The sequence below is a fragment of the Zea mays genome, chromosome 7 (assembly GCF_902167145.1).
Source record: "Zea mays cultivar B73 chromosome 7, Zm-B73-REFERENCE-NAM-5.0, whole genome shotgun sequence".
NCBI classification, from domain to species: Eukaryota; Viridiplantae; Streptophyta; class Magnoliopsida; order Poales; family Poaceae; genus Zea; species Zea mays.
This window is the reverse complement of record NC_050102.1, coordinates 156,491,593-156,563,308: the sequence shown is the minus strand read 5'-3', so window position 1 is coordinate 156,563,308 and position 71,716 is coordinate 156,491,593. Positions and strand designations below refer to the sequence as shown.

Genomic DNA, 71,716 nt, shown 5'->3' with positions numbered 1-71,716 from the left:
TAGACCATGGTGAACCTTGAACTCAGGTGTTAGGGTAACAGGGATAGATTAGCCTTTTGCTTAATGCGCAGTTCTAAAGTGTTCCCTGTGCTTTTGTGTCCACCAGCACTTGAATTTCTTCAGTCTATATATATGTAATTATGACAAACCGAATGTGACTCCTTATGGTACTACCTTATGTTATTATGGTCCCTTACCTGTTCATTTTGTTTTCTTAGTAAGTGCACTTCAATATGTATTTTCAATCGTCTACAGTTGTTTTGCACTAGATGGACAAGTCTGGCAAAGTGATTGCAAAGTGGGATAGTAGAGCCACAAAAATTTACACAGAAATTTGTGTAGAAGAGGTCAATGCACGGAACGGGCCACAACAATTTCTAAATGCCGAAGGGTATGCTAACCTCATAAGGAAGTTTAAGGAACGCACTGGTCGCACTTACACCAGGGATCAAATGAAGAATAGGTGGGACTCCTTAAAGAGAATGTTCACCCAGTGGAAAACTATTAATGAAAGGGCTATAGGTCTTGGTCGAGACCCTCATACTGGTTCAATCAGTGCTCCAGATGAGTGGTGGGCTAAGCAAAATGAAGTAAGTAGACTTTTTTTAGATTAACAATAGTAATGGCCATCTCAAAGTAGGAAATACCATGTTGCCACAGGCAATGCCAGGGTGTATTATGTTCAAAATAGCCCCCTTGAGAATGAGGACAAGCTAAAGGTTATGTTTGGACCCATTGTATGCACAAATGAAACAACCCTTGTTCCTGGCGTCGAGGATGCAAATTCATCATCTGATGATCATGTCGAAGCCACTTTAGGTGGGGGTGAAAACAGCACACCTGACCCTTGCTCAAATGCGACTGGGAAGCGTAAGGTGCAGCATGATTCTCCTAAACCTAGGAAGAAAAAAGATACGGGGGAAGAATACATGAAACGCCTAGTGGAGGCTTTTGAGTCTCGTTCCATGACCACTAACAAGTCCATCACCTCAGCTGAGAAAGACCCTGTTCGTGTTGAGGTTGCTGCTCAGTTGCAACAAGTGATCGAAGATGGCGCACCGGAAGGCAGCGACTTACATTTCTTTGCCACTCATTTGTTGATGGAGAAAAAGTATAGAGATGTATTTGCAACACTTAAGACCAAAGAAGGAAGGAACGTTTGGCTGCGTCGTGCTTTCGAGATGAATGTTAAGTCCAGTTAGTTGGTGGTCGTCCGACAACAGAGAGTCTGGTGCTCCGAACTATGTTGTTGTTCATGTTTTAGTGTATAACTGTCGTCACTATTATGAGTCTTGTCGTCACTATTATGAGTCTTATCGTCAATATTATTAGTCTTGTCATGGTGCAGTCGTGTTATAAAATAAACATGTCGCCACTATTTGTTTTCTGCATCGCACAATTTTCCAATTATTCGAGTTGAACATGTATTTCAATAATCAGAGTTGTATGGTTGTGAACAATGTTAATCTGTGAACTTTGTTTGAGGTATGATACATGAATGTGTCTTATATATTGTGCTTATTCGAGGCATGTGGCTCTTGTGTGTTTGCATGCAGATGTGTGAACCTGATGCACACACATATGTTGATGACATGGATGACATGGATGGACAATTGCAGTTGCCCTATATGCTGTAGACATTTGGGGGAGGCCGTCGAGTGGGGTTTCAAGAAGACCACTGGTTGAAACAGGGATTCAATGGGTTGAGCGAACTTTGGAGAATAGTAACGACTGCTTTGACATGTTTCGCATGCGGCATACTGTTTTTAGACGATTGCATGATACGTTGGTGGAAAGTTATGGTCTGGTTCCAAGCCGTGGTGTCAGTACAACGGAAGCTCTAGGTATTTTCTTGTGGGCATGTGGGGTCCACAATCATTTAGGCAGATAAGGAATAAGTTTGGTCACTCCTTGGAAACTATTAGTCGCAAGTATAGTGAAGTACTTGATGCACTATATAAGATGTCATCTGACGTAATCAAGCCCAAAGACCCAAATTTCATAGAGATTCATCCTCGTTTGCGAGAGACTAGATTTTGGCCGCACTTCAAGGATTGCATAGGAGCAATTGATGGTAGTCACTTTCCAGCGTCTGTCCCGGCCTCGGAGCAAGCCAAATATATTGGTCGGCACGGTTACGCATCGCAGAATGTAATGGCCGTTTGTGACTTCGCTATGAGGTTCACATTTGTTGTCATAGGTTGGCCAGGTTCAGTACATGACACAAGAGTATTACAAGATACTTTGATAACTTATGCGGACAGGTTCCCCCATCCACCGGAAGGTATATAAGTATGTTGTACTTTTGTATCATACGATATTAATTTATGTCTTAAGTATTTAACTTTATATTATCTGTTTGTGCAGGTAAATACTATCTTGTGGATTCAGGTTATCCAAATAGAAAGGGGTACCTTGCACCTTATAAGGGTCAGAAGTACCACATTTCAGAATGGCAAAATGCGAGGCAACCTATTGGGAGCAAAGAAGTATTCAACTATGCACACTCTTCGCTACACAATGTTATAGAGCGATCTTTTGGTGTGCTTAAAATGAAGTGGAGAATTCTCTTAAGTCTCCCTTCATTTTCGCTTAAGAAACAATCGAAGATAATTATTGCATGTATGACATTGCATAACTTCATTAGAGACAGTGCTCTACACGATAGAGACTTTGATCAACTAGGACCTAATAGCCTTGGTCATGATGTATCTGTAGGTGAGAGTAGTAGTAGCACATCTGATGAGTTAGACATGAGTGCATTTCGAGATGGAATTGCTAATGCATTAGTGTCGTAGGTAAATATGTAAATGTAACGGTAGTTATGTTGTAATGAACCCCACTAATTATTATGTAATGACCTTTTGTTGGTTCGGTGTTAATGTGTATCGTTTGTTCAAACAGAATCTGCAATCTGAGAATCTGTGTATCCAAACACCTAGATTCTAACGAACAGCTTTTCTGCACAGCTGGCGAACCAAACACCTAAATTCTAACCACCAACTTTTCCCAACAGCCAGCTTTTCCCCACAGCCAGCTTTTCAGAAAAGCTATTCAGAAAAAGTTGAACCAAACACGCCCATAGACATGTGAAGGATACACACTATCTTCAAAGTTGGGAGGTTGCTCAACATACACCTCTTTTTTGATAGGACCATTGAGGCAAACACTTTTCAGATCCATTTGATACAACTTAAAGCCATGGTAAGTAGCATAGGAAAGTAATATTCGAATTGACTCAAGCTTAGCTATAGGTGCATATGTTTCATTGAAATCCAAACCTTCAACTTGTGAATACCCCTTGGCAACTAGTCAGGCTTTGTTCCTAGTCACCACACCATGCTCGTCTTGTTTGTTGCAAAATACCCACTTGATACCTACAACATTTTGGTTAGGATGTGGAACTAAATGCTAGATCTCATTCCTCGTGAAGTTGTTGAGCTCCTCTCGCATTGCCACCACCCAGTCTGGATTTTTAAGTGCATCCTCTATCTTGTATGGCTCAATAGAAGACACAAAAGAGTAATGTTCACAAAAATGAGCGACTCGAGAGCGAGTGGTTACCCCTTTTTGAATGTCTCCAAGGATGGAGCTGACAGGGTGATCTCGTTGAATTGCTTGGTGGACTCTTAGGTGAGGTGTCTTTGATATTGAATCTCTTGCTCATCTTTCTTTTCTTGATCAACTTCATCTCCCCCTTGATCGGTGCCTTCTTCTTGAGGTGTCTCATTGTCTTGAACTTGATCGTCTTCTTGAGCCAGTTCCACATCTTGAGTTGGTGGAGATGCTTGTATAGAAGATTATGGTTGATCTTGTGCTTGTGAAGGCTCTTCGGGTTCTTGTGGACACACATATCCAATGGACATGTTCCTTAGTGTGATGTATGGGGCCTCTTCATCATCTAACTCATCAAGATCAACTTGCTCTACTTAAGAGCCATTAGTCTCATCAAAGACAATGTCACAAGAAACTTCAACTAATCCAGTGGATTTGTTGAAGACTCGATATACCCTTGTGTCTGAGTCATAACCAAGTAAAAAACCTTCCACTGCTTCAGGAGCAAAATTTGAATTTCTACCTCTTTTAACAAGAATAAAGCACTTCCTCCCAAAAACTCTAAAATAAGAAACATTGGGCTTTTTACCGGTGAGGAGTTCATATGATGTTTTCTTGAGGATTCGATGAAGGTAGAGCCGATTGAAGGAGTAGCAAGCGATGTTAATCGCCTCCACCTAAAACCGATCTGATGTCTTGTATTCCTCAAGCATGGTCCTTGTCATATCCATAAGGGTTCTATTATTTCTATCCACAACACCGTTTTGTTGATGTGTGTAGGGAGAAGAGAACTCATTCTTGATTCCCTCCTCAAGAAATCCTTCAATTTGAGAGTTCTTGAACTCCATTCCATTGTCGCTTCTAACCTTTTGTATTCTCAATCCGAACTCATTCTGAGTCCGTCTGAAGAATTACTTTAATGTTTCTTGGGTTTGTGAGCAAAAAGAACACCCAAGTAGGGCTAGACAAAATACTCATGGTCAGCTCGGCTCGGCTCGACTCGTGGTCAGCTCAGCTCGGCTCGACTCAGCTCGTTTCAATTTTATCATGAGCTGGGCTAACATCTCAGCTCGGTTTGTTAACGAGCCAGCTCGACACGAGCTCGAGTCAGCTCGTTAGCTCGAATGAGCTAGTATTTATCTGTAAAACAAAGCCTATACTTGTATTTGATGAATTAATAAGTGATGAACTATGTTAATTTAGGATTTAAATGATGTGATATATAAAATTATGATTATTGTTAGTCTTTTCTAGTGTTAAATTAGTATGAAATTAACTAGCAATTGATTATATTGTTGTATATATACATGTATAATATTTTTTGTTGTGGCTCGCGAGCTAAACGAGCCAGCTCGAGCTCGCAAATGAGCCGAGCTGGTTCTCTGGCTCGGTTGTTTAACGAGTCGAGCCGAGCGCCCGAGCCAGCTCGTTTCCTTAACGAGCCAGCTCGAGCTCGGTCGAGCCGAGCCGAGCTGGCTCGATATCCACCCCTACACCCAAGTGAAGCGAGAATAGTTATCCACAATTACAAGACAGTACTTACTGCCATCGATGCTTATGTAAGCGATCGGGCCGAATAGATACATGTGTAGTAGCTCAACCGGCCTCTCGGTCGTCATGATGTTCTTGTGTGGGTGATGAGTTCCAATCTGCTTCCCTGCTTGACATGCACTGCAAATTCTGTCTTTCCCAAAATGAACATTGGTTAGTCCTAAAATGTGTTCTCCTTTAGAAGTTTGTGAAGACTCTTCATCCCAACATGAGCAAGTCGGCGATGCCAGAGCCAGCCCATATTAGTCTTAGCAATTAGGCAAGTGTCTAGTTCAACATTGTTATCAGTGAAATCAACTAAGTACAGCTGACCATCTAACACTCCTTTAAAAACTAGTGAATCATCATTTCTTCTAAAGACGGTAACATCAACATCAGTAAAAAAATAGTTGTAACCCATTTTGCATAATTGAGACACAGAGAGCAAGTTGTAACCTACAGATTCTACAAGAAATACATTAGAGATGCAATGGTCAGGAGATATAGCAATTTTACCCAATCCTTTGACCAAACCTTGATTTTTATCCATGAATGTGATTGCTCTTTGGGGATCATCACTTTTCTCATATGAGGAGAACATTCTTTTCTCCCCTGTCATGTGGTTTGTGCACCCGCTATCGATTATCCAACTTGTTCCACCGGATGCATAAACCTACAACACAAATTTAGGCATTGTCCTTAGGTACCCAAACAGTCTTGGGTCCTTTCACATTAGAAACAAGCTCCTTGGATACCCAAACACAAGTCTTTGGACTCTTGTGTTTGCCCTCAATATATTTGGCAACTACTTTGCTGGATTTGTTAGTAAGAACAAAGGATGCATCAAAGGTCTTAAATGAAATGCTATGTTCATTTGATGCATCAACAATCTTTTCTTAGGCATCTTAATATGAGTTGTATGCCTAGAACTAGAAGTCTCATTACTGTAAATATAAGCATGATGAGCAAAATGATGGGATTTCTTAGCATGAATTCTTTTAATCTTATGCTCAGGATAGTTTTCAGGATATAAAATGTAACCTTATCTATCTTTTACCATGGGATCCTTGCCCTTAACAAAATTGGAAATCTTGTTTCTATGGGCATTAAGTTTGATGTTGTTTTGGCTCCCGGATTGGAAGCCAACCCCATGTAATACCCAAATTTTGGGGTTTAAAAATTTATAAAGTCTTGGAAATATTAAAGACCATGGGATTACTTGGTTCCTTTTTCTCTTTTTTGCATATCCAAATAATGAGATCAAGCTAGGCCATGAATAATTATTCCATGCTGAATTCTTTACTGTTGCACTTGACTTTGTGAAATTGGGAATTGAAATGAAGCCATAGAAATAAAACAAAGAAATAAAGGCAAGAAAAAGAAAAGGAAAAGAAAATACAAATTGGACCAAATCCTTGAAATTGACCCATCTCTTTCTTCCCTCTTGCACGCGCCAGCGACCCATTTGGCCCATTACTCGTGCGCACCTTGACTCCGCAAGCCAGCGGCTGCCGGTGGGTCCGCAGTGTCAGCCGACCGCCCGCGTGCACTTCGGCCTCACATCGCTGACGCCTGGGCCCCCGTGCCAGTGGGGCTTGTTCGCGCGCACGATTACCTTTTCGCTGACAGGTGGGCCGTGCGCGCAGGCTCGTCTCCTTCACGTGCGCTGACGCCGGGGTTGTTGCAACAACTCCCCGCAATGTATGCCGGTCTCGAGGGGAGAATTTGTGCTAGCCGTGCAACCCCTATAAGAACAGGGGTGTTCGGGTGCCCGCTTGACTCGTCCGGCTCGATTTAGCCTCTGTCCACCGAGAGAACCAAGAGAGAAGAGGGTTCGGGGCCATCGCTGTAAATCGTCGCCGACGTTGAGTCTCGATCTCCTGTCGTGCTTCTCGGTTGCTGGCCATGCCGTCTGAGTGTCGCGACGGGATATTAATCAACGGGTGGTGCGACCGAGCACTTAGATCCCCTCGCCGGTGACCATCATCACCATCGCGGCGCCGTGGGTTGGGAAATCCCTCGAATCGGGTGTCAAAATCGTTTGTAAGTGTCACCACTGTCTCCTCACGTTCTCCCGCAAGTATTGGTACCTTAATCTGTGGTTTCCGGGCTTCGGGTAAGTTGGGGCACCGCTTGCTGTTGTGGGCATGGCGGGGTTGCCGCCCCGCGCTGTGGGACAACATCAACAAAGGGTTATTCTCGACGATTAGCACCTCCATGAGTCTCGACGATTAGCACCTCCATGATCTGAGGGGTCGGCAAACCACAGGCGGCAATGGCGCCGCCGCGTGTTTGGTGTTCGCGGTCGTCGCCGGCGTCATCGCAGCTAGGGGCGTCGTAGACCATTGATCACGAGTTGGGCGGCTCATATCTGATTGAGAGCACCGTTTCGGACAGGGTAGCGTGGGCGGTCCGATTTGATCGGAGGACTAGTGTTGCACGTCATCGTTAAACCTCGACCGCAGATCTCAGATCATGCGCACCAGCCACAGTGCTTGGACTCTTTGACATGCATGGATGCTCAACATGCAAGTATTTTATAAAAGGAGGGATTACACACATTTATACCACTCGGTAGTCGGTACATTCAACATACAAGTTTGTTTGCCTAAACTATTGATCTAGTCTGGCACTCTGGATCAAGTAGCTAGTTATCCTCCATTTGCAAAATGCACTACTTGCAATAAGGGTGTGCTTGTTTTTCTACTAGATTATATACGTTGGATTATGGTAAAAGGGTAGGAGAGTAAAATATCACTTTGAGATTATAAATAAATTGAAATAAGCTAGCATTGGGTAGCTTATTTCAGCTTATTTGTGACCCAAAGTAATATTTTAACCTCCTACTCTTCCACCATAATTCAACTTATATAATCTACGAGAGAAACAAATATGACCTAAGGTCCTGTTTGGTTTGAGGGATTAAAGATTAGTATCTCCATTTTAGTCCCATTTCGTCCCTAAGTTGACAAACGGTGGGACCAGGAACTAAACTGTTTTAGTCTATAGTCCCTCAAGGGATGACTAAAAAGGACTAAACCATATTGATTCCACCTTTTGCCCCTCCTTTATTTTAGTTGCACTAATGACAAGAGAATGCTAAGTGATATTTCGGTCCCCTTATGATTCCTTTAATGCGTTCTGAATACTTTTAGTCTCTATAACCAAACATGGTAGGGACTAAACTTTAGTTTCCTAACTAAATTTTAGTCCCTGGAATAAAGTAACCAAACGTGCCCTAAGTCTACTTGCTATGCAAAACTTTATGTAGATACATACATATGTGTGTATCCCATCCATATATATTATATACTTTTTGCGCCACATTCTTCTATTGTCCAAATAAAGAGTAGGTGCATGCATGGATAAGCTTTACAAAAATCAGTATAGCGCCCCACATATACATTATGCTCTTACATTAAATATATATATCTTAATATACAAGGCTGATGAACGAACACATTCCTCTACTAGCAGTATAGCTATACAGATATGATTACTGAATTCAACAGTATTTTATGTGCCATTCGTTATTGCTTTTGGTACATCATCTTTTGTAATGCATGGGCCATGGACTAATTGGATGTAAGCAAACCTTTCAAAATTTGACTGGCATTTTTCATTTAGTTCTTAGTTCACATTCTAGTATGGAACCACTCATATTTCACTGCATTTGCATTATAGTTGCATCTTGTCCACTAATTTGCTGCAGGATCATCGTAGATGGAAGGTCAATTGTTTTTTTATATCATGAAAGGTTGCAATGATGTGCATGCAATGTTTGTTAGTGAATTCATGCTTGAAGTACTTCTCATTTTTCCTTTTAAATTGAAGTAATTTGTTTCTTTGTGCAATGCATGCATATATATGCTTTGCAAAATCACTAAAATAACATAGGGTTATACTTGGATGAGACGAAAGGTGTTGTTGCAAGCAGTATATGTAAAGTACATTTTTTGTTGGAGAAACTTGTGTGCCTCTGCATAAATTGACAAATTTCAACAACTTTCCTTGCACTAAAAGGTTGAAACGTATATGTGTGTTGTTGCTGCCAACTGGTAACTGACTTGTTCCTCTTGCATGAGTTGACTGCAGTGCAAGAAAAGACTGCAGAAAGATAAAGATTGGTGTGTGTGTTGTGCTCAGAGCTCAGAAGTGTGATTTCTGCTGCCGTTCGTTACCAGTTTGCTTGCAAAGGTAAAACTTCAGAAGAGCTAGACGACCACACGGTGAAGAAATCAACAAATAATGACTAATGAGCGTATGCAATCAATAAAATTTGAGATAACTTTATTGAAATCTGAATTAGATCGAGTTCGTCACTAAGCTCAGCATGGATTTCTTGCTTTAAAAGGACGATCTGAATCAAGAACCCAGTAAATCGAACATCAAAATTAAGAGGAAAAATAAAGACATGGATGAAGCATGGAAGACAACAAACTAATTAGGGGTAAGGACGATAGTGAGCTTAGCAGTCCCATTGCAGCTGCTCCATGGTGTTGCCGGTGCTGCCGCAAAACAACGCGCATGACTCCATCAGCTCCAGATCGAACGCCATTGCACCGGCGCCGCCATACACTGAAGAGACGTCCATCATGTCCATGCCCTTGTCAGCAACTGCACCGCCACCGTTCATCACAGTTTGTCGGCCGACGAGCACCTCCCCCTGCACCAGCCCTTGTGGTGGCAGCGGCTGCTGCGGCGGCGGCGGCGGTGGCTGAGCCACTTCCATCCCTGCACACATGCCAGAATCCACGGCTGCGGTGCTCCACATTCCCGCCGTCACGTCCATGAAGGCCGCGCCCATGCCTTGTTGGCTAAAGCCGTTGCCGTTAGGCATGCCGGCGGCGTGATCCATGGAGGAGGAGGACGAGGAGCCGTTCACGAAGTCCACAGATGTCTGGAGACCAGCATTCTGGTCCCTGAAGCTCATCAGCACGCCGCCGCCGTTTCCGGGGTGGTACGGGTATCCCGGAATCGCAGCCGCCGTGGCTGCCTGATCATGCCTCATGAGCATGCCGTCAGGGTAATTATTAGGGACGTCGTACGTTGCCGGCGCCATCGTCTCCGGCGGCGGCGTGGCCGTGACGGTGCCGTAGGCGGCGGCCTTGGTCGGGGAGCTGATGGTGAAGGGCGTCGTGGCGACGGAGACGACAGCAGCGCAGCCGTTTGAGTTGAAGTGGGCAGGATTGTTGCTGCTAGGGTTTGCCCCGTTGCCGTGGAGGAGAGTCCTGGAGGCCGGCAGGAGGTTGTGGGTCTTGGGGTCGAGGCCCTGCGCGATGAGCTTCTTCTTGATGCACGAGTTCCAGAAGTTCTTGACCTCGTTATCCGTGCGCCCGGGCAGGTGCTTGGCGATCTGCGCCCATCTGTGAGTTGGATCGGAGTTGGCATGCGCGCCGCGCACAGACCAGACGAGGCATGGCACCATGGCCCCGGTGAGTCACTAGTTAGCAGGGAGCAAGATAGACGGCAAGAAGTATGCCCGTACGTACCGGTTCCCGAGGATGCGGTGGACGTCGATGATGGTGCGCTCCTCGTGGTCGGAGAAGGTTCCGCGCTTCAGGTCCGGCCGGAGGTAGTTGATCCACCGGAGGCGGCAGCTCTTGCCGCAGCGCTGCAGCCCTGTGGCCGATTTGGCAACAGCACAGCACGCCACTGTCAGGACGTGAACAAATCCAATTTCTTCTTTGAATTACTGGCTAGGATGGGTGGCCGGAGCATACCGGCATGCTTGGGAACGGCGCTCCAGCAGCTGTGGCCGTGGGCGGTGATGTACTTGACAAGCTTCTCGTCCTCCTCCGGCGACCACAGCCCACGCTTCACCTTCTGCTTGCTGCAGCAGTGGTGCCCCATGGCTGCCCGACCGCTGCTCCCCTTGCTCTCACCCTCTCCAGCAGTTTCCTCTCCTCACCCTACCTCCTCTCCCCCAACGGTGTATGTAAAGCCTGAAGCACACGCACAAAGGCACACCCCTTTTGCTGGTGAATTGACCTTTATGCATCTCTGTGTGCGGGAGAAGGAAATACACCAAATAAAGTTGTCCGATCTCTCACAATGGTAGATTTATTGCAATTAGGCCACTAAGCAAGCAGCACACTCTTCTACTGGTTCCCTTTTAACCGATACGTCAAAACAAATTACAAAACTAGATTGGACATAAGCCATGCATATACATATAGAAATATGGCTTTGTAAACACACACATATATGGTCAAATATAATGGAGTATACTAGTCAACCAAAAACTTAGACGTGGCTAGGAATCCATGACCTCTTTATTAGAATCCGGTTCTTTGGAGTGCCAATGGTTTACCAAGTGTTTTTTCCAGACACCCGGCAAAGAGTTATTTTATCGAGTACCCCATAAAAAATGCTCGGTAAAAAAAACACTTAGCAAAGAGCTTATTTGCTGCTCTTTGCCGAGTGTTGTTTTACACTATGCAAATAGTTTCTTTACTGAGTGTTTTTTCCGATACGACTAGGCAAAAACAATTTTCGAACAACATTTTAAAGCAGTAAATCAATTCAAATAAAAAGGTTTTCAACTATAAAGTTGTATAACTCATTTAAGATGTACAATTTCTATTTGCATTGGTCGTTTCTTCATATGACAAAATAAAATTATATTTGTTCGCAAAATTTATCTCTCTTGTAGTTTCGTAAACTACAAGAGAGATGTATAAGATTTGTGAACAATGTTAGAACCACCATGTTGGATGAATAGATGACAAAATAACTAAAATAAACTTTGTAGATCTTGAGAAGTTTTGGAATTTTATAGTTGGCAACTTTTTAATTTGGAGTCATCTTGTCAACGAAAAACTACGTATGAATTCAAAAAAATTAAAATTCGAATTTTTCAAATGACCTCGAATGGAAAAAAACACCGAAATGAAAGTTGCATGTCTCGAGAAGTTATAAAATTTTGTAGTTGACAACTTTTTCGATTTTAAATCTGAAAGTCGCCTAGAGGGTGGGTGAATAGGCGAAACCTGAAATTTATAACTTTAAACACACACTACAAGCCGGGGTTAGCGTTAGGATTAAATTCAAGTCCGGAAGAGAGGGGAAAACAAATCAATCAAGAATCAAACGAGTGAACACGGTGATTTGTTTTACTGAGGTTCGGTTTCAAAGAACCTAGTCCCCGTTGAGGAGGACACAAAGACCGGGTCTATTTCAACCCTTTCCCTCTCTCAAACGGTCACTTAGACCGAGTGAGCCTTCTTCCTTAATCTCACGGGTCACTAAGACCCTGCAAGGACCACCACACACTTGGTGTCTCTTACTTCGCTTACAAAGAATTTGAGAATAAGAATGGGAAAAGAAGAAAGGCAATCCAAGAAACAAGAGCGCAAAAGAACACGAACACACACTCTCTCAAGTCACTAAATGGTTGAGATGAATTCTAGACTTGGAGAGGGTTTGATCTTTTGGAAATGTGTCTTGTAGTGAATGCATTAGCTCTTGTATTGAATGTGATCTCTGAAAAACTTGGATGCCAAAAGATGTGGTGGTTGGGCGATGGGCGCACCGGACAGTCCGGTGCGCCACCTTGTAGCCGTTGGCCAAGGCTGCTAGCGATGGGCGCACCGGATAGTCTGGTGCGCCACCGGACAGGTACTGTGCGCTGTCCGGTGCGCCGCCACGCCAACCAACTGTTAGGGTTTAGAGCTGGTCGACCGTTGGAGACTTTGTCTTCTTGCGGCACCGGACAGTCCGGTGCCACAACGGACAGTCCGGTGCCCTTTGACTTTGCTGCTTTGACTCTGTCGCGCACTGTTCATCGTGGCAGGCGCTTTTGCAGTCGACCGTTGGCGCTGGATAGCCATTGCTCCGCTGGCTCATCGGATAGTCCGGTGAATTATAGCGGAGCGCGTCCTGGAATTCCCGAGAGTGACTGGTTTGGAGTTGTACGGGCGTGGCACACCGGACACTGTCCGGTGGCACACTAGACAGTCCGGTGCGCCAATCTTCAGCACACTCAAGTCCTTTTGCTCCAATAAAATTGTGTCCCTAACTTGGTTCTTTCTTGGTTTGTGTTGAACCTTATGCACCTGTAATACATGAATTCTAGACAAACTAGTTAGTCCATGTGTTTGTGTTGATTATCAATCACCAAAATTAATTATAGGAAATGGTTAACCCAATTTCCCTTTCAATCTCCCCCTTTTTGGTGATTGATGCCAACACAAACCAAAGTAAATATAAAGTGCAGGAATATAACTAGTTTGCATTTAGAATCTGCATAGGTTGCTTGGAGTTAAACCAATTGAAAATCTCACAAAGTATGAATGGATTGTTTTTCTTTTATTTAACATTTTAGACCACATTTGCACCACTTGTTTTGTTTTTGCAAATAGTCAAAGGTATAGGAATGATATTGCAATAAGCATTTTTAAGATTTGAAATTTCTCCCCCTGTTTCAAATGCTTTTCCTTTGACTAGATAAAAACTCTCCCTGAATGAAATTCTCCTCTTAGCTTTCAAGAGGGTTTTGAGATAGATACCATAAAGCGCCTTTGAGAGTCTGTACACATGGTTAGGGTACTCACTATCTTCAAAGCCAGGAGGTTGCTCAACATATACCTCTTCCTTGATGGGTCCATTAAGGAAGGCACTTTCCACGTCCATTTGTTCAAGCTTAAAGCCATGATAAGTAGCATAGGCAAGTAATATGTGAATTGATTCAAGCCTAGCTATGGGTGCATAAGTTTCATCAAAGTCCAAACCTTCGACTTATAAATAACATTTGGCCACAAGTCGGGTTTTGTTCCTTTTCACCACAGCATGCTCATCTTGCTTGTTGCGGAATACTGAAAGTAGCCTAGAGGGGGGGTGAATAGGCTAATCTGAAAATTTTCACAACAAACTTCGAAAGATTGTTAGATTCACAGTTCGACTGGTGCAGGCCGGTTCAACAGCTACGTGCGCAAGTTGAACCACTCTGAACCAATCCAACTGTTTTATAAACTTTAGACTAAAATCTACTCGAAAAAGTATTTTGCAAGTTCTTGAGAGAAGTAAGATATAGCTAAGTGAGGATGAAAAGATGAATATGTAAAGGCTATTTTACTTCTAGATAAACTCTACGAAAAAATCTTTATGTCAATCTTGCAAGTAAAAATATCTCAAGTTAAAACAAGCAAGAACACAAGACACAAGATTTAATCCGAGGTTCGGCCACACCACAAAGGTGTCCTACTCCCCGTTGAGGAGCCCACAAAGGGCCGGGTCTTTTTCAACCCTAATCCTCCAAAAGCCGACCACAAAGGTCAAGGCAATCTCTTCTTATCTTAGCTCAAAGAGCGGGTGATACAAACTTCTTGGGGTCGTCCACAAATTTGGAGACTCCCAAGCAACCTCAAAAGATCTTGAAACCTAGGGTTTCAAGAACACCAAGAACGCACAAGAGGGGTTTGCACAAGCTCAAGTCTTTGTAAAAGAGATGGGAGAGGAAAACCAAATCGTGAGCACAAGCACAAACCTCACACCCAAGAGCTCCTCCAACAAGGTTGAATCTTGAGGGAGATTTAAGTGTGAGTGAGATGGAGAGATGAGTGCTTTGTCTCAAGTTAGGTGAGCAATAAATGAGTGAGTGTTCAGCCGTATTGAAGAAGAGAGAGAGAGGGGTCTATTTATAGTCACGGCTCAAAAACTAGTCGTTTGACCAAAAACCCCGCTGAAAACCGGTTGAACCGCCCCCTGACAAATCAGCAGTCTGTCTGCCAGTCTGACTGCCAGACTGACTGGCAGACTGACCTGCAGGCGGGTCAGACAGGCCAGGACCGGTTGAACCGCCCCCTAGGGCGGTTGAACCGCCCCCGAACACCCCTGGCGACCTGATTGCCAGTCTGACTGGCAGACTGCAGATCAGAAGTCAGAGGGTCAGAGACCAATTGAGCTACCCCCCAGGACCAGTTCAGCTGGTCTAGACCAGAGAGTTTTGGAGAGAAAACCACAGCTCAGCTGCCCAGGGGCAAGTTCAGCTAGGTATGGTCAAAGAGGTCCACAGCTGAAGTTGAAATTCAGCTGGAGTTGAAAGTTCAACTCAGCTAAAGTCCAGCTCAGCTGAAAAGCTCAGCTGCAGCTGAAGAAGCTCATCACAGCTGAAGTTAAGTTCAGCTGGAAAGCTCAGCTGCAGTTGAAGAAGTTCAGCTGCTTTTCAGCAAGAACACTCTAGGTTTCTCAACCCAAACCATGGTCAACCAAATAATGTTAAATTGATTTTTGGTTTTCAAAAAATAGCTTTTGAATTAGAGGACTTGAGCTATAGCAAACACCTATACCTGTGCGGAAAAGAACAAGGAAAAATTACATCATGCAACACAAGATTTTACATAAATTTTTATACGTCCGTTGCATGAAGTCCTTGGTGCTTCCTTAAGTTCTTGTTTCCTTCTAATCAAACACTTAGAACAAAAACTGTTAGTACCCTTATTTGTTTTGTCATTAAATCACCAAAACCCTCACTTGGGGTTGATTGCACTTACAAATACCCACTTGGTACCTACAACATTTTGATTAGGACGTGGAACTAAATGCCATACATCATTCCTTGTGAAGCTGTTGATCTCCTCTTGCATAGCCACCACCCAATCCGGATCTCTTAGTGCATCCTCTATCCTGTATGGCTCAATAGAGGACACAAAAGAGTAATGTTCACAGAAATGAGCAACTCGAGATCTAGTGGTTACCCCCTTATGAATGTCACCAAGGATGGAGTTGACGGGGTGATCTCGTTGAATTGCTTGGTGGACTCTTGGGTGTGGCTGTCTTTGACCCTGAATTTCTTGATCATCTTACTTGTCTTCATTATCTTCATCTCCCCCTTGATCCATGCCCTCCTCTTGAGATGGCTCATCTTCTTAATTTTCATCCTCATCATCTTGAGCTTGTTCCTCATCTTGGGTTGGTGGAGATGCTTGGTTGGAAGATTATTGTTGATCTTGTGCTTGAGTACGCTCTTCGGATTCCTTAGGACACACATCCCCAATGGACATGTTCCTTAGCGCGATGCATGGAGCCTCTTCATCATCTAATTTATCAAGATCAACTTGCTCCACTTGAGAGCCATTAATCTCATCAAACACAATGTCACAAGAAACCTCAACCAATCCAGTGGATTTGTTGAAGACTCTCTATGCCCTTATGTTTAAGTCATAACCAAGTAAAAGGCCTTCTAAAGCCTTAGGAGCAAATTTAAATTTTCTAGCTCTTTTAATAAGAATGAAGCATTTACTCCCAAAGCCTCTAAAATATGAAACATTGGGCTTTTTACCAGTGAGGAGTTCATATGATGTCTTCTTGAGGATTCGGTGAAGATATGACCGATTGATGGAGTAGCTGACGGTGTTAATCGCCTCGGCCCAAAACCGGCCCGGTGTCTTGTACTCATCAAGCATGGTTCTTGCCATGTCAAGTAGAGTTCTATTCTTCCTCTCCACTACACCATTTTGTTGAGGTGTGTAGGGAGAAGAGAACTCATGCTTGATGCCCTCATCCTCAAGAAATCCTTCAATTTGAGAATTCTTGAACTTTGTCCCATTGTCGCTTCTTATCCTTTTTATCCTTAATCTGAACTCGTTTTGAGCCCGTCTTAAAAATCCTTTTAATGTCTCTTGGGTTTGAGATTTTTCCTACAAAAAGAATACCCAAGTGAAGTGAGAATAATCATCCACAATAACAAGAAAGTACTTACTCCCGCCGATGCTTATGTAAGCAATCGGGCCGAATAAATCCATGTGGAGTAGCTCGAGCGGCCTGTCAGTCGTCATGATGTTCTTGTGTGGATGGTGGACTCCAACCTGCTATCCTGCTTGACATGCACTACAAATCCTGTCTTTCTCAAAATGAACATTTGTTAGTCCCAAAATGTGCTCTACCTTTAGAAGTTTGTGAAGATTCTTAATCCCAACATGGGCTAGTCGGCGATGCCAGAGCCAACCCATGTTAGTCTTATCAATTAAGCAAGTGTCTAGTTCAGCTTGATTATCGTTAAAATCAACTAAATATAGCTGACCATCTAGCACTCCTTTAAAAGCTATTGAATCATCACTTCTTCTAAAGACAGTAACACCTATATCGATAAAAAGACAGTTGTAGCCCATTTTGCATAATTGAGAAACAGAAAGCAAATTGTAGTCTAAAGAATCTACAAGAAAAAAATTGGAAATTGAATGGTCAGGGGATATAGCAATTTTACCCAAACCTTTGACCAATCCTTGATTTCCATCCCCGAATATAATAGCTCGTTGGGGATCGTCATTTTTCTCATAGGAGGAGAACATTCTCTTCTCCCCTGTCATGTGGTTTGTGCACCCGCTATCGATTATCTAAATTGAACCACCGGATGCGTAAACCTACAAAACAATTTTAGGCCTTGTTCTTAGGTACCCAAATAGTTTTGGGTCCTTTGACGTTAGAAACAAGCACCTTGGATACCCAAACACAAGTTTTGGAGCTCTTGTGTTTGCCCCCAACATAATTGGCAACTATTTTGTCTGATTTGTTAGTTAAAACATAAGATGCATCAAAAGTCTTAAAAGAAACATTATGCCCATTTGATCCAAGAATAAACCCATCATAAATGGAAGGTGGTAAGTTTGTTTCCATTCAATAATGTAGTAATATATAGTATCTACATATAATCCTCATATAGACATGTACGTATAATACATGAAAATTAGGCAATATGTATATACATGTCCACATGAGGATTATATATGACATTTTATCTCCATACCACCTTCTCAGCAGCATATTTTTTTTCTATGAAAATCATTGTATATAACATAGTTTGGCTAAATATTATTCTATAGGATTTATGCTAGCTACCTCGTTCTACAAGCTATGGTCATGTGGGGAATGGTAGACAAATGTAATTTGTTTGGGTGAGTGGAGTACGTTTGTTTCATGTTCAAACATACATTCCAGTTATATAATACAAATTTTATGTTTTGTTCTCTTATGTCTGTGTGTAGGAAGCAAAGATTCTTCAAAGGAACTTTGTGCTTGACCTGTTAAGTTACAAGGACAATTCGTGCCGATATATCATCCCTGCAAACATACAACAGAGACTTATCATCGCTAAAAACTTTATATTAGTGTACAGTTGTCGACGTATTTGCCTATCATTAAAAATTCTATATTGATTCTTTAGAAATAATTTGTGTGATATTGATAAAATTTGTGACACGAATTTTGCATATCATAATGATGTTTGTCGTTCTGTATCTATGTTTCATACAAATTTTTAACTTTCGTGGCAACGCACGGGCACGAACTTAGTATAATTATATGTGAATATTGGGGAAATAAATGTACTTTTACTCGGGTTGCGTCTCGTGCCTATAAATAGATGAACGGTAGCATCGTACTGTTCACGCTGAATTATAATCATCCTCTCGGGTCTTCACCTTCGAGCAAGCCGAATGTATCAATGTAATGTTAATTCTGTTAATATTCATACGTATTTTATGGAATACAAATATGAATGAATTAACGAGATACAGTTATTATCTTCATCCTTTTGTATTCCTAATCATATATTAAATGATGAAGGTATGTCCTTATTGACTTTAGTCTGATGAACATTATACCCATGTGGTGATAATGCTTCGGAAGACGAAGGTCCGTAACAATTAACAATTGTGTTGCATTGTTCTTGATCTACAATATTTGAGAACAAGTGATCAACAAAGACTAATTAGTCCACGTACATTTTGACTCTTGAATACATTATTTTGTGTGTAGAAGGAAGATGTTCTGCTCTATGAAACGCCATTTATTTATTTATTGTTTGTTTGAAATATTTCTCTCGTAAGTGGAAGATGCCATCTTTAATTGTATAATTACGTTACTATATAATGAAATTCCAACAAATTAGTAAAGAGCATGTTTTGCCTCGAGAACTGAAGGAGTGAATGGCGGATGATCTCGAATAATTAGCAGCTAGAAATGCATGCGTGAGTGGCGTCGTTTGTACTCAATCAAGAGCGGCCAGCTGGGGGGATCTTCCAAGTATTAATTCTTGGACCTTTGCCCTAGCTTGCTTGCTTGCTAGCCATAAGATTGAGTACCAAACGATTAGTGTTAATTGCCGCCTAGCTAATCATTTGCTAAAACTTGTGAGAGTCCAAGTCCAGTTGGGAGGATGCATGCATGCGTCGCAGGGAAGCTGCCGGCCGGCCTCAACTCTTGAAGCACAAGACACCACTCACACACAGGCAGAGCATGGAATTGGTATATATGCGCTCGGGTGCAAGCTCACTGTCTGTCGGTGTGCATGCATGCGTGCAACTCGTCCGTCCTTTGTGTTGCTGCTGCTGGTGCCGTACGTCGTCTAGGTGTCCTTGCATTGCATTGCTGCTCAACCCTCCAACATCTCTATATTATATTCTTGCACAGATCCTCTATATTATATTCCTGCATATATATACAATAAAATGAACAAATCGATGAGTCGAAAAGGGAACGACGACGGTAGAAGTTTCTTGGGCTGATGAAGCGTCTGGAGGCCGGTCTAAACTGTTCTCGATACGTACCCCCGTCTCTTTAATTTCTGAACCACCGCGTATAGACTATAGAGTGACCGACCGATCGACTCAGTCAGGTTGCCTGCTTATACATTGACCTGCTGCAGGACCGGTATACTTTGATGGCTACATAATACACTGTTTGTTAATTGAGACACCAGCTATCACACACTACGGTTAAATGGAACAACTCAACAAATCATAAGTATGAGTAACAATCTTCTTCGTTTTCTTGTCACTCATGAACTACTAGAAATACAGCCGGTAGTTATGACGCATGCATGAATTATATTAATATACTGGTAGTTATGATATGCATATTATTGTCATGTGCACTACCAGAATCCGGCTCTTTGCCGAATGTTTTTCGTGGGGCACTCGGAAAAGAAGTCTTTGTCAAGTGTCACACTCAGTAAAGTCCTGCTCTCGGTAATGACCGCGTTTACCGAGAGCAGGACTCTCGGCAAAGGAAAACATTCGGTAAAGACATCTTTACCAAGCGCCAAATACTTGGTGAAAGGTAACACTCGGCAAAGGGCCGTCAACCACCGTCTAAAACAAATCATAAGTATTTATTCGTTTTCTTGTCACCCATGAACTACTAGGGGTGTGTTTGGTTTGGCTTTTGGCTTTGGCTTTTACCCCCTAAAAGCCAAAAGCCAAACCAAAGGGCTGGATCTAGGAAGCAGCTTTTTCTAAAAGCCGACTTTCTTGCAGTGCAAAACTGAAAGCACCTCTGGACCTGCTTTTAGCGGCTTTTGGATGGAACTGTAAAAATATATATGGAAAAACTTTTAGTGGTTTCCACTAAACACTTTTTAGCTTTTTACCAGCTCACAGCCCACAGCAGCTTTTCTCACAGCTCACAGCCCACAGCAGCTTTTTTTACAGCCACAGCACAACCAAACAGACCCTAGAAATACAGCTGGTAGTTATGACGCATGCATGAATTATATTAATATACTGGTAGTTATGCTGCATATTACTGTCGTGTGCATATGGATCTGCATGCTTCTACGTGTATAGATCAATTAAACCACACAAGTCGCGAGAGTTTATAAAAACTTGTTTGGGGGTGCATATTATTCGCACGTGGGGCAAGAAGCAACGGGTTGCTGCCTTTCTGGGTACTATGCATAGTTATAGAGGTCCGTTACCACAACTTGTATACTTCAACTTCAACTTGGAAAAGGAAAAAAGATCGTGCACTACCGTATAATAATAACATATGGTTTAAAAATCTAACTTTGTTCACAATTCTATAGCACTTTGATTTACTTTTTAAACAGACGAAAAATTATTATTATATTATAATAAGTGGTACCAAAGGGAACCTTTGTGAAGGTTGGTCCTAACAAAAAAAACAGAAAATCGAAGTCTACTATAAATGTATTGGGATTACATGTTAGGATGTTATTACATATGTTAGGATGTGTTTCAAATGTGATATTATGGGGGAAAGCTAAATTGAGTATAGGTATCCAATTAACTGGCACCACTACTGGAATCGCCGGCTTTACCGAGTGCCTGAAGCACTCGGCAAAGCCTTAAAAACACTCGACAAAGGCTTTGTCGAGTGTCGCACTCGGCAAAGAGGGCTCGACACACAGTGCATCGGCAAAGCCTTCTTTGCTGAGTACTTTTTCTCGGGCACTCGGCAAAGAAAAGCAGCCGTTACGGCGCCGGATGACGGAGACGGCGTCTTTGCCGAGTGTCCCAGGTGACACTCGGTAAAGAAGTTACCTTTGCCGAGTGTCTGCCTGATAGCACTCGGCAAAGAATCCGCCAGAGGGGGTCCCCATGTCAGGTACTTTGCCGAGTGCTTGATATGGCACTCGACAAAGCATGCTTCTTTGCCGAGTGTCCCAGGTGACACTCGGCAAAGAAGATACCTTTGCCGAGTGTCGGCCTGATAGCACTCGGCAAAGAATCCGCCAGAGGGGGTCCCCATGTCAGGTACTTTGCCGAGTGCTTGGTATGGCACTCGACAAAGCATGCTTCTTTGCCGAGTGCCAGAGACATTACACTCGGCAAAGAACCTATACCGGTGCCCAGGTCTTGGTTCTTTGCCGAGTGTTATGGCACTGACACTCGGCAAAGCACCTCTTTGCCGAGTGTCACACTCGGCAAAGTGACCAGTATACACTTTTTTATTTGTTTTTTATATTCCATCCAAACAAACAAAAGATACCACATATACATCACATATATCACATATATACATCACAGATATCATCACAAACATAAATATTCAACACAAACATAAATATCCAAGTTCTCAACGCAAACATAAGTATTAAGAACATAAGTCTCATAAGTCTCAAGCTCTGACATAAGTATCCAAAACAAACATAAGTATTCAACACAAGTTCTGAAGTCTAAACACTAAAAACATAACTCTCATGGAGGTGGGCGGTTCGACTGGTGCTGCGTTGGGCTGAACCCTTCATGAGGGTTGTTGGATGCCGCCCCAGATTGGCCCTGCACAGAGAAGAGATTGCATGTGTTATACCAGATGCATTACCAACATCTAACTATAATTTTGATACTCACAGGAGTATGGAAGAGAGCAGGGTCAACTGCAGGGAACAATGGAGGTGGCGGAGCGAAGCCCTGTGCGGCGCCAAGGCTCTGCATGTACTGGAACATCTCCGCCATCCTTTGATGATCTGCCAGGCGAGCCTCCCGCTCCGCCATCATCCTCGCCTCCATCTCTTGACGTTCCCTCCTCTCTTCTTCTAGTTGGGTCTGTAATATTACAAGCCAACGTTATAGTAACTTAAAGAGAAGGTATATAACTCAAGGAAGGACGAGTTACAGAAGCACTAACCTCGAGTTGATGTATGCGATGTTGTGAGCTGTCGTGCCGAGGTCGTATGGCTGGACTCGAGCCCGTGCTCCTTGCTCTCACCTGAGACAGAGTGGGAGTGGAGGACGAGTCGATTGCCCCATCGGCAATCCAGTATCGCCCATGTCTCTTGCCTCCTCCGACCCTCATGAGCACATCGGGGTCGATCGGCTCGGTGCTCGGATCATATTCTGGGCCATGGACCTCCTGTGCCATGACGGTGTAGTCATGAAGGCGGTTGTAGACGACGAGGTTGGTGTAGGCCTCGGGCCCGTCATCCGGTTGTAGGTGACGTCGGACGTCGCCTTGCCCTTATAGGCCATAGCATAGGCCGAGAAGGTGGAGCAAGGCTGGCCACCATGTGACGCCGACTGCAAGAAAACCAATGAGATAGTTAGAAATAATATCTAATCCAGTGCTATATACCTAAATAAAAAAGAGGGCGTACCCATGCTTTTGCATATTGGCTCAGGCTCTGGTTGCCTTGGTGGTGGGAGGGACCTTGCATCATCATACGTCGTTCTCGGCTAGCGTTGTGCGCCTCGTCCCACTCACCCGAACACCACCTATCCATCATCTGCTCCCAGCACAGAGGATGTGCGACGCACCAATGTGGAATCATCTACAAAGTAAACACGTAAAGTGCATATCAGAAGATAAAATAAAATTCATGCATGGAGTACTGGTACCAAACATGCATGACTTTACCTACAGGTACTGGTCCCTGGTCAACGACATGGTTTGGGCTTGCTGCTTGGACACCCTCTCCCCAAGGATGGAGCCGTGGTAGCTGACGATGGCCTGGATTCGGGCCTCATAGTGCATATCCACGACGAGCTTCTTACAGCTCGTGGTGGCCACCACATCCGCCCTAGCCTCGTATCCAGCCTCGCATCTAAAGAAATCATGCATACAAAAACGATGTATCCATACATTATTTCAAGAATTTGCAACGAATGCGACATATTCTACATTATACTAAGATTTACCCACAACTCTTGCTTCACCTGCTCTGCCTTGTTATTGAATTCCCGGTCGTCCCGGTCTACTACATCGGGGGCGACGGCGTAGTGGTCGAAGGTGTAGGTTGAGCCTGTCACTCCGGCGTACTCAACCAGTCCAGGAAGTGTTTGAAAGGGAAATGTTCCCTTGGGCCATTTCTAAGTATTTTGGTGATTTAGTGTCCAACACAAGTGCTTAAGTGTTAATGTATGCAAGGTGGTGGACAAAGTGCAAATCAAGTAAAAAAGTATGTTTCTCAGACTTAGTACATTGTTTTAGAGACTAATGTATTGTGTCTAAGTGCTGGAAACAGGAGAAATCGAATTGGAGAAGAGAAGGCTTTGTTTCAGCCAAAGCCAGCTCTGTCTGGGTGCACCGGACTGTCCGGTGCGCCAGGCTGGCTCAGGTGAACTTGCCGCTCTCGGGAATAAATTAACGGCGTACGGCTATAATTCACCGGACTGTCCGGTGTGCACCGGACTGTCCGGTGAGCCAACGGTCGGCCGGGCCAACGATCGACTGCGCGATCTGCGCGAGACACGTGGCCGAGCCAACGGTCGGGAGGGGGCACCGGACTGTCCGGTGTGCACCGGACAGTGTCCGGTGCGCCAACGGCTCCAAGGCTGCCAACGGTCGGCTTCGCCAAATAAGGAAGGAAATCCGCACCGGACAGTGTCCGGTGGTGCACGGGACTGTCCGGTGCGCCAAGCGACAGAAGGCAAGAATTGCCTTCCTGGATTGCTCTCAACAGCTCCTAGCTGCCTTGGGGCTATAAAAGGGACCCCTAGGCGCATGGAGGAGGATACCAAGCATTCCTTGAGCATTCTTGATCACACACACTCCATTCTTGCGCACTTGTTCGACATTCTAGTGATTTAAGCTCCGTTCTAGTGTGCTAGTCTTTTGAGCTTAAGTCTAGGTCTTGTGTGTGCGTATTTGCTGTGATCTTTATGTCTTGTGTGAGTTGCTAATCCCTCCCCTACTCCGTGCTTCTTTGTGAACATCTTTATAAGGGCGATAGACTCCAAGTTGTGGAGATTCCTCGCGAACGGGATATAGAAAAGCAAGCAAAACACCGTGGTATTCAAGTGGGTCTTTGGACCGCTTGAGAGGGGTTGATTGCAACGCTCGTCCCTTGGGACACCACAACGTGGAGTAGGCAAGCGTTGGTCTTGGCCGAACCACGGGAGAAACCATTGTGCCATCTCTGTGATTGATCTCTTGTGGTTATTGTGTTTTGTTGAGACTCCTCTCTAAGCCACTTGGCATTATTGTGCTAACGCCTAATCAAGCTTTTGTGGATTAAGTTTCAAGTTTCACAGGATTACCTATTCACCCCCCCCCCCCTCTAGGTGTTCTCAGTGTTCCCTGCACAGCAGGCCGAGGATGCCATTGGGGAGGTGACGATGACCCCCAGCATAATCCACAACCGTCCAAGACCTGTCCAAGTGATAAATAAAAAGTATTAGTTTATATTATGATTTTGAACACATAATATGAATAAGAATGAAGAACATAAAGTTACATGCCTCTCCCCATCCGGCCGAATCAGCGGTCGCCTGTCCCGAAGTATGGGACATTGAGGGAGACTCGCGGGACCTCACAGATAGATGCTCCTCGAACCTGAGGTGCCAAAACCTGAGGTGGTCTGCTGCTGGTCGTCGTCGTCGTCCTGCTACGCCGCCTGCTTTGCCTCGTCCGCCGTCCTACTCCTCCTCCCCTCCTCCTCAGCCAATTACCGCCCACCATATTTATCCAAAAACCTGCAATTAAGAGTAAACAAATAAGCACATATAAAAAGATGTATTTAAAAACATGTGTGAAATAAAAAAGTCATATAGCATTACATCGATTAAAAATAATCTTCATATGTGTCGGGGTTAGCCGGATCATAACTCTCATCATCACTATCAACCATTTCAATCTCAACACCATCGGAAGACGCAAGTTCGTCATTAATGTCATTGCCTTCAAGGATTACTAAGTCATTATCATTTTGCACCTCATCATCCTCCTCATCAACAACCATTTCAATATCTACGTCCATTCTGATAGATTCGGTTAAGTCTATCTCAAATCGCATGTTGGGACTATGCTTCTTCGCCGAAGGTCTTGTAGGAAGAAGCAGCTTCGGCTGAAGCTGTCCGCATGAGACGACCGAAGGATCCTCTTCGTGAAGCTTCGGAATTACAAACCGACTTAAAAGTAGAATGACCTTTTAGTCCATAAATGTTTGGGTTGCTGTTGTAATCCCTTATAAGGGGCATAATTGTAATTCCCCACAGGCTGTGTCCTGTGCCTATAAATAGTGAACAGTATTCCTTTACTGTTCACGGATTCCGGTATTTGCAATCGCATCATTCGGGAACCAATCTTTGCCAAGGCAAAGGTATAACTGTATTCAATGATTAAATATACTGAGTAGATATAATATGGTTCGTTTATGATTCATTTACCTTTGATACTCTATATTTTATGTTATATTATACAATCTATTAAAATTCAATTACGAAGATTTAACCTTCGTAATCGTATTGTCATCAACCTTCGTCCAAGGTCTATTAATCCCCAAGGGAATAATGCTTCGTTGGACGAAGGACATTAACATTTAACATTTTATGTTGCCTTGTTCTTGATTCATAGCGTTTGAGAACAAGTCCCCAACATTGGCGCCCACCTCCGGTCAACTCACTTCCACTTTTTGAGCTGATGGCTTCGATTAACGATCAAGCTGGAGCTGCTTCGGCCCCGAAGCTGGTGTTCTCGATAACAGGTGGTTCGTGCTCAGAACCAGCCAACAAAAAGCAGAAGAAAGAGGCGCAGAGAAGGGTACAACATGTTGGAGTGCAGGGACCCTTCATCAAGTCAAGATGGTCACACATTCCAATCACCTTCTCCCAAGAGGATCTTCAGCTCAAGGATTTTCCTCATAACGATGCTATGGTTATTTCTTGCGTTATCAAAGGATTTCTGGTCCACAATGTTTTGGTTGATACAGGCAGTGCAGCTGATATTATATTTGCTAAGGCCTTCAGACAAATGCAAGAGCCAGAAGACAAGATTCATGATGCTACACACCCTCTCTGTGGCTTCGGAGGAAGACAGATTGTAGCACTGGGCAAGATCACCATGCCAGTGACCTTCGGCTTCATCAACAACACCAGAACCGAGCAAGTTGTGTTTGACATTGTTGACATGGAATACCCTTACAATGCAATTATTGGTCGTGGCACCCTCAATGCTTTCGAAGCAATTCTTCATCCTGCTTACCTTTGCATGAAGATACCTTCGGATCAAGGACCCATTGCTATTCATGGAAGTCAGGAAGCTGCCATAAGGGCCGAGGGAAACTGGACTGACTCAAAAGCAATCCATAACATAGATGGAGCTGAAGCTTGTGAACAGTACAAATTCAGAAGGGAGAAAGCAGCTTCAGCAGATCAGCCGAAGCCCATGCTCTTATGTGAGGACATAGCAGAGCAGAAGGTGCTGTTGGGCTCTCAATTATCCGAAGAACAGGAGAAAACCTTGATAAGGTTTTTGTTCAACAACAAAGATGTTTTTGCATGGTCAGCCAATGATCTTTGCGGAGTTAACAGGGATGTTATTGAACACTCGCTCAATGTTGACCCATCTTTCAGACCCAGAAAGCAGAGGCTTCGGAAAATGTCTGATGACAAGGCCGAAGGCGCTCGGAATGAAGTCAAAAGACTCCTCAGTGCAGGAGTTATCAGAGAAGTAAAATACCCAGAATGGCTAGCTAACACTGTTATGGTAAAAAAGGCCAATGGCAAATGGCGAATGTGTATCGATTTTACGGATCTCAACAAGGCCTGTTCGAAGGACGAATTCCCATTGCCAAGGATAGACTCCTTAGTTGATGCAGCAGCTTCGTCAGAGCTTATGAGTCTTCTCGATTGTTATTCAGGCTATCATCAAATTTGGATGAAGAAGGAGGATGAGCCGAAGACCAGTTTCATAACCCCTAGTGGAACATATTGTTACCTTCGGATGCCTGAGGGGCTCAAAAACGCTGGAGGAAGTTTCAACAGAATGACTGCGAAGGTTCTCCAGTCTCAGATAGGCAGAAATGTGCTAACTTATGTTGATGATATCATTGTAAAAAGCACGAAACAGGAAAATCACATTGCTGATTTGCAGGAGACCTTCGCCAGTTTTAGACAAGCTGGTCTAAAGTTGAATCCAGAAAAATGTGTCTTCGGAGTAAAGAAGGGGAAATTTCTTGGATGCTTGGTTTCAACAAAGGGAATTGAAGCTAATCCAAGTAAAATTGAAGCTATACTTCGAATGGAGCCACCAACTACAAAAAAGGGGGCCCAAAGATTGACAGGAAGGCTGGCATCTCTCAATAGATTCATATCCAGATCAGCAGAGAGAAATTTACCATTCTTCGAAGTGCTGAAATCAGCCGAAGTCTTTCAATGGGGACCAAGCCAACAAAAAGCCTTCGAGGAACTGAAGCAATATTTGATAGATTTAACAACATTAACTCCACCAATGCCAGGGGCTCCTTTGTTATTATATGTGGCAGCTTCGCATTCAGCGGTAAGTGCAGCACTTGTCCAGGAGAAGCTTGATGGCCAAGTCAAGAAGCAGGTCCCAGTGTATTTTGTATCTGAAGTTCTTAGTATATCAAAGAAAAACTATACAGAATTGGAGAAGGTGTTATATGCTGTTTTGATGGCATCCAGGAAGCTTCGGCATTACTTTCAAGCATACAATATTGTTGTTCCTTCTTCACAACCGTTGAAGGATATTATGAGAAATAGAGAAGCTACTGGACGGATTGGAAAATGGGCTGCAGAGCTCAATGAATTTTGCATTGATTATGTGCATAGATCTTCGATCCAGTCTCAAGCGTTGGCAGATTTCATTGCTGACTGGACGCCAGGGGCTCAGGATGAAGAAACAAATAAAGATGCCGAAGTATGGACATTGTTTTGCGATGGGTCTTGGGGAACCTTCGGAGCAGGAGCAGCCGCTGTGTTGGTCTCACCATCCAAAGTTCAAACTTGTTATGCAGCAAGACTCGATTTTAGTTGTACTAACAATATTACTGAGTACGAAGCCCTGCTTTTGGGCCTTCGGAAGTTAAAAGCAATGGGAATCAGAAGGGTCATTCTTAAAACTGATTCCCAGGTTGTTTCGGGTCATATCGACAAGAGTTGTAAGGCTAAAGATCCGAAGCTCGAAAAATATCTAGACACGGTCCGAAGGATTGAAGCTTCCTTCGAAGGATTTTCTATCAAAAATATCCCTCGAGGACAAAATGAGCATGCTGATTTGCTAGCTAAGTCAGCAGCACAGGGGCTGCCCTTACCTTTGGATGTGTTCTTCGAAACAATAAAAGCACCTTCAGTGGAACTTCTTGAAAGAGCAGTCCTCAATATATCTCCTATTTATAGTGAAGACTAGAGAACTGAGATTATCTCTTACCTTCAGGGTAATTTCCTTTCAGATGACGAAACTTACAACAGGAGGATAGAGGCAAGAGCTCGTCCATATGTCATGATAGAAGGGGAGTTGTATAAGCATGGAGTTTGTGCTCCATTACTCAAGTGTTTATCTAGAGCCGAAGGCATAGAATTGATGAAAGAAATACATGCATGCCTGTGTGGATCTCACATTGGATCTAGGCCGTTACTTGGAAAAGTTTTCCGTCAAGGGTTTTATTGGCCGAAGGCAGCTTCGGATGCAGCAGAATTAGTTCAAAAGTGCGAAGGTTGTCAGAAATGTGCAAGAGATCAAAAACAACCTTCGTCCCTAACTCAGCTGATACAACCCATCTGGCCATTGCAAAGGTGGGGCCTTGACTTGTTAGGTCCGTTACCACCGGCCCAAGGAAATTTAAGATATGTTGTAGTGGCTGTGGAATATTTTTCTAAATGGATTGAGGCAAAGCCTTTAGCCACAATAACTTCGGCCACCATTCAAAAGTTTTTCTGGCAGAATATTGTTTGTCGTTTCGGAGTACCAAAGGCCATCACTGTAGATAATGGAACACAGTTCGACTCCGAAGCTTTCAGAGAATTCTGTGATCAAATTGGCACGAAGATCCATTTTGCATCAGTCAGGCATCCGGAGTCAAATGGACTCGTTGAAAGAGCCAATGGCATCATAATGACAGGAATAATGAAGTTAATCTTCAATCAACCCAGAGGAAAGTGGCCAGATCAATTAATCAAAGTGGTATGGAGCCACAACACAACAACATCAAGGTCAACGGGCTTTACTCCATTCAAATTATTGTTTGGTGACGAAGCAATAACCCCGGAAGAAGCTAAAACTGGATCAATAAGAGTAGTAGCTTCGCCAGAATCAGATCCTGAAGCTGATCATTCTGTGGAAAAAGATGTTATAGAAGGGATCAGGCTTCAAGCTGTGGAGAACATCAATAAATATCAAGCCGAAACAATCAAATGGCGTGATAGAAAGGTTCGGCTAAAGAATATTGAGCCAGGACATTTGGTGCTTCGGAGAGTGGCTAACCCAGATACAGTGGGCAAGTTGCAGTTGAAATTAGAGGGACCTTTTTTGGTAGTATCTTTGTCAAGACCCGGTTCATACAGATTGAAGGATATGGACGGCAACGACATTCCTAGATCTTGGAATGCGGATGAGCTTCGGCGATATTATGTATAACTTGATGTAATTTTTTATATTTTTTATTTTTTCTTTCATGGCACCCTTTTCCTTTCTGAAGGGGGAGAAAGGTTTTTAATGGGGCCATCACATGTAATTTCCTTTTTTAGCTCTATAAGAGCAAAATCCCCCAAAGATGTAAATGTAAAAGCTGAGAACGCACCATCGAGTGCCGGAAAGAAACAGGGAAGAAGCTCCAAAGACGTTCCTAAGGGAATGCAGAGCTTACAGCGAAAAATAAACGCTGATTCCGCCGAAAGTAAAAGGCGAAGAAACTCCAAAGACGTTCCTAAGGGAATGCAGAGCTTACAGCGAAAAGTCAACGCTGATTCCGCTGAAGTAAAAGGCGAAGAAGCTCCTAAGGGAGGCTTACAGCGAAAAGTCAGCGCTGATATGTGATTGTTTCTAAGGAAATAACGGTTGTGATTATGGCTTCGGATATGTGTTTGGACATTCATTTGCACGTCACATTACATCATAACATTTGCATTCATAAACATTCATCCAGGCATATGTAGGATAACCATCATCATAGCATAAGTGGTTGCTTCGGCAAAAAGGAAAAAACTGTCTTTTGTACTTCGTCGTGTACGAAAAGAAGAGCTTCGGAAAAAAGGAAAAGTTGTTTTTTATGCTTCGATGTGTACGAAAAGAAGGGAAGGTGTTTTTTCGCCTTCGGCTCAAAAAGATAATTTCGTCCACATCAAAGCGTCTCTCATACACTAATGGAAGGGTAAGAGCATATTACAAGGTATGAACAGAATTCATTAAGAACAGTTTAGTCATATTTACAAAAGTTATTTCAAAAGTTTCTTGAGTTTGTCTACAGTCTACTCCTACTGATCTTCATGAGGCCTCAGCTTCGGCGTCATACTCTTTAAGCATCGGTCTCGGCTTCGTCATCCTACATGAATTAAGTTGTTGTGGGTCAAAACCAAGCTTGAAGGAAAAGGTAAGCACAAGGTATGATTTCTTACTGGTTCAAGATGACTCCGAGCTTTGTCTCCAGCCTTTTCTCGCCCGCCTTTTGTCCATATCATCTTTACAAATCTATTAGAAATGCTTCGGGCGAGGTCAGGAATATCATCTAAAATTGATGGTGATAGAGTGAAATTGGGCCTATTAACAATTTTTCCATGGTCGCAGCCAGCTTTCAGAAAAGCTGCAGCAGTGCCCCGAGAAGCTACCCAGGCACAGAAGTCACCGTGCCCGGCTATAACTTCGTCAAGCTCATCAATTTCACCCTCAATATGTTCGAAGGTCTTTGGTAAATCTTCAGTTGACGGGGTGAACTTCCCACTGCTGGCCCCGACTGAGTGGAAGATTTTTCTCAGTCGTTGAATACATTTATTGCTAAACTCCAAACATTTGTCTTGAAGGCTTGCCAATAATTTTTTCAAATCTGAATTTTGTTGGACTTCGGCTTCAAGTTTCGTATTAAGTTCTTGCTTTTCTTTTTCAAACTGTTCAGATTGGCAGAGAAGCTTCGTATTCAATTCTGCTACTTTAGCTTCGGCTTCTGCCAATAAGCTTTCAGTTGTCTGAAGCTCGAAGTTTTTCTTTTCAATAGTAGCTGATTGCTCTTTTATTTTGCTCTCTAAATTTTCAATTATAACCTCGTGTTTTTTGTCTTCTAGATCTTGCTGCATTTTCAAAGCCTTGCTCAACAGCATACTCTGCACGTAAACAACCTTCGTTAGGCATGTCTTCATTATTAAAAACAATAAAAGTCAAGGGAAAAGTAGTTCACCTTGAAATTGGAATAAAATAAACTACCAACGATATGTTGTCGTCGGTAGCGGCTAATGTCCGTTTCCAGCTTCGGAAAACCGATACTCTTTGATAGAGTACCGATAACCTTAGCTCCAGTTTGATCCCAGATACAGTCTAATTTTTCATCGTCAATACCCCCGAAGAGGAGTGCTCCTGGTTTATATCCGCAAGATTTGGCATATTCTTTAAGCTCTTCTATTTCGGTTTTTGACAATTCTTGTCCAACTAAATTTTGAAACATGAAGGCTTCGTCCTCTGAAGCTTCGTCAGCAATTTCCTTTTCTTTCTCAGACACTGCGGCCATGGCCTCTTTGGCGGCAGTAGTGGCTTCTTCTGTGGCCATGTTTAGCAACATTTTGTCGATGTGTTCGATTGTGCTTGCCAAATTCAAATCTTCAGTTGAGGTAGCTTCGGTAGCCGCGACCTCCGAAGGTGTGACTTCAATATTTGTTATTTCCTCAGTCGCTGGTATCTTCTGAGCTGAAGCTCTCGGTGGTGTCTTGTCAATGACTTCTGTCACTGCGATGATTCTTTGTCTCTTTGTTTTAGTTGTTTTCTTCGTTTTTTCGGGCTCCTTTTCCTTCTGAAAAAATTTTGTCAGTTGAGGCCCCAATGGACTTAGCTTCGCAGGCAGGGATTCAGTCATTACCTTCAAAATCTCTTCCACGTCAGTGGCAGAACGTGATGCGGGAGTCTTCTCTTCGTCGGATACTTTTTGCTTCGGAGATGATACTTTCCTCTTCTTCGGAATATTCTTCTTTTTTGGTGGTTCTTTCTCATCTTCATTTAAAGCTTCGGCTACCCTTTTCCTTTTCCGGCCTTCGACACCTTTATTCAGATTTTCGTAGTCAGGGTATTCAAAACCCAGGGCGTCCAGCACTCGATTCAGTCTTCGCTTCGGACGGGTACCGAAGGCCGCAGTCATCAACTGATCCTCTTTTTTGGAGTAATTACCAAGTATTTCATTGCACATTATTTCAATTGTGTCCAGCCACTCTTGGCAAGGTGTTTTAAAATATTTCTTAAACTTGTAATAGTAAGGTAACCGCACAAGTTCCCCTTCTTTCTTCTCCCCCTCTAGCTTCGGCATTTCCCATTCTTTTAAGGAAGGAAAAACCATGAAAGCCAAAAACTCTTGAACCAGGTCTCTTGTGCTGATATGCTCTGAAATAATTTTAAACTCAGCCAACGCTTTTTGGGTTGGACCTTCTGGTGTCATGTTGCAATGAGGTCGGGTTTCTCCGAAGATTAGTTCAAGCGGACTCTGCACAAGCTTCTCCTTGTCGTCATCAACCTTGACGTAGAACCATTCCGATTTCTAGCCTGCCGGCCACTTGCTTCGATAGCTGATGACAGGAAACTTTGTGGTTTTCCGATAGGCAAAATTATAGCAACCAAAGTTATCATGCAATCCATCTTTTCTAGCCTTCGTCTGATAATGCAGCTCATGAACTCGACAAAAGCTGTCGGCAAACGGATCCACCGCCTGGCTTCGGAGGGCCCAGATATAGACGCTAAGCCTAACGATAGTGTTAGGAGTTAGCTGATGAAAGTAGATCCCAAACCTCTTCAATACATCTGCAATAATCCCATGCAGGGGGAATCTCAACCCAGCCTTTAGAAAGCTCTTGAAAATGACTATTTCATCCATCTCTGGCTTCGGGATAGTTTCTTCCCCCCCGAAGCGTAGTAGCTTCTTCTGACTTTCACTGAAATAACCCGACTTCACCATCTTGGAGAGATCAGCCGTCGAAACAGTCGACTTTCCGAAGTCCAAGTGGCTGGGCTTACTTGGCATGGCAATACGATAATCATTTTCGGAATCAGTTTCCTCAATGTTTCCTTCTTCCGCTTCGGCAGTCGCCTGTTCTGTTTCAGTAGTGGGGATTTCTTCCGGGGTTACCAGTCCGGATCGTTGCATTGCTTCGGAGATGGGAACAGTCTCCGATCCTTCAGCTTCGTCTCCCTCACGCTCAACCCTAGCGGTAGAACGCACTCTGGCCATTTAACTCTAAATTTTTTGAGAACTAAATGCTTTTTCTTCCGAAGCTTTTTCTTCTGACGAAGTAGGCTTCAAATTGGAGCTTCGTCTGATTCTGAGAGTCAAGCTTCGGCTATGGTTAAAAATTTTGGCAGCAAAACAGTGCAAATAGCAATGAATGATGTGGTAACTTCACACCTACTCGTCTGTTTATATAGTGATGCAGGTAAGAGGGTGAATCGCCGGGATTTTTACACCAGGCGGACAGCCGCTTGCACTCGCTGCGCGGTGGACCGCAGAGACCAAACAGTAGCTCTGCAAGGTGGGACCGCTACGCGCTCGGAAACTGAATCGTTTCTCGACAACGAGCTCAGGGAAGGTGTTTTTTGGACCTTCGGCTTCCCGAAGCTTAAGAGACTTTTTTCACGGATCAAGCTCGTTACAAAAAACGATCTAGCGCCGCGAAAGGGGCTACTGTTGGGACTATGCTTCTTCGCCGAAGGTCTTGTAGGAAGAAGCAGCTTCGGCTGAAGCTGTCCGCATGAGACGACCGAAGGATCCTCTTCGTGAAGCTTCGGAATTACAAACCGACTTAAAAGTAGAATGACCTTTTAGTCCATAAATGTTTGGGTTGCTGTTGTAATCCCTTATATGGGGCATAATTGTAATTCCCCACAGGCTGTGTCCTGTGCCTATAAATAGTGAACAGTATTCCTTTACTGTTCACGGATTCCGGTATTTGCAATCGCATCATTCGGGAACCAATCTTTGCCAAGGCAAAGGTATAACTGTATTCAATGATTAAATATACTGAGTAGATATAATATGGTTCGTTTATGATTCATTTACCTTTAATACTCTATATTTTATGTTATATTATACAATCTATTAAAATTCAATTACGAAGATTTAACCTTCGTAATCGTATTGTCATCAACCTTCGTCCAAGGTCTATTAATCCCCAAGGGAATAATGCTTCGTTGGACGAAGGACATTAACATTTAACATTTTATGTTGCCTTGTTCTTGATTCATAGCGTTTGAGAACAAGTCCCCAACATCGCCCTTCTAGCCCATCTTCTTGGAAGAACTCTCCATCATATGTGTCCAGGTCTAAGTTGTAATCTTCATCGTTAGGAACATGTAACCTCTTGTGCGGCGATACCTTATACAAAACATCCCAACCCTTAAGATGTTCTTTCGTTTGGCACGCATATGGGAGATAATACACTTGTGTGGCCTGTTGGGCCATGATATAGACATCGTCTCCTAGTAAGGTGGAATCTTGTCGAATTTCGACTATCCCAAGATTAGAATGTGTCCGTCTCATCACTTGAGGGTCAAACCAATGATATTTTAATATCACTAGAGTAAGAGGTTTGGAACCATAAAAATTGAGCTCATATATTTCTTCGATTTGTCCAAAATAATCGACATCGTCAAGGCCGGGCGTAAAGACTCTAGAACACGTTGTTTTCCGATTGGGCCGACTTTTGTCGTAGTTTGTTGTGCGAAAACGGTATACATTGACGTCATACCTAGAATATTTCTTGACCCTATAAGCAAAGTCGTTGGCTACTTGTCTCAACTCAGCACTCATAGACGGATCTCTTTGGCCCTGCAAGTATTCGCAAGTTAAAAGACGCTAAATTGAGTTCAAACTTTAAAGACGTATCTCTTTTACAAACTAAGCATGTACCTTACGTTTGAACCAGGAAATGAAATCGGGCAACCCATTTCTCGTACCCTTTCTAAGAAGAGTGTCATATTCCTGTGGAGTGGGGTCCCTTGATCGACGCCAGAATTCATGAAGAAATTGTTCCATGTATGGCGTCACCTCTTCAAGGTTGGTCAATACATATAGCATGATATGTCGCCACTCTTCATGTGTCAGGGTCTTGGTGGTCGAGCCACTTGCGCATCCAAGTTAACCTCGAAATATGCTAAGGTTCGATTCATTGTCGCCATCATTGTAACGAGGGGGTGGATTATGCACGCTCGGTAGTTTGTCACCATAATAAGTTGTTGTGAAGTTTGACACCTCCTCTAGAATGTATGCCTCTGCAATGGAAGCCTCGATTTTGCATTTATTTCTACATTTCTTTCGAATAGTCTTTAGACATCTCTCGATTGGATAGCACCAACGTCCCTGCACGGTCCCCCCCATTCGTGCCTCATAGGGGAGAGGAAGAATCAAATGCTGCATTGGATTGAAGAAGCCAGGTGGAAATATCTTCTCAAGCTTACACAGTAACATGGGTGCCAATCTTTCCAAGTCTGCAACCACGGTCCGAGATAACTCTTTTGCACAAAGCTGATGGAAGAAATAACTCAACTCTGAAAGCGCTAGCCAGACATGCTCAGGGACATATCCTCGAACCATCGCAGGAAGAATCTGTTCAATCCATATGTGGAAGTCATGACTCTTCATCCCTAAGACTCACATAGTAGATAAGTTCACCCCCCTACTCAGGTTAGCTGCATACCCATCAGGGAACATCAACATCTTGATCCACTGAAGTACTTCCTTCCTTTGGGCCTTGCTTAGGACGAAATCGGCCTTAGGCCTTCTCCACATCTTTCTGCCACTTGGCAGCTTCATCTCTAGGTTTGGTCTATCACATAACGCTGCTAGATCCACTCTTGCCTTTACGTTATCCTTTGACTTATCAGGAATGTCCATAATTGTTGCACACAGTGCCTCGGCAACATTCTTTTCAGTGTGCATCACGTCAATGTTGTGTGGAAGGAGCAGGTCGTCATAATAGGGGAGCCGAGTCAAGCAAGACTTATGTGTCCACATATGCTGCTCACCTTATCCCACAAAACCACCTTCTGTATTGGCCACGAGCCCATCTATCTATTGACGAATTTCGGCACCAGTCATCGTTGTAGGTGGGCGGTCTATCACTACGACACCTTTCGTAAAGCTCTTGATGTCTAGGCGGAATGGATGGTCAGGAGGGAGAAATTGTCGATGTTTATCGAAGGACGAATATTTGCCACCCTTTTTCAACCAAATGAACCTGAGAGCTTCCTTGCAAACTGGGCATGGGAACTTACCGTGAACACACCATGCGCAGAATAGCCCATACGCCGGTAAGTCATGCATGGAGTACTGGTACCAAACATGCATTCTGAAGTTTGTCTTCGTAGCTCGGTCATACGTCCATACCCCTTCCTCCCAGGCACGTACCAATTCATCGATCAAAGGCTCCATGTACACACCCATTTTATTCCTTGGGTGTCCGGGAATTATCAACAACACGAATATATTCTGCCTTTGAAAGCACAAACCAGGGGGAAGATTGATTGGGATAACAAACACAGGCCAACATGTGTACGGGGCAGCGCTCATTCCATAGGGATTGAACCCATATGTGGCCAGCGCAACAAGTACATTACGAGCCTCTTCGGCTTTCTCACGGTGAATGACATCAAAGTGTTTCCATGCTTCACCATCGGATGTGTGCACCATCTTGTCAGGATTGTATCGTTTTCCATTTTTATGTCATGTCATCTGTTTCGCGGATTCCTCTGTCATGTACAGACGCTGGATCCTCGGTATGAACGGAAGGTGTCGTAGGATTGTCAAGGGGATGTCGAGCTACCTCTTCTGTCTATCACCAGAGTCTACCTCCATGAACCTAGATGATTTACACTTGGGACAATACTTTGCCTCCGTGTATTCTTTTCTGAATAGCACGCAGCCCTTCGGACAAGCATGAATCTGCTCATACGTCATCTTGAGTGCACGAAGGAGTTTCTGTGCCTCGTACATGCTCTTTGGCAGAACGTGTTCATCTGGAAGTAGGCTCCCAATAACCGTCAACAAGCCATCGAATGCGTCTCTACTCATGTTGTATTGCGACTTGAACGCCATTACACACCCAATGGCATCCAGTTGAGAAACCTTTGTCTGGCCGTGAAGGGGCTTCTGTGTCGTGTCAAACATGTCGTAGAACGCCTTTGCAGTCGGCTCTGGCTCGTCATCCATACATCCTCCTGTGTACTGTGCCTCCTGATAGTCGTTCAACATATCCGCTACCCCCGCATCCGTGTCATAATCCTCGACACGTTGTCTCAGCACTTCCTCTCTCGTACGATGCGCTTCACCATGAAAGATCCACCGAGTATAGCCCGGCGTAAATCCATTCTTCCAAATATGTTCTACCATGGTCTTCTTTGGTTTTCTTTTTCGGTTGGCACATTTGCTGCATGGGCATGGGACTAGACTCACTCCTTTAGCAGCTTCGCCATATGCTCGTTCCACGAAATCATCGGTCTTTCTAATCCATTCAGGGGTGACATCGTTCCTTCCTCTATGGCCTGTGTACATCCACTCATGGTCCTCCATCCTCTAACAGAAGCCTAGCAAAAGAAAATTTCGGCAGCACCTCTCCTGCACGGGGAGGTTTCAAAATCATGTAAATAAACTATCAGCACAATGGCTGACATCCACGCATAATTCAACGGCACGATGGCCGACAATCATGTATATAGTTTAATATAAACATGTATATAATCTATGACCATGCTGCGGGAATAGAAGTTGTACCTAGGGTGAGGGTGGCGGGTCGGTGCAGTGGCGACGCGTCGCGGTGCAGGAAGACTCGCAATGGCTAGGAAAACCTCTACAAAAAAATAAACAAGCATGTCAACAAAAAAATCGGTAGCACTTCCCCTGTACGGGGAGGTTTCCAAAACCTGCAAATAGATCTAACAGCACGATGGCTAACATGCACATATACAAACGACACGATAGATGCCAGTCACATCTAAGTGGAATCCATATCCACCATCACAATATATAGAAGTATTTTACTAAACATAGCAAATTCACTATAATGCCCTAAAACTACCGCTCAAGCATGAGATAGGCTTTGCATTAAACAATCTTATCACTACATTTTACTATAGTAACAATGGTGATCGTGAATAATTCATACCCTAATAAAAGACTTACAAACACAAACCTTAAAAATGGAGTGAGCCGACGACGGATGGGGAAGGTGGCCGGCGACCGGAGAAGGGAGTGGTGGCCGGTGGCTAGGGAGGGCGCAGCGGCGGTGTGGGGAACCGTCGCGTGGAAGGGGCGACGACGGTGTGGGGAACCGCCGCGGGGAAGGGGCGGCGGTGGTGTTGGCGCGACAGAGGAGAGGGCGCAGCATCGATGGGGAATCACGGCGAAGAGGGTGCGGCGACGGAGAGAGCGCGGCGGCGGCGATGTGAGAGAAGAGAGAGTGAGAGTGAAAGGGCGCGGCGCGGCTGCGGCGACTACATAAGCCTTCTTTGCCGAGTGCCACAATCGGGCACTCGGCAAAGATTTTTTTTAATTTAAAACATACTTTGCCGAGTGTCCTTGATCTAGCACTCGGCAAAGACGGCTTTGCCGAGTGCCAGCTGACAAACACTCGGCGAAGACAGGCAAAGATGGTTTTAATATTTTTAAATAATCTTTGCTGAGTGTCTCATGTCTAACACTCGGCAAAACATTCTTTGTCGAGTGCCTTTTCTGGACACTCGACAAAGTACATTTTTATTTGTTTCTTTTTTTCAACCAAACTTTTTTTGCCATGTTCCTACACTATGTAGACCTATATGTACCATTTTGGGACAATTATAACAATGTTTTTAATAGCTAGTAGATTTAGTTCCTTTATTTGAATTTCTTCGGAAAATTCAGATTTGAACTGCAAGTCACTCGAAACTTGGAAAACTGTGCATGCAAAAATGATACACATGCTATTTAGCATAAGTTACGACCGACTTCAGGAGCAGACCGGAAACTTCGAGCACCATGCTCACTCAACATGGCCGTGAACTTGCCATCCAGTTGTTTAAAAATTATATAAAACACAAACAAAGTCAAAAAATCATGAAACTTGTCCACGTGTCATGATATCATATGTAGAGGCTGTGATAAAAATTTGAGAATGATTCGAGAAAGTTGAGACGTACTATGTGTAGAAACCTAGGAGAACCACACATGAAATCATAGAGTTTCAAAGTAGTTCTCCTAGGTTTCTACACATAGTATGTCACAACTTTCTCGAAACATTCTCAAATTTCTATCACAGCCTCTACATATGATATCATGACACGTGGACAAGTTTCATGATTTTTTGACTTTGTTTGTGTTTTATACAATTTTTAAACAACTAGATGGCAAGTTCACGGCCATGTTGAGTGAGCATGGTGCTCGAAGTTTCCGGTCCGCTCCTGAAATCGGTAGTAACTTGTGGTAAATAGCATTTGTATCATTTTTGCATGCACGGTTTTCCAAGTTTCGAGTGACTTGCAGTTCAAATCTGAATTTTTCGAAGAAATTCAAATAAACGAACTAAATCTACTAGCTATTGAAAACAATGTTATAATTGTCCCAAAATGGTACATGTAGGTCTACATAGTGTAGGAACCTACCACAAAAAGTTTGGTGGCCAAAATAAAAAAATAAAAATGTACTTTGCCGAGTGCCATATATTTGACACTCGGCAAAGAATCTGCTTTGCCGAGTGCCGACTTTCGGCCCTCGGCAAAGGCTGACGGCCGTCAGCTGTAGACGGCCGCTAACGGCCCTTTGCCGAGCGCCGTCTTTGTCGAGTGTTTGCCGCTCGGCAAAATAGTATTTGCCGAGTGCTTCTCTGTGCCGAGTGTCTCGCACTCAGTAAATACGTTCTTTACCGAGCGCAGGACTTTGCCGAGTGCGGCTCTCGGCAAAGTCTTCTTTGCCGAGTGCGGCTCTTGGCAAAGTCTTCTTTATCGAGTGCCCGATAAAAAGCACTCGGCAAAGAGCCTGTCACTCGGCAAAGGCCCGGATTCCGGTAGTGCACTCATGTTTTATATCCCTCCCCCACCACATTCGAGAAGAGCTAGCTATTTCGTGCTTGTTAGTGAAGCGAAAACGATTTTTTATATCAAAGAGGATCATTGTATTTATCTAGTTAAACATTTTTGTGTAATAAGAATAAGTTGGCCTCCTAAAAGTTTTTAGCTCCGCCACTTACCTTTGTCCGAAAAACCCCCAAAACTAAGAGCCTAAGCTCCTGGAAGGAAACTCCTCCTCCTATTCTGAATAATGGTGCACACACCATCGACTTCTCTTCCTTTTGCGGGAGTGTAGCATAGGCTCTACATTGTCTCATTGAAAAAATCTATATGACAAACTAGAGGGGGTGAATAGTATTTTCTAAAACTTAGACACAACATCTGACCGAAACAAATATAGATTAAACTAATTGATCTAACCAAGACTACAACCCCTCTTTATTTCACTTGCACCCTATACATATCTTAGTTAAACAACTAAGGCGCCGACCTAAATAAGAACTCACCTAAAAACTCTAGTTAGCAAGGTTACACAAACCTATACAACTAACACTTCATAAAATCAAGAGCTCCTACATGTACTAGTGACTAAAGTGCATAAAACCTAAGAACATTAGCACTACTCAACTAGTAAAGCTAGACAAGCTAAATTGCATAAGTAAACAACTTAACTACACAAGTTAAACAAAGCTACTAAGCTACACAAGCTAACTAGCACAAGAGAACAACAACTTTACAACATAAAAAAAACTCGGCCGGGGAGCGAAAGGGCCTCTAGCGTAATGGTTAAGGCTTCCGAGTAGCACCTCTAGGTCCTGGGTTCGATCCCCCTCGGGGGCGAATTTCTGGCTTGGTTAAAAAAATCCCCTCGTTGTGCCCCGCCCTCTCCCGGGTTACGTCCTGCGCGCCACCCTCCGGCTGGGCCATTGCAGAGTGGGCGGTGACGGCCCGCTAGTGATGGGGGGCCAGGGTTCGGGGATTTTCTCGGCCGGGACCATGTTTCGGTCTCTTCTTATTACAACTTTACAACATAAGTAAACCAGTTACAAGAACAACATATAACAATAGCTCAAATATGAACAAATATGAATAAGCTAGTGTTAGGGAGTTGCAAATCAATGTGATATATATATATATTAACATGGTGATTTCTCTCTCGAGGTTCTATAGTTTGCCAATCACTTCCTCCTTATTAAGGCAAGCCCAAGATTGATGTCGACCCTCTTCCTAGTGGTGACTCGCAAGTCACAATCTCTCACATAGAGTGCTCGCAATCGAGCTCTAGTACTTGATCTAGATGGATCACTTAGTGCTCTTCGCTCTACTAGTGTTGTCCTTTGTGTCTCTCACGGGGTGAGCATAGTACTCCTTAAAAATTCTACTTCGAAGCCATGCACAACTTCTTTGTCGAGTACTTTTTGTCGGACACCCGGCAAAAAATTCATCGTCACGGTGCCCAGTGACGGATTCTTTGTCGAGCATCTGGTACCCTGGAATTCAGCACAGAAGGCTCTAGTGGGCCCCTTTTGGCGACCCCTTTGTCGAGTGCCTGATGGACGAGCTCTCGGCAAAGGAGGCTCCAGTGGGCCCCTTTGCCAATCCCTTTGCCGAGTGCGATGATAGGCACTCAGCAAAAGGAGCTTCTTTGCCGAGTGTCTAGACCACAGCACTCGGCAAAAAAAGATTTACCGCTTTCTAGGCGTGCCTTCTTTGCCGAGTGCTATGGTCATGACACTTGGTAAAGTACCTCTTTGCCGAGTGTTACACTCGACAAAGTGACATCACAACACCATATATCTCACAAATATCAACACATTAAACAAGTTTCACAAACATAGGTCTCACCAAGTATCTCACAAACATTTTCACAAACAATTATCTCACAAGTTTCTCAAATATGTCACCAACACAATGTCATCAACAAGGTGGGGTGGCTGGATTGGTTCAGCGAAGGGCTTGGCGAAGCGTGAGGGTTGTTTGATGCCTCCGATTGTCCCTGCACAGAGAAGAGATTGCATGTGTGAGACCAGATAAATATATATCATGCAGGACTAAAATTTTGATACTCACAGGAGTATGGAACTGAGCAGAGTTAGCTGCAAGGAAAAACGGAGGTGGAGGAGCAAAACCGGATGCGATGCCAAGGCTCTGCATGTACTGAAACATCTCTTTCATCCTATTCTCCATCTACTCACATTGCATCCTCTCATCATCTAGCTGAGTCTATAATATTTCGCCCTAAAGTTACGATAATGAAAAGACAAGATATATAATAATCAATGAACGGCGAATAGATAAGTAATAACTTGGAGGTTCTTTATCCGATGACGTGAGTTGTCCTGCTGAGGTCGTATCACTGGGCTCGCGCTCGTGCTCCTTGCTCGCACCTGAGACAGAGTGGGAGTGGAGGACGAGTCGATTGCACCGTCGATAATCCAGTACTGCCCACCCATGCCTCTTGCCTACTCCGACCCTCATGAGGACATCTCCGTCGATGTCCTTGGTCCTCAGAACGTAATATGGCTCATGGACCTCCCTTGGCCATGGCGGTGTACTTACTTAGGCGGATGTGGATGGCGGAGTTGTTGTACGCCTTAGGCCCGTCCTCCGGGTTGCAGGTGACGTCGGACGTCGCCTTGCCTTTGTGGGCCATAGCATACGCCGAGAAGGTGGAGCATGGCTGGCCACGATCTAAATTGAAGTTTTATGATTTCATGTAAAGGACGGCTATAGGTTTCTACACATAGTATGTGACAACCTTCACGAAACACTGTCAAATTTTTATCAGTCTCTACATATGATATGATGACATGTCGACAAGTTTCATGATTTTTTAAATTTGTTTGTGTTTTATACAATTTTAAAACAACTAGATCGCAAGTTCACGATCATGTTTTGTGAGCGTGGTGTTCGAAAATTCCGGCTATTCCTGAAATAGACCGTAACTTGTTCTAAATAACATGAATATCATTTTTCCATTCATTGTTTTCCATTTTTCGAGTGACTTACAGTTTAAATTTGAATTATCCGAGTAAATTCATTTAAATGAACTAAATCTAATAGTTCTAGCAAACGCTTTTATAATTGTACCGAAATTGAACATGTAGGTCTACATATTGTAGGAACACACCACAAAAAGTTTAGGGGAAAAAAGGAAAAAATATTTTGCCGAGTGTCAAAGAAGACAGTCGGCAAAATATATGTTTGCCGAGTGTTTGCCACGTGACACTCGGCAAATAAGTTATTTTGCCGAGTGTCAACGCCTGACACTCGGCAAGTTAACGTCGCCAACTATAGACAGCTGCTGACGACCTTTGCTGAGCCTCGTGTTTCGTCGAGAGCTTGACACTCGGCAAAACCTCCTTTGCTGAGTGTCTCGCCCTCGGTAAACGAGGTCTTTACCGAGAATCTTATTTCGCTAAGAGTGGCACTCGGCTAATGAGATATTAATATTTTACTTTAAAAGTGGTTCCAGCATAAATCATGAACAAATCGTCATGGGTTTGAGTGTTTGACTTGACACTAAAGAAATTGTTTGAGTGTTTGACCTGACACTAAGAATAAGAAAACTAAACATCTCAACAGTCGCACTTGCGTAGTGACATGGTCCATACATGGCATGCAAAGTATCTGAAGATGTTTTTCATTTAGTTTAACTCCTGGGTGATAATGGATCACGATACAAATACTTTTTCACAAAATATTAGGCCACTAAATAAATTTTAGTTTAAAAATAAATAAAATAGGGTCTGACCCTAATCCGATCCGTTCCTTAAATTATATAGTGTAAAATTTAGAGCTCATTTTCACCTCTACTCACTCTCTATCCTTCCTTTTCCAAATACCTTTTTAGTGCGTGACGTCCTTTTATCTAGATCCTGGAACAGTGTGTGCACACGAAACTAATTGCACCCGCAGGCCGCAGCTAGCCGTATCTTCCCGTCCTAGCCTCTAGCTAAATTAACAAAGGCAAAAGGAAAACCTTGTGCTTTAAGCCGCCAGTGCAATGGGAGGAGGGTTACCCATTTCTTCTCCCCATCGTCGTCACTAAAAACGTCTCATCTTGTTGCAAGCATGCAACTCCGGGCCCTACACAATTTTCAGTTTTGTCTCGATCGAGCCGATATATCACATAAAATAAAGGTGCACACTCTGTGTCATGACGCACGCACGTCTTGTGAGTGTGACGGCGCGACCCCATATCACACTCAAAGATAACTGAAGGTGTGCTTCATGACATGTCGTGGAAGCTGCAGCCACGTGTGATGCAGCAGCTTGCAACTTCAAACTAGTTTATTATAGACCCACCAGGATGTTTTAATCATTGAATGTAACCGTAAGAGATACACATCAATTGATCACGTACGGGAGGGGAGTTCTTTGATACTCACTCCATCGTAAATCTACAAGACAATTTAACCATGTTGCATTGGAGAATCAAAATATTTTAATGTCAACTAAAATAATAGAGGAAATTATAAAGATCTATGGCATCAAACTTGTCCAAAATTATAGATAGAATTACAAAGATTTACGGCATCGAATAAATATATGGTTCGATATAAAAAAACTTTATAATTTTTTCATAATTTCCATCAAATTTCATCCTTCGAAAAAAGTTGAAAACGACTTGTAATTCGAAAAGGAGAGATTACATTTTATTAGTTCCTCACAACGATCTATTTGTGGATTCATTCCAAATATAGATTGAAAAAACCGAGCATCTTTAAATGTTAATCGGCACATTATTGGTGGATCACCATACCTTTTTTTCAAGATCCTGTACAAATGCAGATGTTTATATATAAAGGGTACTCACACATCATCTATCACCAAATCCATAGAATATCACGCTGATAGGTTCAAGGAGCTGGCTAGAGAGGGGGTAAATAGTCATTTTAAAAATTAATCACAACAGCTAACTAAAATAAATCTTGAATTAAACAGAGCGATCTGTTGCATTTTGTCAATGTTGGGATGTAAGGAGGCTTACATAGCAAGCAATTGTCCATGATCTATATGAACTCGAAAATGCTATCATTATGTGTACCTTCTTAGCTGAAGCAACATCATCTAAGAAAGAGCAATGCACAAGTCACCCCTGCCCCAATTGTTGAAGAAGAGGGTGTTGAAAAACATGTCCATGAGCTTGAATTATTAGGTCCGACTTACGAGCTTGAATATGTTGGTGTGGACGATGAGGGCATTTATTTGGATGATAATGTTCTTTAGGATGTTGTAGCTCTGTCTGGTGTTGAAACCCCTATTGATGTTGTTATAGTAACAAATGTGGTGGTCGACAGTGATGAGGATGGTAGAGAGGAGGATATTGTTGATGCTAATTGGGAAGGTACCGAAGATGACAATATTAGCATTCCTATTGTTGTACATGATAAGGGAAATCTTGTCAATAGGAAATTAAAAAGGAATTTAAATTTAACATTGACAAGAATGAACCGGGGATGTTTATAGCTCATTGTGTTGAGATGCGGATGGCATATTTTTGCAAGACCAATGATGGGAAAAAGTATATTTCAGGTACTATATATTTTTATATTTCATTTTATGTGCAAGCATAGGATTGTCATGTTATTTTTTATATTCCATTGTATTTGTTCGCATTTCTTTTTGATTATAGTTTTGAAGGCATAGGATCAAGCATAATTGTGCAAGCACGCAAAGAAATGAGAAGGCAAAGAATGCTACAAATGCATGGATATGTGAAAGAGTTATGGATTGGCTAACGAAAGATGGTACAGTTGGTGCAAGTAAATTAGAGAGGAGACTGCATGAAATTTGTGGGTAAGGTGTTTGATGACCATCTATGGCCAGCCTTTATTCATGTACTCGAGAGGACTTTGGACCCACATGGCACCAATGGAAGCAGCTAGACCCGATGTTAAGGATTTTTTTGTATTGCATAAAAGGTTGTGGAGTAGAAGTAAGTTTGGAGAAGGTTCCAAAGCTTACTTTGTTACTAACAACATAGCTGAGTGCTTCAACAATTGAATTAAGAAATATAAGTGTTTGTTATTGTTGATCTGCTTGACAAGATAAGGAAAATGTTCATGATAAAATTTAGAAAAAGGAGAATAATTGGCAACTCGATAGCGGGCATTATTCTTCCAAGTATCATGAGTCATCTCAATGAGAAGAGCATGAATTTGCAATATATGTTGAGTCTAGTAGCAACACAATGGCTGAAGTAAGTGGTAAGGACATTTTAGACATATACTTGATATAAATTCATGGACTTTCATCACTTCACTTCCAAACAACAAAATTGTTGATTTTGTACATCCATACTACGATGTTGAGAAGTTCAAGTCATTCTATGTTGGAGTCATTCCACCACTTACTGATCAAGCTCGTTGGCCCAAAGTGAATCTTGGATTTAAGCTACGCCCACCAGTACTATAAGGAGAACTGCAGGGAGGCCAAAAATACAATGGAAGTTATGAGGGATAGAAAGAGGGCACCATCAAAATGCTCTATATGCCAAGGTACAGGTCATCAATGAAGAATATGTAAAAGATGCCAACTAGATGTAGATGATGAACCAAACAAGAGGTATAGAAATATTCTTTTCTTTCGGTTGAGCTTATAAATTTGCAATGATGATGTGTGCTTATACTTTTTCCTAACTACTTTTTACCATGTTGCACATAGAAGGAGAAACACAAAGACATCCAGTGTTGCCGTCACAAATCAATTGGAGAGTGGGACATCGAATGTTGCTGAATCTAATTAGCTACAAGTTGTCGGATCGAATGTTGATGCCTCCAACAAGTTGGAGGGTGCTTGATGCATCAAGAGCCCAAAATGTGTTGGGTTTGTGCATTTTATTTTGCTCCAAAAGTGATCAATGGAAGGAATGTAGTAGAATTAAAAGTATTTGCTAGGTGTAATGAATTTTATTTTCTCCAAAACTGCTTCGTGGAAGGAATGTGCTAAACTCTATTTTGTTCCAAGACTACTTGCTCGATGGAATGTAATCGGAATTTGAACTTGCTAGATGTCAAATTTTCTTAATCCATATTCCAATAATTTCTTTACATAAATTATGTTGTCAACAAATATTGGTAAATTTGTCATGTTCAATCTGAAAAAGTGAAAAAATCTCATATTTAAAGAGTAAACATGGATAAATAAGAGATCTGCTCCTAAGGGTATACATGTTCAAATGCTAAAAAGTAACTACAATAATAGAAAAATGGTACAAATTAAAGGGAAATAGTTTGAAACTCTGAACGTGCAGGGAAAACATGTTTAGTCAGGGACATATAAAGGATAGAGTCGAAAAACAAGGGCAAATAAAGTATTAACCCAACATATTTTATATGCCAAATGATAAATTACAATTCCAATCCCCACCGTCTCCAGTGAGGTGGCTCAGACAACACCAAACATGGTCGCTGCCCCTTCCTCCTCCCCTCTTCGCCTTGCCACCACCAGAGTAAGCAAATGAAAGTCTCGAGCATTCCCTGCGACTTCAAGCCTCGCAGGTGTGGCAAGCGGTGGCGCCACGCCGGGTGCTTGCGCCGGTGTCCCTCATCTCCTCAATCAAACAACTACAATCTAAAATAAAACATAACTAATCCTAAAATTATCAAATCAAAAACTCATATACCTCAATCGATTACATGAGAGCTCTATTGTGCTCACGATTGGTAGCCCCACGTGCATGTGTCATTGTCTTCTTTGTGTTGCTGCTTGCCTGCACTGGCACGTCATTATTGTACGGGTATACTAGTGTGTTTAATTCGTTGTCTCACTTGCCACAGTTTGCCACGTCTAATATTAGACATGTTTTGACCGAGTTAGGCATGTGTTTGGTTTATAGCTACAATTGTGACAAGGTTTTTCTTCTGTTGCGTAGGTCCTACTCGTCATTGACTCGTAAAAGTGTAGCAGATTTTCTTAGACATGACACAGTTATGGCGCAAGATTTAAGGGACTAACTTTAAACAAGTATGGTAGAAACTGTGGCAGTTTTTGGCACCTTAAGTATGTAACCAAACATAATACATGTCTAAATGGTCGGGATCTGCTGAACGGCCCGTGGTTCGACACGGTTTAGTCCGGCCCGAGCCCAGTCTGGCCTGTTGTCCATTGGGTCCATCTGGACCCGCCTCTCGATCATCGTAACGTGCTTGAGCCTTAGACTGACTCTACCAGTGTGTAAAATAAGGGACGCGGAACTTTGTCTTAGATGCGACATGACTAGCTAGGCTCGACATGGCCTAGTTTTATTTTCCCCCTATTTTTCATAAACATATATATATTATACAAAAAACATGTGTGTTATATTGGCGAGGTAGATGTAAATATGTAGGCTTTGTTTGGGACTGCTTCAGTTTTAAAAAATTGATAAAGTTGATGAAGCATGTCATTAGGAGCTTCAAAAAACCATGAAGTTGAAGTTGTGAACCTTTAAAAGACATTTATATAAGTTGTTTTTTTTAATTATTTAGATTAAAAATAATTTTTAAAACTATTTCAATTTAAATTACAGGTTTACAACCGGAACCTAGTGCAGTCCCAAACACCCGTAATTAGAATAATCATCATGGTTCAAATCCCTAGTTTATACAATGTAGCTTATTTTTACGCACGGAGCCGGGAGTGAGCAGTCTCACATAGATTATAGGTTTACGGTAAACAAGAGTTTTGATTAAAATTTAATCTCTACTAACTATTAAGGCAATAGTGTAGAGCATCTCCTGTCCCCGCCTCCCCCCTCTGCGCACACGCCCCCATCTTCCCCGCGAAAGCTACAACCGCCACGCCGAGAAACCCGCCCCCAACAGCTGTCGTCCAGTCCCATCCCCATTCCGCATCCACGATGCTCGAGGTCTGCAGCCACGTGCGGTAATCGACGCGTCGGTGCTTGCGGAGGGCCGGGGAGGCGGAGGCGGAGGAGGTGGAGGTGGAGGTGGAGGGGAGAAGCGAGGAGGATTGGGCGAGAAAGACGGCATGGTCAAAGTCGGGATCGTAGGCCTGGTCCCCGCAGGCGGCGCAGAAGAGCTCAGCGCGGTAGACGTCGACGGCGATCTGGTGGCCGGGCGTTGCGGAGGCGGAGGCGTGCGTGGCAGCGTGGGAGGGGCAGAAGACAGCGACGCGGGAGAGGAGAGGCGGGCGTAGAGGCAGGAGGTGGGGAATGGGGATGCGGCGGCGCAGGGCGAGCAGCGCGGGAGCTCGCGCGGGTCCCGTCGGATCTCGGGGCAGCCGAGCGGGCGCACGCGCAGGCAGCGGCGGAGGAAGCGCAGCAGGCGCGAGGACAGGCGGTGCGCGGCGAGGTGCGAGCATGGCGGTGGTACGAACGGGGTGGACATCAAGGAGGGGAGGGGACGGACCGAGGTGTGCTGTGGTGGGGACAGCGGCGGCGGGTGACGAGGTGGCCGGGTCGGGTGGGGGTGCAGCCGGTGGAGTGTGGCAGCAGGTGGTGCGGGGGGAGGTGGAGGTGGTGCTCTGGTACTCTGGTCCGATGGCGGTGGCCGTGCGGTCGCGGCGATGGTAGTCCTCTACCTCGACCAGCCGGAGATCTGCCAGGTGGCCCGCATCAACAGCGCCTTCCGCGGCGCAGCCTCGGCGTACTGCGTCTGGGCCACCAAGCTCCCCACCAACTACCGCTACCTTGCGGCCCTAGCCACGACCGCCCGATGACGAGGGTTGTGGCGATTGAGATGCCAACGGCAAGCGCTTGACCAAGAATGAGATTTACGCTTGTATGTGTCGATCCACCCTCTTTGATGTCACAGAAAGGTAAACTCATTTGGTCATTCCTCCATGGAGGTATTATGCTTGTTTGTTAGGGCCGATCTGTTGTTGTGGATGCGGTTCTGTTATTAGCCTCGTGTTTGCTTGAAATTGTCTATTTTGCTTAATAGCCATCCATGCTGTCTATTTTAGGAATTCTGGATTCTGAAGAACAAGGGAGCCCTTTGCATGAGTATATCATCAAAGGCAATGACTATTACCGGGATAGATGATCGGAGGTACTAGAGCCACCTCGCCACAGAGGAATCAAGGTACTTCTTTTCTTTAAGGCTGTTATTTTGTATAGCTTCTCCTTGATGTGTGTATCCCATTTCCTTTATATTTCTTATTGCTGCAACCACTTCAAAGTTTCAATTTTAGTTCAGGTTTTGTAGCAGCATTGTCAAGAGTTATTGAGTAATTTTTAAATTTAGCTGCCCAAAAAGTTCATACTAAAAAACAGTTGAACTCTTCTTACTTCCTGAGAGAGAGAGATCGGGAGGGCAGCCACCGATTAATCAAGATTACACCAGCAATTATAGTACAGGATATCCTGACAATATATTGTCTACACCCTAGTAGGAATGTCGGTGGAACAGACGTTTATGCCGGACCGAAACTCTAGGAAGACGCTCGAAGGCAGGCCTTTGGTGAAGATGTCGGCGAACTGCGAGGTGGTTGGCACGTGGAGGACGCGCACAACACTGGCGGTTACGCGTTCACGAACAAAGTGAAGGTCAATCTCGACATGTTTGGTGTGTTGATGCTGCACCAGGTTTGTCGAGAGGTAGACAACACTCATATTGTCGCAGTAAGCAGCCATGGCACGCTGGAGAGGCTGTTGAAGCTCAAGTAGAAGCTAACGCAGCCAAGTCGCCTTAGTGACGCCGTTGGTGACGACACAATACTCAGCCTGTGCACTAGACCGAGAGACCGTCAGCTGTCGCTTGCTAGACCAAGAGATGAGACAGTCACCGAGGAACACGACGTACCCTGACGTGGAGCGATGAGTGTTCGGACTCTTGGCCCAGTTGGCATCGGTGTAGACAGTCAGCGTGTGCGGCGAGGAAGCACGAGCTACGAATAGCTCGAGGTCGACGGTGCCGTGCAGATAGCGAAGGATGCGCTTGACGGCGGTGAGATGCGGCTCCCGAGGATCATGCATGTAGAGGCAGACTTGTACTGCATAAGTGATGTTCGGGCGGGTGAAGGTGAGATACTGCAAGGCACCGACCAGGTTGCGGTACAACGTCGACTCTGGAACCGGTGAGCCATCGGAGGAGAGCTTGGCCTAAGTGTTCACCGGGGTACTGCAAGGCTTGCATGCAGTCATGCCAGCAAACTCCATAATCTCGAGGGTGCACTGTCGTTGAGAGAGAACGAGGGACACGCATAGTATAACACATATTTTATATATAAGTTATTGTAGTATTATATGTTTCTGTTGCAACACACAGACACTCACCTAGTTATCTATAATCTGATTATTTACAGGGATACCCAAACAGTGCCTAGGCACATGGGCTTCTTTCTTGCTTTTCGGCCTCTGCCACCCTCTCAATAGACCCACGATTGGCCGCGGCCCACACACACTACAGCAACTAGGTCCAACAGGTAGGCAAGGCCCTCTCCGGTCACAAGCCTCCACAGAACTCTCCCCGACTTTGCCGTCCACTCCCCCGCCGCAGCCGCGCCGTTCGCCGGGACAGGAGGGATAGTAGAGCACCAGGATGCCGGCGACGCCGACGATCATCGGTGCCCTCCTGGGGCTGGGCACCCAGATGTACTCAAACGCTCTCCGCAAGCTCCCCTACATGCGCCGTATGGTTCTGTCTCTCCCCCCCCCCCCCCCCCCCCCCCCCTTTCTCCTATCCCCTGTTCGTTTCTCCGTTTCATGATCTGTCTCCGCATTGCGTCCCGTGCTTCATGAGTTGTCCTGGCGCCCGATTCCGTCTGGTCTGCGGTACACCTGCCCCCGCGGTGTTTCGGTTGGTCTGGGCGCCTTCCTATGATTCTTGATTTTGGGGTTTGTGGACTCTAGATTCAGACTAGGTTGTTGTCTTCTGCTACGGAGAAATATTACGATTTGATTTAGAAAGTACGCAATTTAGGTCTTAGGTTCGCCTTCATTTAGGAGGCCATACTGTAGAAGAGATTTCTCTTTTGGCCACCATTCCCCCTTAATATTCATGATTTCAGTATCTGCGTGTCTCCTTCTAAATACGACGATTCATTCTCATATGCATCTTATGTCTAAATTGTTATAGATCCATGGGAGCATTTGTTGGGGATGGGTCTCGGTGCAGTGTTTGTGAACCAGCTGGTAAAGTTTGATGAGAAGCTCAAGGAGGACCTCGACAAGATGCTTGAGCGCGCCAGGCTAGCCAACGAGCAGCGCTACATTGGTACTGTGCTAACTTGCCCTGGCATGTTATGTCTGCAAATTCATTTTGCTATTGTTGCCGGTAGTTCTCGCTAATAATCTGCTATATTGCGTCAGCCATTAACCATGACTAGGAGAGTTACAAGATGTATCATTTTGTTCCAATTTTAACATATAAGTTGTCATACCACCAGTCCACCAGTAGGGCTGGAAACGAGCCGAGCATCGGCTCGGTAACTCGACGAGCTGAAGGAGGCTCAAGCCGGCTCGGCTTGGCTCACGAGTTGCACCCAGATAAATATTGTTGCATTATACTATATAATTAATTAACAGGATGTAAATGTGGAATATAGAATCGTCATTCAACATTACGAGTAACCTAAATTATGAATTGTCATATATCCTAAGGAATGAGCTATCTATCTAAAGAATTATCCATTATCCATTATCCATCATTAATCTGCAGTTTGATTAATTTAGCACACCTAGCGTAGCTCTGGCTCGCGAGCCGGAACGAGTCCACTCGCTGCACCAACGAGCCCAAAAAACCGTGCCACTCCAAGCTCGAGTAGGCTCGCGAGCTTTGAGCTTATTTTCTAGCCCTAGTTGGCAGTGTTCGAAGAATGGAATGTGTTTAGTTGTATTCTAAAACCCTTTTATCCTTAATGCAATTTTCGAGGAAAACACACACATTTGATTCTGGTCGAAACAGTGGGACTGGAGAGATTGAGGAGCACCTTCACCTACCTTGTCAGGCTTATAGAGACTTCTCATAGGCGCAGACCTATATGTTAATCAATGGGTCAAAGTTTTCTATGCTATAGTTTGCATTGACCTAGATCACAAACGGATCCAGTTCTGATTTGAGGGACGTTGCTATAGGCTATATGCTAGAGAGATTAGAGACCTTTTCGGCTTTCCAGCTTCTTAGACTAGGATACACATCCTGTGCTATGGAGCTGCAAATCTACTAAGACGTCCTCACGGCAGGGATATACCATCGTCAGCACATGTGACTTCGTTGTTCATGCCACCCTTTAGAGATGGGTCCTGCTGAGCTCCAGTAGTGCCTTTGAGTACGCTAATTTGATCTGCAAATTTATATTTCAATCTGCCTTCCTGACAGCACAGGTAAAGAGATCTACAAAGTCTATAATTTGACTGTCTAAGTGTGAAACAAAGCTGCGACATCACAATTTGCTTAGACATGGGAATCTTTAAGTTTCCGTATCAGGATCTTGCATAAAATGGAAATGGAACACATCTCCCACGAGCTACGTTAGCAAATCACCTTTCAGCTTTGCTTGAAAATGGAAATGGAGGAAAATATATGAATTTCAAATCATTTGAAGAACTTTCATTTCTGATATCAGGGGTAAAGGGTGAACTTAAGACCTTCCAAAAGGAAAAAAGTAGATTCCTTTACTTCCATAGAAACGTTGGAGTCTTCCTGAGTTTCTTTTTTTGTGATGTGAATATTCCCAGTCATCCTTGCAAATGTAGTGCAAAAGGGCTAGTGTGGCAATTTAGACTTGTTTGTTTCTTTACTGTGTTTTTCACTGTATCTGATTTGAATAAGATGTCTTTCACACTAATAAAGTGTTGTCTTAATGGGTTTAAAAAATTATGTATTTTGAGGATTGTTTGAAATATCATTAGGCCCAGTTTGGATCCTTAGAATTGAATTATATGCTAACAATAGTAATTTAGACATAGATCAATTAAGCTACTATGGTTTTATACTGAATATATTTGTATATTGCTGCTGGTCAGGGAGCGAGCCGAAGAGCTTTTTATAATTTGGAGAGTAGAAACATAGACTAGTAATACACAAAATCAATTTCCACCCCTCATCCTATGAATTTGGGATAGACTTATATCTAATCTTTGGAAAGTGGTGGAATGTCAAGTTTCAAACCAAATAACATATTCTATTAAGTAAATTCCAATTCCTTCAAAAATCAAAATGAAGGGATTCAAACGGTCCCTTAGTGTAAATGTTGTTCTCTAGTAGCGGGCTGAGTGCTACATCATCAGTAGCGGGCTGAGGAGTGAGGACATTTAATCTTTAGTCCTGCCATATTGGTACCGTGCAAGAGTTGGTTTTAGTTCCAACCTTTGGCCCTATCTCTATTGTAAAAAGCGTACTTGGATTAGGTGACATTCAGTCCCTTTCAAAAGGCCTTATATTGGTCAAAGTCTGAACCTAATATCATATTCTTATTTCAATCTGCACACATTTTGCACCAGCTTATCAATTTTGTTGATTTTTGCTTCTCCTTTCTTACATTCTCCCAACCCAAAAAATGATTGCATTTTTAAACTGTTAATTGTGTCGAAGATCATACTATATTTCATTCTCACTTTACCGATGGGAAGTCCTTCATAATCCAGAAGAAAAAATATTGTGGGTCTAAATGCTTGTGTCGTTTTGTTCTAATGTTACTTGATATCTGTAATATGTTGGCCTACATGATCTAACTTCACCATATTAAGTAGTTGTACATAAGAAATAGGTACTTTCTCCAATTGCTATTTGGCTACGGAACAAAGTCGGGCTGTAAATTGAAGGTTAAACCGGACCATAGTTTCCAAGTAGGAATTTGTTATGGCTGCAAGTGGGAAGGCTTTACTACCATTTTACAGTTATAAGGTGCTGCAAAAATGTGGCTGCATGGCTAACCTATACCTGAATGGTGCTATTCCTGGTTGTGAATCCATAAAGTGGCTGAAAGCAGTTGATCATTGTACCAGTGTGTACTACTCCGTTCTTTTTTATTTGTCGCGGTTTAGTTTAAAAATGAACTAGCGGACGACAAATATTCGAGAACGGATGTAGTATAACATTAGAGGCCCTGGAAACAGCTGGTGCCTGTCTTAACCATTCTGTTTGGGTAGTCATGGGCCTAACAACTTTTCCATTCCACCTTTTGTGCAGACGATGATGAATAGATGCCCAGATTTATTTGCCAGCGACCTGTATTTTTTTTGCAACATGTTGTCAGTACACATGGCCAGGACTGATGATCCCCCATCGTCTTAGTTCTCTCAGCTTTCCGCATTTCAACTGTGATCTTGTAATAAGATGTCGGATCTCATGGATTACCAATGTAATACACCAATTATGGGTTCTTGATCTGATGGTTGGCTTTCTCTGATAAAATTACTCAATTAAAATGATTGTGTTTTTGCAATGTCAACTTTTCTCGTACACTCTACCTGACATTTCTTTCATTGCTCTTTTTCTCATCGGACGTAATAATTCGCATGACCTGTATTTGCCAAGGTTTCCTATTTTAAAGTGATACTATAATCATGTCGTCCGATGAGCACTTTAGTACTGCCTCTCTCATTTCGCAATCGCAGTACTGTTACGCCTCTGTTTCCGCTGAGTACCAAAAGGATCTCAATCATTGATGCTTCGGCATTCCTGGTTGCTGCGCATTTCCAAGTGCTTTTTACAAGCGATCCCAAAATTTGAACTTAAGAAATACAATTTTGAAGGGCATTCTTGACTCGATTCAACTTCAAACCCTAAAAATAAGTCTCTTTTTCCCTAGTTTCATGAATGAAAAGATTAAGCTAGCTTAAAAGGACGACTTAGAAAAGCAGCTACTAGGACAACTTCATCCCCCAGTTTCGAAATCCTAACGTTTTTCGCAGGCGCGGTAGTAATCGAGTGAAACGTGGAGCAGCAGATCGGAGACCTGCCGCGCGGTCGGCCTCTCCCCCGGTGCCGCCCTCGTGCACCGGAGCGCCACCTCCAGCACCTCCGTCATTGACGACTCCTCACGCGGCGCCAGCGGCTTCAGAGCAGGATCGAACACCTGCTCCCGGGCCGGCAATGGCGCGTCCATCCTTGACTGCACCCACCTCACCATGTCCATGTCTCCGCCAAAGGTCTTGTCGGTCGGTAAGAGCCCGGTGACGAGCTCCATCAGCACGATGCCCATGCTGTACACGTCGCTCCTCTCCGTCGCCTTCAGGGAGTAAGCACACTCTGCACAGAGATAATGTGGCACTTCTACTGTCAGTAACTGAACTCTTGCGTTTCTGTAGCGTTACAGATTGCCATTGAAATTACCTGGAGCGATGTACCCGTATGATCCGGCGAAGCAGGAACCTGACTCGGTGCAGTCTTTGCCGAAGGCGGCCTGCCGGTTCTCCCGAACGGCCTTGGCGAGGCCGAAGTCGCCGAGGTGCGCCTCCATGTCGCCGTCGAGGAGCACGTTGCTGGACTTGATGTCCCGGTGCACGATCCGCGGCACACAGTCGTGGTGGAGGTACTCCACGCCCTGCGCGAGCCCGGCGGCGACCTTGAGCCGCGCGTCCCAGCTGAGCGTCTGCTTCTTCCGGCCATCGCTGCCGCCGTGCAGCCAGTCGTAGAGGCTGCCGTTCTCCATGTACTCGTACACGAGCATGCCGCCGCCGCCGCCGCACTCGCGGGACGTGACGAAGCCGAGCAGCTTGACCAGGTGCCGGTGCCGGACGCGGCCCAGGGTCTTGACCTCCCGCGTGAAGCTCTTGTCGTGCAGCAGCATGCCGCTGTCCATGTCCGCGATCCTCTTCACGGCCACCGTCTCGCCAGTGGACAGCTCCGCCCTGTACACCGTGCCCGACCCGCCGGATCCGATGGCGAACTGGTCGCTCAGGTTCGCCGTGGCCTCCATGATCGCCTCCCACCGGAACTCCCGCCGCGCCGAGCCCTTGATGACGAGCTGCCGGTTTGCGCTGCCCGAGCTCGACGACGAGAACGCCGAGCAGTTCATCTCCTCTGACCCCGGGGCCTGGCGGCGCACCGCCATCAGCGCAAGCACGATGATCACGAGCACGATCAACAGCGTGACCACCGCAGTCACCAACGCGACGGACGCCGCGTGGAACGCCGACCGGCTGTTCCTGCTGCTGCAACCTCTCAGAGGGCTACCGCAGAGCCCTGCATTGTTGGCGAACGCGGCCTGGGGCCACCGGCCGAACTCAATGCCCAGCCTCCCTTCAAGCTGGTTGCTGGACAGGTCCAGCTGCACCAAGCTACTCATTCCAGCGAGCTGCGACGGCACCGCGCCGACCAGAGCGTTGTGGGACAGGTTCAGGTCTTCCAGCTTGGAGAGTGAGCCGAGTGATGCAGGGATGTGGCCACTGAAATTGTTGCTGCTCAAGTCCAACAGGCTCTGCAGCTCTTGCAGCTTGCTGATATCCGGAGGGATTGGACCGGACAGATAATTCTGTGACAGATTCAGCTCATAGAGACTGCTCAGTTTTGCAACCGTCGTTGGAATCTGACCTGAGAGCTGGTTGTGTGCGAGATTGAGCACGTTGAGGGACGCCAAGCTGCCGAGTTCAGGCGGCACTGTTCCATTGATCTGGTTGTTGTCGAGCGACAGCTTCAGGAGATTGGAGCAGTTGCTGAGCTGCACCGGGATTGCTCCGGTGAACTCGTTGTTGGAGAGTGTCAGCTCGCCGAGCTGCGGCAGCGAGCCCAGCCAGTCCGGAATCGCCCCTGACAGGCGGTTGTGGCTGAGGACGACGAGGCTGAGATTCGTGCACTGCGCGAGCGTCGCTGGGAAGCCGCCAGTGAGCGCGTTGCTTGACACGTCCAGCAGCGTCAGCGCGGTGATGCCGCCGAGCGACGGCGGGATCGGTCCGGAGAGCATGTTGCTCCCCAGGCGCACGCGCTGGAGCCCCGACGACCGGCCGAACTGCGCTGGGATCGCGCCGTCGAAGGAGTTGTTGGTGGCGTCGAACGACAACAGCCTCGCCGTGCCGCAGAGCGGCAGGAGGCTGCCGCTGAGCCGGTTGTGCGCGATGTTGACCCTCGTGATGTTCCGGCACTCGAACATGCCGTCCGGGATGGCGCCGGAGAGCGAGTTGTTGTACAGCATGAACTGCTCCAGCGAACGGAGCTTCCCAAACGTCTCGGGAATCGACCCGGACAGAGCATTGTCGGCCAAATCAAGGATTTTGAGTTGCTGGCACTCACCGAGCTCCGGCGCGATCACGCCGGACAGCTCGTTCTGCCTGAAGTCGAGGAAGATCAGTTGCGACAGGTTCCCCATGGACGCCGGTATGCTCCCGTTGAACCGGTTCCCGAAGAAATCGATCATCTGCAAGCTCGCGCAGTCCCCGATGGACTCCGGTATCTCGCCGGTGAACTGGTTCTCGTACAGGTACAGCTCCTCCAGGTTCACAAGACGGCCGATGGCGTCCGGCAGGCGACCGGAGAGCTTGTTGTGATACAATGCCAGTGTCTGGAGCTCAGTGAGGTTGAAGAGCTCTGGCGGCAGCTCGCCGGAGAGGCTGTTGTTGTTAAGGACCAGATCCGTCAGGTTGCCGAGCTCGCCGAGCGCGGCGGGGATAACGCCGGAGAGGCTGTTGTTCGCCAGGCCGAGCTGTGTCAGCGCTCGGCACCGCGAGAGCCCCTCCGGTATCTCCCCGGTGAAGTTGTTCATCGAGAGCATAAGGTGCTCGATGCTACTGGACTCCGCTTCATCGCCGCCGCACAGGTCGCCGGGGACGCTGCCGGTGAGTTGGTTGTCGGATAGCACCAAGAAAGTAAGCTGCGGCAGGCGGCCGAGCTCGGCGGGCAGCGCACCAGAGAGCATGTTGCCGGACAGGTCGATCGTGTGCACGCGCGAGAGCGCGGCGAGCGTGCGCGGGACGCGGCCGGTGAGGCGATTATTCATGAGGTTGAGGTACTGGAGCTCGCCGAGCGCGCCGAGCTCCGGCGGTATGGCGCCCACCAGCGAGTTGTTCCCAAGGTTGAGCTTCTGGAGCCCCGCGAGCGTCCCGAGCTCCGGCGGTATCGCGCCCGTGAGCTGGTTGCCGGCGAGCGCGAGCGCCTGGAGGCTCGCCAAGCCGGCGAGGCCGCGCGGTATCGGGCCGGACAGCGCGTTCTGCTGCAGGTTCAGCGCCGTGAGCGCGTCGAGCCGCACGAGGCTCGCAGGGATCGGGCCGGTGAGGTTGCAGGAGGCTAGGCCGAGCACGGTGAGGTTGCCGAGCTTGCCTAGCGCGTCCGGGATGGCGCCCGACAGGCCCGGGTTGTCTCCCAAGCGGAGCACCTGGAGCGCCGAGAGCGCCCCCAGCGACGCCGGAATCTGGCCCGTGAGCTGGTTGGAGTAGAGCAGCAGTAACTGGAGGTTGGGTAGCCCACCGAGCGCCGCCGGGACGGGGCCCGTGAGCGCGTTCGACGACAGGTCGATCGCTTCCAGCGCGTCGAGCCGCGCCAGCGCGCGGGACACCGTCCCGGCCAGCCCGGCGCCGGACAGGTTGAGGCCCACGACCCTGAGCCCCGACGCGTCGCACGCCACGCCGGACCAGGAACAGAACCCCGACGAGCCGGCGCCGGAGCCAGCACTGTCGTTCCAGCCCGCTAAGACCCCCTGGGGATCGTCGACGAACGCGCTCTTCACCTGCAGCAGCACGTCGCCGTCGTCCGCTGCCGCCGCCGCCATGCGTGAAAGAAGAACAGCCGCTACTATCATCAGCGGCGCCAAGAACGGCCGCGTCATTGCCATCTTCTCGGTGCCCCTCGACTCAATGCTCGCCGCTCGCCACAGCCCAGAGCTTGAGCTCGTAGCGTCCTCCTAGGTGTAAGATTGTGGTGGGTACATGAACAGGGCAGGCCGGCAGGGGCAAGTAGGGAGGCGCACGTAGGCGGCGGGTGCGTGCATGGGCGCACGGGTTCCCGAGCGAGTCAGCGTCGGGAAGCGACGAGGCAGGGGAGTTAAAGGAGGTGGCGGTGACTGCGTCGTGTCTCAGAGAGAGAGAGAGAGAGAGAGAGAGAGAGAAGACAGAGGCGCCCTGTCTCTCTGTGCATGGGCCGGGCAGCCGGCAGTCAGGGCATTGAATGGCACCGACTGCGTCCGCCTGTGGAAGGAGTTGTTGTGCTTGGGGAATGGAGGAGATGCTCGGCTGAGCTCGGTATACGGAGGAAGAAGAGGAGAGAGATAGAGAGAGGATTCGGCTGGCTGCTGGCAGTTGGGGGAGTGAGTAGAGTAGAGCAGAGCAGGGCGAGGAGAGAGAGGTGAGGACTGAGGGGATACGGGAGCAGAGGAGAGAGGATGGAGTTCGTAGAAAGAGAGTGGTTGGCGTCCCTTTTATGGATGATGGATTCAGAATCCTTCCTGCCTTGTTCCTTCGGCGGCCTTCCATGACCATGGATCATGGTTGATTGGTTGTGCGTTGTGATTTGTGTGGGAACGAAAACGAATGAAGTGGCTGGAATGATTTGACCTTCAGCATGAGACCAGACGCCCAGACGCACGTCCTTTCAAAACAAATGGATACTAAGAAAATAGATCCACTATCAATAGTAGAGTATAAGTTACAGTAAGGACATATATTTATAGTCGTACATTTATAGTCGTACAGGAAAACATATTTTAAAGCATATTCTAAATATATAAAAAATTTATAGGCATATTCCAACAAATCTCCCCTTAACTCTAAATCCATAAAACTGTTTCCCAAACACCACTAGGATGCTAAATTTGAATATCAACCAAGTCTAAGTAATCATTAGACTTGAAACTGGAGCACGGCTTCGTATCATCAAAATAACCTCTCTTCTGGAACACAATAGAAACAGCTTCAGCATCAAATGTGAACATTGCAAGTAATAGAGATTAATCAAATGTTTGCCTTTCAAGATAATACGATTGCCACGAGAAACCTTAAGAACACCATCAATAGCAACAAAATTGAATCTCATTGCTTCTAAAGTGCTCAAAAGAAATAAGATTTATCTTCAATTTTGGAATAAAACGGACATCGATAAGTTTCTTAATACTGTCATCATGAACTTGGATATAAATAGAGTCGATTCTAATAATCTCACATGTGGGTCCATCTCCAATAACAACCTCACCAGCATGAGACTGAACATAATCAGAAAACCAATCTCTATGCGAACAAATATGAAAAGTGCAAGCGAAATCGAGAAACCAAGAAGAACACTTTTCAACAGAGGCAACAAACATAGCTTCTCCACTATCCAAAGTTTCAACAAAACTGGCTTCAGCAGAAGACTTATCCAATTATTTTTTCTTTCTCTCCTCTTTATTTCTCACTTTGGGGCACTGAGAATTATTATGAGTATTTTTTTCTTCTGACATATGAATAGTGTAAAGACGCTCCTTGAGACGTAGCTTGTTTGCAAGACTCTTGGTCATATATGGTCCTTCAATTTCTTCCACAATGTTGTTGTGAATTTTTCATACATTACTTTATGCAGAACATCAAAAGATAAACTGAGTTGTATGGCGGACAAAGCTCTCTCATTAATATCTTACCACTTATCATCAGTCATGTCAGCAGGTCGCGTCTGCAATGCCTTTTGAACAACCAACTGGGTAAGAACAACCTTCATTTGAATCTGCCAAATAGCAAAACTAATCTTGTCATCAAACTTCGGAATATCAAATTTAGTCGACATAATACGAGATAAAAAATTCTGAAGTCAACGACCCGACGGCGGCGACGACCACACTGTGGATAAAAACAATGCGTCTGACCCTAGCTCCGATACCACTTGTTAGAGAATAAAATAGACACAAATATTTACATGGAAAAATCATGTCCAATATGGAGGAACAAACAACCACGAGGAAACAAATCCACTATCAACCGCAGAGCACAAGTTACAGGGAGAGCGTATATTTATAGGCGTACAGGAAAGCATATTCTAAGTCATATTTCAAATATATAAAAGGAATTAGAGGCATATTCCAACAATATGCATAGGTTATAAGCCAGGTATTTTGTCAGAAGAGAATTTGGGGAAAAACATGACAACCTGCTCACCCTTCCCTGCATTTTCGTTGAGATGGGTTTCCCACTACCTGGGCAAGCTTATAAACTATTTGGCAAGGTTTCAACCGGCTTCGGCCATTGCCAAAAGTCGAACTTGGCAAACCAAAAAAAGTAACTTTGTTGGCTTCTAGTTTATTTGAAGGTGAGAAATAAAAAGAGTTAATGTGAACCATGATATGGATATTGTTTTTTTCAGGTGAAATTGAAGCCGTTTTAAACCCTGCAAAAGAGCACTTAGAAATAGTCAGGTTTAGGGAAAGAATTTTTGGAAGAGGCTTCTCTAGAAGTATAGCACGATATATAGGGTGTTAAACTGGAAGAGATTAATGCGTCAAAAGGTAGTTGTACTGGTATAGTGGCTCTAGCGGTCGTGGAAGAGGGCGTCACGCGTTAAACTTAATCCAAATGCAAGAGAGAGAGAGAGAGAGAGAGAGTTGGAGTATTAAAATACACCAGTACCAGCAAGAGCAGGAGTCATATGAGGCATGATCATGAGGGCAATAGCAATAAGTTTCTCTAATATGCCAGATTATACAGACACCATCTAATAAACTATGTCTACAAATTAAACTCCCCTAATCTTTTTTTTTGTCCTATATCTCCCGAACCATCTTCCTTCGTGTTCTTTTATTTTGTCTTTGTGTCTGTGATGATATTGCAATGTCTTTTATGTAGTCCTTTAATTATCTTTTTGTAAGGCTTAAGTCTAGTTTCATTAAAATTTTATGGATATTAAATAAGATGATATAGCACAATATAAATAAAAAGGTTGATGATGAAAGTTTCATAAGATAAAATAAGCTTCATAAATATGAAACTTATTTGCCCTGAGAGGCCTTGCCCCTTTTAATACCAGGAAATCTTGAAAACAGGTTTATGAAATCTTCTTTGACATTGACTTTTTTTTTTGTATTAGGGTTGGGCATTCGTTTTTTTGTAAAATTTCCGTTCGGTTTTTCGGTTTTAAAAAACTTCGGTTTTCTAGACATTAGAAACCAATCGGTTTTCTAGAAAATGAAAACCGAAAACTTCGTTTTCGGGTTTTTACTTCGGTTTTTCGGTAAAAACCAAATACCAAACTTATACTCAAGACAACACATACAACAAATTTATATGATAGATTACACATAATTTTAAAAAGTAAAAATTATATAGGTACAAATATTTAGAGATATATCATACATCACATATAAATAAGTGCATAACAATTTAATTACTTCACACATTTAGTTCACATAATTAAAAAGTCAATTTTTTAGAATTGGTAAAGTTTGGTATTCGGTTTTTTTGGTATTTCGGTTCGGTATACGGTGAAAATCGATTACGATACCGAAAACCAGACTTCTGAGATATAAAAACCGAACCCGAACCGAACTACCGAAATTTCGGTTCGATTCGGTTTTCGGTTTATGGTAAAAAAAGTGTCCACCCCTATTTTGTATAGACCTATTTTCTTGTAGTTTCCATCTCTCGCTTTTAATGTTATTATTGTACCACTAAAATGTTTTGCATGTCATTTTATTAAATACAGTAACATGGAAGTTATTATAGTCATACCATTGGGAGTGTCCCATGAGGACAAACTTAATTAGGATAGTCCAACCTAAAAACTATTTTCTATAATTGTTTAGCCATATAGACACTCCACTTAAGGCTCATATTTTCAATGAATAGTTTTAAAGCAAATTTTGTCCAACCAAGTATAATATGTCTATTTAGTATATTTTCTTTCGCATCTTGGCTTTCATGTAGACATGCAAATATGCTTTCTCATCTAAGAGATCATTTCTTGTTTCTCTATCTCTCTTTTTCTTAATTATAATTTCATGCCACTATTTTTTTCTTTTTAAAGTAAACCTTGTAGTTTTTTTTTTGTCTATGATTGCCCTTGAATCCAATTGAATGGCTAAAACAATAGAGAAAGACAAGGTTTTTTTAATACTAACAGAAAGGCAAGTTGGTGGAAGCATGGACAAACAAGAGCAGCCCTATGACGACGACTGTGATTGAGGCGCGCGCGTGTCCGATTGCCCACGTACCTACGGAACACAAGAAGAGAGTACGTACGCAACTAGGCATACGCATGCAAACGGATGTTGGGAATTAATGCATGGCCAAGCACGCGAGCAACGACACGATTGCTACTCTTTTTCTTTTCTTGTCTATACCATCTCTTTGCCCATCATTTTGACGCGTGACACGATCGACGAAACGGTACGGTACATCTATTCAATTCGACAAATCACCTATTTTAGGAGTAATATATTAGAAAAATAAAAACAAATAAATCCTGTGAGGCCTAGTGCTGGCGTCTAAGTTCTTGTTGGGTTTCGATGATTAATGAACGTATAGTATTTTGTGACAAATAAAGGTGTGTTTTGTAGAGACGTTAAGAACAAACTAGTTCTAAAAGTGTCATTTAGAGTGTTAATACCTCTGCACCGACTACTATAGCCTCCGGCTTTTATGCCGAGTATCGATCGCCCTTGCCCTTTCCACGTTGTCCTACCTCTGTGAGATATTTGTGTTAACACTGGTTCAAATTTAACTGGTGCCAATACTTATCCGAAACCCTCTGTCCAGGCGGCGGTACCAATGGCCTCACATCATCGCTGTGGTAGCCTACTAGCACGTCAACGTTGCAGACTTGCAGTAGGATGCTAGGAGTCTAGCTAGGACCGTGCTACCTCCAGCTCCAGTGTAGGCCGCCGTAGCCTGTTAGCCTCAACGAGTAGCGAGATATGACAAGTTGCAAGGAGCTAAAAATCACGTATATATGCGACTGTTTGGTTCAGCTTTTTTTTACCAGCTTTTCTAAAAATCTGGCTGTGGGGAGAATCTGGCTGTGAGGAGAATCTGAGTATCATTACGATTACGTGTGGAGGAAGATAAAGTTGTTCATAAGGCTCATGATCTAAAAAGTGACGGATTCCTACTATTACAACGACTCAACCGATTATGTGTTTATGTTGATTTTGGATGGTTTTTGCCCCAATGAATTTTATAAAAGCTGGCTGAAAAGCTGAGCGTTTGGCAGTCCGCAGCAGTTTTTGGTGGCCAGAAGCTGACAGAAGCCGAAACAAACAGGGCCTATATCTCATGTTTCATCGTTCCAGCAAATAGCGTTGGCGTGGCAAGTGGGTTCCTCACGCGTGACGCGTCAAAATGTAGCCATACGTACGTACGTTTGGGGTTTGGGCGTGGCCGCTTTGGCTGGATGTGTGCCTGAGCCTGACTGCCTGCCGCTGTCCGGTCCGGCTGTGCAGCAGCACCTGCGCTGCTAGGCTGGTTGCCTTTTTGGTGGGATCATCTCACAGCACACGCGACACGACCCGAGACGACGAGGTGAGGTGAGGTGAGGCTTTCTGTCGTCGGGCTCAACGTACGGAAGATTGGGGAAACAAAACACAAACGCCGGTGTGTGGCTGTCTTTTGGCGCGGCCGCGACGACGGGATCGACTGATGTGAGCGAGCGACTGGCATGGCATCTCTCGCATCTGCACTGCACGCACAGCCGCAGCCACCACGCCTGGTTTCCCCCCGTGCCACGCCGCAACAACAGGAACCCTGCCAGCCAACCCCTGCGTACGTACGTACGTCGTCGTCGTCGTCCATGGCCCCCGGTAGGGTAGCGCAAAATACTCATGGCGGCTCATCAAGTGCCTCGAATCGCGGTGGACTCGATTTAGCTCGGCACCGATCGGCCGGCAGTGTTCATCGTACGTAGGCGTAGCTGCGGGCTGCGCGTCGACCTAGCTAGCTCGACCGAGTCCATACGACGCACAAGTACAATGTACAACGGCCCCACCCCAGCGCAGCAGGTTCCGAGGTGGGGTCCTTGGGCCCCGTCGCGGTCCGGATGCAACGTCGGACGGACGCGTAGGGTCTCGGACGACAGCGAGCCGGGGGCGGGAAAGGTGACGCGACGGGCTCGGCTCGCGAGCGTGCGTGGGGTCATCACCCGGCCGGTTAAGACGTGCACCGGCAACCAACTTGTCAGTCGAGGGCCCCTCCCCCCCTGGCCTGTCGCTGACCTCCTGGGCCCCCCGTCCCTATATGCTTTCCGTCCGGGCGCCCCTGATCCGTGCGATGCGTTCGATTCGCGCCGGCCGGAGAAGACCACCCACCCAACCCAAGTCTGATGTGCCTCGGTCATCCCTACTAGCAGTGTAGCACGAGTCTCGCGCTTCATTTTCCAAACAGTGTCATGACTGCATGATTAAAGACGGAGGGCCGGGCAAAAGGCAGAGGAAAATGGGGAAACCCAGGCCAGGAGAAGAGGATCACAAGACACCGCTGCAATGTGTGTGTGTTTGGCTGGCTGGTTTGGTTTGCAACGGATTGGAACGGAACACAAGGCGTTGCAGGCTCCTTTCTGCTCGGAAAGCGTTGACACTTTTTGTCCTTGCCGGTTGGCGGTTGCTGCTTGCTTGGTGAGAGTGAGACAATGACGACGACGACACCAGCCACCATGCAGGTCCTCTCCACCTCTCTCACTGCAGCTTGTTGACTCTTGCCACAGAACGGGGGGTTTTTTTTTTTTGGGTGTGTCAATGTATGATCAAATTGCATTAGACGAATAAGCTAGAGTAACGTGGAAACTACTGGCGGAAATCCACTGGAGTTGGACTACCAAACGAACACACAGTAGAGGCCGGCCTCAGGCCTCAGCTCGGCGGCGTCCTTCAGCTGCTACGATCTCTCACCCAATTCAAAGTTCGGATGGGAAAAAACTACGGGGGCGCTGCCTAATGGTAACAACTCATCAGCAATTGGAAATGTCGGATGGGGGATTTATGCATGCTGCCAACAACTCAACTAGCTAGGCCTCTTGTCGTTTACAGTACTATGCAGTATAGCGTAGCGCCTACTGTGTGTCTGTGTTATTATGCAACTCCAAGCCTATCATGGAAGCCTGTGCGTGTCAACCAAAGTCCCTCTCCGGTTTTTGTCTCCTCCGATCTGACGATCCCTACTCTACTCGCAGAAATAATTACCGATGCAAGACATTAGCCTTATTTCTTTGTGGTTAAGGTTTTGGGCCAATAATAAACTGTGTACTGCCTGTCTATATACCTGCCCAAACTTACCAGAATTCCCTCCATCCTACAAATTTTTAATCATTCTAATTTTCTTGGAGAGTCTAAGCATCTTAAGTCCGATTATTAGATAATAGTATTTATGACATCGAATATATGTATCATTAGATTCGTCATCAACTATATTTGTGTAGTATATCTTCTTGATGTCATACATTTTTATAGTTGTTCCTATAACTTTTATTTAGTTAAATTTGAGAATGTTTTGACTCGACAAGAAAGTTAGAGTAACTTATAGTTTAAAACCGAGGGGGAGTAATTCTTTACGCCTTTGGAGAGGTAGTAGAGACCGGAGATTGGTTAGCACTAAAGGTTTCAATCCGCCAATAATAATGTTTTGGGGTTACTTGAAGATATGGACGATCCTGAGCTTCTACCAGTTTGGTGAGCTAATCCTCCTCCCTGGCTCGCTTATAATAATGATCTATCAAGACCATTTGTGCACTTAGTTGCTATAATAAATAATTGAGCTAGTAGAGCATCTTTGCTGCCTTTTCGTGTGCCTTATTAGCTTACCTAGGCCACTCAGGGTGCAGGTGCGCGCGGACTCTCCCTCCTGAAGATATATGCTAGTGTTTGAAACTTTTGAGTCAAACCTAATGTCATACTAACAATAAATAGACAGCGTCACAATGCAAGTCACAAAACAAGATCAACCGGGGGAAAAAAAATCCCGGCATACCACATGGATAGAGGTTACAATCAGTAACTTCTGAACATGTGGACCCGCAGCCTATAAATATGAGTGTGGCTACACCTGAACCAGTTTGCATACCGTATGTGAATAAATTTTTTTTTTCTAGATCAACCACGGGTCACGGCCGGGTGACACCTCAACAAGCAAGTCGATCCTGTGACATGTGGCCGTAGCTACTAGAAACTAGGCTAGATATATAACACACTGTAGTCTGTAGAGACGATCAGAAACTATCGCATGCCGGAACAGTGGTCCGTATCTTGTGCAACAGCAGACGAGATGATGATGATAAATAGTTAGGCCAGATCTGCATGCATGCATGCATGTGCATATGGTGCACACGTACGTACGGCGCTGCTGGGCAATGACCATGCACCAACCGCCTAGCTACCTCGACTCGACTGCTCCACCAGCCATAGAGCAGCTTTGGTGGCAGTGGCAACGACGATCCAAGTCCAAGTCCAACTCGTCAGGTGGTTCTAACTTTCTAGCTTTTCACTGGTCGCCTCGCTCTCCGGCCGCCGGTTCGGAATCAGATGAGACAGCAGACGACCGATCCATGAGATCATGGATCGGCGGGGATGACGGATGCATGGAGGAGGCGGCGGGATGCCGGACGCGTGAACAGCGGATTCACCCGCGGATCACGCAATCGCGCCCGTGGGTTTTGGTCTGTGCTCGCCGTCGCAGAGGGCACTGCTTCGACGATCGGCTTGGGTGGTGGTCATCCGGGTACTGTTGTCGCATGGATCCAATCCAACACCGGCCTGACAGCGACGGCTTAACCGCAGCTGCAGCATGATAATCTCACCTTCTATTCTTCTGCATGGGGGGGCTTTCAGAGAGCTAGCTGGCCCTCCTCGTGCTGTCCTTTTCGTTTGGTTATACTGTGTAGGCGGGCGTTGCGTATGAGAAGCAGCAGCTGCAGCATGGCATGGCAAGCTAGCTAAGCTAAGCTAAGCTAAGCTTAGCTAAGGGTGGGTGTTGGTCTTGGTCCATCAGTCCACGCCTCTGGTGGTGATGCACAGTGCAGCAGCAGTCAGATGGAAAAAAAAAAGAGAATTATCAGCAGGCTTTGGTACTTCCATAAAGCTTTTTGCTGTCGTCGAACCAAACAAAAGGGAGTCAGTCCTATTGTACGTGGCTCTGTTGGAAGCGGCCGCGGCCCCGCCATTTCGTAAACTGAACGCTTATGTGTTTTCTTACCCACTTTTTGGTGAAACTGGCCTGCCTGCAGGGTTTCCTTCTTTCAAAAAAAAAATAAATAAAATCAAATGACGGCTTGATGGTCGAAGCAGGCGAGACTGACAATCTTTCTACAAAAAAAAAAAAAAAAAACTCAAAACTTCACATCATAATCTGTTAGCTCTACGGCTGTTTTACAGATGGGGAAAGGGAACACCTTGAGAACAAGGGCAGAGATGTGACTTTGCAGCTCATATTAACTCCTGGATTCTGGCACAGAACGATTGTTTAGGTCCGTTTTTTCGGACAGATAACATTAACAATCAGGCAGCTGGTCAGCTCTCTCTGTACAGTAGTCTGTTGCGTTTTACTAGTACTGACTGCGTCTTTTTTGCGCGTTGGGATGGTGTGCGTGTGTGTACAAGGGAGAATGTAGAGCGCCAAACGCTGGCCCAATTTGAACACTTGAACAGCAACTGCACTGCAGGTAAATGAAATCCATCAATCAGAGTCACCAGTCCGGCTGGCCGCTGGACCATGAGAACCAGTTTTTATTTTTTCAGTACAAAGATGCGAACCAGGTCAGAGCTGAGACCCGTGACTGAAAACCAGCACACGTATCTGACGGCAGCTAGCGCACTTTACACCTGGACGGATCAGTTGTCTCCTGCTCCTGCCGCGAAAACTTGTCATGCCTTTGCCTTCACATGGATCGGAGTCTCTCTGGTCTGGTGGGTGGTGATAATATACGTGAGGTCGTGAGCGGCTTGTCATGGGTTGGGTTGGGTAGATAACGCAGGCGTATCCGGCGGCCGAGTCCGGCAGCGGCAGGTAGGAAATAGGAATAGGATGCCGGATACGACGACGACGACGACGCCGCCACGGAAGGGAAGAAATAAACACAGCGTGCGGACGCGGCACGAGACAAGCACTGCGAGGAGCGAGGACCGGCGGGCGCGGGCGAGTAGAGTTTTATTTGCAACAAAGGTCAGCGCCTGCGCCGTGCAGGTGCAGTCGGCGCCTCGGCGGTGTTGTCTGCATCTTGCTTCAGCTGGCCTGTGCCGCCGCCGCTTCAGTAATAACTCTAGCGTGGTGTGTGGACACTGGACACGCGTAGAGTAGAGAGACCGGAGACGCATCGCCAACACGCGGAAGAGCTCGATCTGCCTGTCCCGCCAAGCCATGGCCCCCGAGCGCGGTTGCGCGCGGCGACCAGCTAGCCCGCACCGATCGACGATCGACGACCGCTGCCAGATCGCCAATGTCCGGCGGTCTGCGCGCGGCCTCCGTCCACTCCACCGGCCCCGGTTTGTCAGTGTCCGGGTCGCTCTCACTGTCACGAGCGCGCGGCAAGGGACGCGGGGATCGTGGCAGATCCCGTGAGCGCGCGACACGGCGTCGCGACGTGAGCGCCCTTTTGACTCGCCGAGCAAGGTGACAAGCTAGGGCGCAGATTAGATGGACGCCGACACTCCGTCAGGGGACGTGCTCCTTCCTGCTCGCATTGCAGCTCAGATGCAAACTCCGGCCACGCTCTGCAACTGCATGCGCCGCCTCTCGGACTGCCCCCCCTCAATTCACCACCACCGCCGCCAGCTCATGAAAACCTCAAGACTTTTCCTGTTCTTCTAGCTGTTCACCTGCAGACTGCAGCTCCTTCGCGCCTCACAGTCCTCGCGTCGCGTGAGTGCGTCCACTGCCGTACTACTGGTACGCGTACTGGTATGATTGCGATTTGGGAGCTAGGATGGCGATGGTCCCTCTGCTGTGGATTGATGCATGCGATGCTGCCTGCTGGTTTTCAGAGTCGTCTCGGTTTCACATGACGATGATCTATGATCTATCCATCGACGATGCATGCAATTTATGAAGGATTGGTTACTAGCTCAACGTACGCCAACGGCACGTCCTTCTTCGCTGACTTTAACTCATCCTTTATCTCGTACAGCGATGAAGGATTATAACGTTCCGCTGCAACATTGCATATTTGCATGGACGACGACGACGCGTTGATGTGGCTGGCTGTTGAAACGCTCGCTATAACAACGTACGGTAAATTCTGGCTGC

At 45.2% G+C, this 71,716-nt stretch overlaps 3 protein-coding genes across 4 annotated transcripts; 1 reads left to right on the top strand and 2 right to left on the bottom strand.

Annotated features, from left to right (window-relative positions):
* Window positions 1–9,349: 9,349 nt before the first annotated feature.
* LOC541734 (transcription factor MYB21) lies at window positions 9,350–11,063 on the bottom strand. The gene is made up of 3 exons (XM_008654872.4): window positions 10,809–11,063; window positions 10,578–10,707; window positions 9,350–10,451 (listed from the first exon to the last, which is right to left on the bottom strand). Exons 1-3 carry the CDS (start codon window positions 10,936–10,938, stop codon window positions 9,554–9,556), a joined length of 1,158 nt encoding a protein of 385 aa, XP_008653094.1. The 5' UTR covers window positions 10,939–11,063; the 3' UTR covers window positions 9,350–9,553.
* Window positions 11,064–52,043: 40,980 nt separating this feature from the next.
* LOC100192083 (uncharacterized) lies at window positions 52,044–56,052 on the top strand. 2 transcript variants are annotated; one of them, NM_001367076.1, is made up of 3 exons: window positions 52,044–52,296; window positions 52,743–52,880; window positions 55,797–56,052. In NM_001367076.1, exons 1-3 carry the CDS (start codon window positions 52,206–52,208, stop codon window positions 55,808–55,810), a joined length of 243 nt encoding a protein of 80 aa, NP_001354005.1. In that variant the 5' UTR covers window positions 52,044–52,205; the 3' UTR covers window positions 55,811–56,052. The 2 variants fall into 2 exon arrangements, with proteins under 2 accessions (NP_001354005.1, XP_035816255.1); XM_035960362.1 differs by lacking the exon at window positions 55,797–56,052 and having other exon boundaries at window positions 52,069–52,296; window positions 52,743–55,711.
* A 285-nt stretch (window positions 56,053–56,337) lies between these two features.
* Window positions 56,338–59,575, bottom strand: LOC100382055 (uncharacterized). Its single transcript, NM_001174820.1, has 2 exons — window positions 56,943–59,575; window positions 56,338–56,858 (listed from the first exon to the last, which is right to left on the bottom strand). The coding sequence occupies exons 1-2, from the start codon at window positions 59,539–59,541 to the stop codon at window positions 56,506–56,508; spliced, it is 2,952 nt and encodes a 983-aa protein (NP_001168291.1). The 5' UTR covers window positions 59,542–59,575; the 3' UTR covers window positions 56,338–56,505.
* Between the last annotated feature and the right edge of the window lie 12,141 nt (window positions 59,576–71,716).

Excerpts from the sequence above, each read along its gene's own strand:
- LOC541734 (XM_008654872.4), bottom strand. The coding sequence starts at position 10,938 with ATGGGGCACCACTGCTGCAGCAAGCAGAAGGTGAAGCGTGGGCTGTGG. Across the intron at positions 10,708-10,808 it reads CGCCGTTCCCAAGCATGCCG|GGCTGCAGCGCTGCGGCAAG; the intron begins GTATGCTCCGGC and ends AATCGGCCACAG. Across the intron at positions 10,452-10,577 it reads CACCGCATCCTCGGGAACCG|ATGGGCGCAGATCGCCAAGC; the intron begins GTACGTACGGGC and ends TCCAACTCACAG.
- LOC100192083 (XM_035960362.1), top strand. The coding sequence starts at position 52,206 with ATGCCGGCGACGCCGACGATCATCGGTGCCCTCCTGGGGCTGGGCACC. Across the intron at positions 52,297-52,742 it reads CAAGCTCCCCTACATGCGCC|ATCCATGGGAGCATTTGTTG; the intron begins GTATGGTTCTGT and ends AAATTGTTATAG.
- LOC100382055 (NM_001174820.1), bottom strand. The coding sequence starts at position 59,541 with ATGAATAATCGCCTCACCGGCCGCGTCCCGCGCACGCTCGCCGCGCTC. Across the intron at positions 56,859-56,942 it reads ATACGGGTACATCGCTCCAG|AGTGTGCTTACTCCCTGAAG; the intron begins GTAATTTCAATG and ends ATCTCTGTGCAG.